Consider the following 72,089-nt stretch of genomic DNA (forward strand, 5'->3'; position numbering starts at 1 on the left):
GTGTTGGAAAAGATTGGTACTATGGCATACGAATTGGAGCTTCCTGCAACTTCTCGATTGCACCCAGTTTTCCATGTTTCATGTTTAAAGAAGGTTATAGGCGACAAGCTCCCAGTTCAAACAATATTGCCAGAACTTGACGAGGAAGGAAAAATTATATTGGAACCGGAAGCAGTGACAGAAACAAGAACTCGACAACTACGAAATCGATCAATTTTAGAGTATCTTATCAAGTGGAAGAACTTATCCGCTGAAGATTCCACATGGGAGGATGAGAATTTTATGCAGAAGTATCCAGAACTGCTCAAGCGTTGAGGACAACACTTTTTTGAAGGAGAGGGGCATGTTGGGTCCCTCTAATACTAGTGATTACCCCATTACTATTGTAGTTATACCCTTATTTATATTGTTATGCCCCTATTACCCCCATATTGTTATTTCTGTGCCCCATAGAATCCCTCTATTGTTATTTTTGTGGCTTTATATTATTATTGTTAGGTCGGCTAGATTATATTGTGACTCCTTAGACTCCTATATATAGAAAGGAGGTTTTATCATTTGTATCATCCAAGAATTGTTCATTTATGTAATGTAAAGGAGGTTGCCCCCTCGAAGAGGCTGAATTCTAAGGCGTGGATCTCTCTTTTCTATCTTTTTATGAGCTGGTTTCATAATATTTTGAAACTTCAATCTCTTCAAAAGGCTACAAATTCAAGTCCCGTTGTAAACATTGCAAATTCAGGTCCCTTCGTTGCTTTTCATGAAGTCTCCTCTTATAGCTTTGAATGTTGAAGTTGAAGTTGAAATATCTTCCATATTGAGTGTCTTCATGCTTGAATGTCTTCATGTTGAGATAAGAAGGATAACAATGCTTGAAATGAAAATGATAACAATGCTTGAGATGAAAAGGACAACAAGGCATTTTAGTAATGAAACTAATGCTCTTGTTTTCCTCTCCCCCTTGCTTATTCCAAGACTTGTCTTCAAGTCTTTAAACTGGAGAATTTATTTTGCAGAGAATAAAATACCAAAATAATAAAAAATGAAATGAATTAGAAACATTTTATTCTTTAGAATTGATACTAGCCAACAACTTGGTTTTCCAATATGAATTCAGGTTTGTACTGTGCCAAGAATCTGGATTTTCACAGCCAAACCACTTTATTATTTTTGACCTTTTTTTTTTGGGATGGAAGTGGGGTATACTGGAGTAGGGAAGTATGGAAATCTTATGAAAATAAGATATGTTGAAGTTATGATCTAGTAGTAGATGGATAGATAGATAGATAATAGGTCTGGACTTCAACATGCATGATCGTGAAGCTTAACATATAATATGGATAATGGATGATATCATGAAATGATTCTTTGGAAATGTATGTAACTTGTAATGGTATAGAAATTTAATTCTTCTTCTCATGATTGGCTTCATGTCTTTTTCCTTGATCTCAATCCATCTTGTAAGTTTGTTGGTGTTGTTGGTCAACAACTGAAAGCAAGCTTCACGAGTTTTGAGTTTCATTGGATGAACTCAACATCAGGTGAATTCCACTTTTCTTTGACTTGAATATTTTCATTTCATATTCTCATATATTAATTTTTAAAGATTGACTTTGAAAATCCTTCATCCATGGAGTTGACCCCTCAAATCTTCCTTGGACCTGCAAAAACATAGCACTTGTCTGCAATACAATATTAGATGATGGAGGAAGAGAGGTGTAAAGTCTCTCTTGTTCTAATAAATATGTAAAATTATTACAAAAAATACTTTAAAAAGAAGTCCAAAGATGATAGACAGAGAAAATGCATTTGTTTACCCTTTGAGGAATGGTGACCAACTTAGACCTCTTAGTGCTATTTTATTCACAAAATATTCATTTTATATCCAATTAGAGTGATTCCAAACGAAAGTTGAAGTAAATTCATATGGTTACTTCTTGTATAAACAATTTTTCAAAATGGTTTAAAATGATGTGCTAAAAATGATGAGGAGTACCATATTTGATAGAGCTGCTTGTGTATTTTTACTAGACCAACAATCAATGTTTGGAGTGTAACATTTTTGTTAAAGATCAGATCGATGTAATTCCACTTGTATATTAAAGTATATTGTTTTTTATATATCCAGTATAAACATGTTTTTAAAATTCTTATGTTTTATATCACAAAATTTCTGATGAATAGACATGGGAGGCAGAGTTTCACTATGCTGATTTGAAGGCATGCAGTCACTAAATGTGGCATAAATTTTTCATCTGGCCTTCAAATGGGGTGATTCAAATTATGTATTGAAGTATACTTGAATATGTATCTCCCATATAAATAGGTTTTTAAAATAAGATGATTTAATATGTGAAATATGCCAATGAACAGTCAAGACGTAAAATTGTCACCATGCATATTTTTCGGCATACAATTAGTATTTTGAGCATAACATTTTCATATGATATCAGATTGAGGCGATTCAAATTTATTTGGAAACTAGATTCCAAGGCCTATATCCCCTTTGAATATCGTGTAAAAATGTTCTCATTTGAACCCTAGAATCAAGGTTGTACTAACTTTGTCCTCAAAATTTCACTTGAGACCTAATATTTATTTTTATCATATTTTTTTATTTGCGATCCAAATTGAAAAATTCAAAATGGTTTTAAAAAGTAGATTTCAAGAGATTATTGTTTAAAAAAATGCTTTTAAAATGATCCTATATGGTTACCCAAAATAGGATTGTGCGTATTGCATTTCGCCATAAAATCCTTCCAAATGAGTATTGAACAATGATTTGAAGAATTATTCACGAGAGTTTGAACCAAAAGTCTAATTTTGAACTCATTATACATATTTATTTATTTATTATATTCTATCCTACTCTATTGTAGAAAAGTAAATCATGCTCTTAAGTATAAGAGAATTTCCAATACATCCATTTGCGTAACAAGATCAAAGTAGACTCATATCCAAGTTTGAAAAATATACTTTAATGAATGACTGGACAAGAAAAGTTAGTTGATCATAAAGATTCGATGCTAAGGAATGTTCAAAACTGGAGTGGTGTAGCCTAATGACTAATTGAAACCAAGTTTGAGTGTGATGTTTATGTCTTTGATTCTCCTCAATTGTCATAACACAAAGTTCTTATTGTGGAACTTGTTCAAAATCATGAATGCACAAGGGATCTTGTGATACATATGCTAGATTTCCTTCAATTTCTAGCTCTATTGTTTGAATTTCATTGCATGTGATCCATAACTCATTGATCTCCTTACAAATATAACTAGAAGAAGCTTCTAGATTCTCTTCTTGTGGATCCTCTTCATGGATGCTTTATTCCTCTTCTATCTTTTGAAATGAAGATTTGTCCCTAGTGACCATTCATAAGTTCACCATAGTTATAACTAGGGGTTAGCTCAACTAGTTGTTATTGTCATCAATGTCAGCTAAACGAGTTGTTATTGTCATTGGAATTTGGCCAGTTCACTACTGGGTAGAGAATTCCCTTGGCTCTCTAGTAGGGGCACACCATCTTACTCAAGGTTCATTAGCGATACCATCTACCAATGTGATAAGAGGTTTTCCTTGGAGCCAAATAATTTTATTAAATATACCGCGAAATAACAACAAAAAAATAATAGAGTTGTAATTGAATTTTTGTAAATTTTCGATACCTCTAAAATGATTCTAATGGATTATAATTGATCGTATTCTATAAAATTCTTCATTCGCGGCAACACCCAATACAAGACTTGTTATAAAGGTACCTTGTTGCTTGCTTCACGTTCATGATAACGAAGCTAATATAATGTTTTTTTGGAACATTAGGGTGTAAAATATTGTATTTATATGGGGATACATTAAGTTTGATTCAAGTTTACATATTTTTAAATTTGGGCATAGAAATACATACAAAAACACAAAACTTATATACCAATATCGACATTTACTCGATACACAAAGTGAAGTTTTGAAGTAGATGTCCATAAACCATACTTAGGATGTCATAATCATGAGACCAAACCCTTAATTCAATTCATTCATGACATAGCATAAAAAGTAGGAAAGAATAAAGCTACAATACTTCTGATTTTCCAATGCATTTTAGATCATGAAAACCTAGGAATCCCTATTCATTTGTTCCAAAAATACCCTAAACAAACCTAGGGTCTCTGAAATGCATTCGTGGAATCCAAAATGTTTCTAGACACAGGAAGATCAATTACCAAAACAAACCTAGGGTCTCAGAAATGCATTCGTGGAATTATATCCTTTAAAAATATATAAAAAATAAAATTATAAAGGCTTTTAAACATAATTTAAAAATATAAATCTAAAGCAAAAGAAACAATATTCTTTACTATTTCCTATGTATTCATTTATAGGGTTCTCAATTTTTCCTTATACTTAGTTGTCTTTTAGGAAGATGAGATGTTTAATAATATGAGAATGTTAAATGAAATTTAAAATGTAGATGTAATTATGTTGAATGTTCATTTGTTGTTTTTTATTATTATTTAAAATGAAAATTTTGATTAATCAATATGAAACATAGTAAATAAATATGGGATTTTGCAGATATCTTTTCATTTCTTAATATCAACAAGATCCTTCATTGATTCAAGAAGTGTTAAAATAATGCTAAGAGTAGGGAACATAGCCTTAGTACTTTTCCTCTTTAGAATCCTAGCAATATGTGGTTCCTTGAGTATAAGGAAGGCCGACTTTTTAGGATGCTTATTGGTTTTTATTATTTTTATTCTTTATAAGATGTTGCACCCTATGAAAACCTTATAAATCTACTTATACTTGTAGTCAATATATTTAAAAACATTTCCAATGTGTTTTTTTTGTTCACAATATGATTATTATTAAATATTTTTAAACAATTAATATAAGCATATTAACGATGATAAGTTTAAGTGATTGTGATTTTTATATTTGTATAGAATTGAAAAATGACATGTATAAATAATGTTATTGATATTACATGATGTGTAATTCAATTGACTCTAACATAAAAAAAAATATTATCAGTTATAAATAACATAATTCTATATCGGTGCCTTCATTGTTGAGAGATATTGTCGAGGGGAGCAGTGATGGAGTCTAGGGTTTCGATGGTATGTGGCTCTCTTCAGCCTGCCGTAGGGAATCAAATCTCTATCTCAAACACATTGTCAGTTCCATGGTGCAGGAAATGGCTTATGGCTTATCTATGGCACAAGGATTGTCTCCCTTTCCCTCTTATACCCACAGAGGATAGTTTTATCTATGACAGTGACTTAGATCTGACTATAAATGATGCCAACAAAAAGTTAAAAACTTGAAATACTCTTGAAGTATTATTACAAGGTGAGAGGTACATAGATCATTGTTGTTTCACAATCTCCATGGCAGTGAAACTCATTGTTTTGAAGGCGGAAGACACCTTTGTGGTGGACTGCTACATTTTCCTTAGCATAGAAGAAAATCAAGGCTCAAAATTCGACTCTGGCGGATAAAGGAAGTGGATTGGTTTTTGAAGAAAGGCTTTGGGGTTCTACAAGCAGGGGGGTTCGATGCCACAAATCTCCACAATGCGGTCACCTAATTGAGCATCTAGAGGAGGCCTTGCAATAGGCATTGTTTTTGATGCACCAAACATTGAATGCACTATCCTACCTTGGATCTCTAGATCTATTGAGGAGAGGGATATCCAGAGTTGAGTTTAGATCTAGATCTGTCTACCCTTTTTAGAACATAGGATCTATGTCCCCAAATGGGTTCTTATCAACACACCGTTGAGACCATCATATGAGATCTACAAAATAGTTCTTTGGGATCCAAATCCTGCATTATCTTCGTGATCTCCTGCCTTGTAAAGATGTTGAACTTCTGGATGGAGGATTCTCACTAGTTCTTATTCACAAAACACCGATCTCACTACTTCACCTTAGATTTATCAATACTCTAAAGAAAGAGATCTGTGATGAAGAGATTAGATCTATATCTTACTGCAAGCCCTTGAATGGGTTATACTCACAACAATTTCCAGATCCTTGCATGGGACCTACAAAACAATGCCTCTAGATTCAGGATTTGTACCAATTTCATGATCTCCTTCCCTTTAATGAAGTCGGGCTTCTAGTAGGAGCATTTTTCTATGTATGTTATGGTATTGCAATATATGTATGGTTGTGGGAAGCGAAATTTGGGTATGGTAACGATTGCATGAACTGAATGCAGGAGGAGAGAGAAAACCATATACGAGCAATAAACAAAAGTATCTTGAAGTTCCATCACGAGATCAACCCAAAGAAGCCCAAATCTAAATTTTTATCAGATTACTGATTGGGAAAATTGTTTATATGAGGATTTGGAACTGGGAGTGGGTACAAGCTCTAAAACAAAATATTCAAGGCTGCTTCTGAGACTTCTTCTTCTATGCTTGAATGGATCTCTCCACTTGGTCTCCTCTCAGCTTCTCTAGTTGTGGCTGCTCCACAACTTCCTAAAGCTCCTTTTGAGGCTTCTTCTGGGGCTGCATGTTAAGAGGTAATTTACTCTCCCTCTCAACCACCAAGTCTCTAACCTTTTCCTTTATTCTCAAGGCTTTGCATGCATCTTTAACCTCAAGATCATACATGTTCTTGACTTGTGAACTGATCTGTTTCACTTGTCTTGTGGTGATGTGTCTAAGGAAAACCTTTCCCTTACTAAAAACCACATCATAGCCACGGTCTTCCAATACCGCGACTGTAACAAGATTCTTCTTTAGTCCTAGAACATACGTCACATTCGTGATCCTCAGAGGGGAGCCAAACTCCCTCTAAAAGGTAAACGTACCGATCCTGGTAGCTCTATACCTCTCATCATCTCCAAACTCTATGTTATGCTTGAGGTCTTTCTCCCCAAAATCACTAAAGAGATCTCTATTCCCCGTCATATGGAATGAGGCATCGCTTTTAAGATACCACACGCCTCCCATGATAGTGATTTCCATACAATTAGAGTGAAATTAAGTTTGAATTGTGAAGCTAAAGCTTCACCTACTGCCGCTACTCTCAGCTCCTTCTTACTTGCCTTCTTCTCAGGGCAGTTCCTGGCATAGTGCCCACGCTCGTGACAGTGAAAGCACTTGACTTTTATCAAGTCCATCTTCTTTCCACCCTCCTTTCCTTGGGACTTCTTTCCCTTGGCCTTATTTTCCTTACTCACTAAGGAAAAATCCTCTTCCACTTCCTTGGAAGAGGTCCCATCTCTGGTGTTCCTACTAATCTCCTCCTGCATCAAATTTGACCACAATCGTTCCCAATCTGGTAGCTTCTCTTGACCATTGACAGAGTCCTAATAACTATGCCAACTCCTTGGGAGTCCTAGAAGATCAACCCTCACCATATCATCCTCGAAAATAGTGATTCCAACACTTCCAAAATCATCCCGACAATGAGTGAACTTGGTCAAGTAATTTGGAATTGAATCGCCTGCCTCCATCTTAATTTTTCAAAGTTTATCTTTCAGTGCAAACTTCTTATGGTCACTGCTATTCTGGAAAAGTTCCTTTAATGCTTTCCACATAGAATGTGGAGTTTCCTTCCAATGGAGACTCAAGACAATTTGGTCTCAAACTCCCTCAAGGATTATCCGCCTCGCCCTTGCCACACATTTCTTCCATTCTGCCGAATACTAAGCATCTGATGCTGGTGTCTTAGGAATGTCTTGATCAATGAATTCCTTCAAGCCATTGTCTTCCAACACGATCTCCATCCTGTCCTTCTAGGCTATATAATTCGAGCTTCCATCCAAGGAACACTCGAGCTGCAAACCATAGAACTCCATCTGTCGATCCTGAAGTATGTATTGAAAATTATAATTTCAACTGTAACCCAAAACTGAAAACTTTGAAATATCCTTTAGTATAATGTTCTCAACTCTGATACCATGTAGAAAAATCATGTAGATTCACAAGATCATGCAATGTACTAAAGAAAAAGACAAGAATCTACTTCTACTCTTTACTGCAGAAGCCCATAAAGATAGATGAAAACAGTAATCGACAAGAGGAAGATAAATCAATGGCACATAACACAATAAGTATCTAGGGAAAGCCACAACTCAAAACCCCACTATTTGTATTGCATTAAATTAGAAATCCAAGATGATAATAAAATTCTCGTTCTCATAAGACCAATCCCAACACTCAGTAAAATCAATCTCCAACTCACAAGCAAGCTCAAGCCAAATCCAAACCTCTTCTCTGCTCTCAAAGCCTCCTATTTCCTTGCAGCCTTGGTCAAAGAATTTGGATGAATACAATATGATCTGATCAACCTTGAGCGTAACCTACACAAGTATTTCCTATCCTCCGCCTGATGACCTCCTTTGGCCAATACTTTCCAAGATTTTAATTCTTTGCACAATTCCTGAGAGAATTAGCCTGTATTTAGAGGGAAATTCCTCATCCATAACTGCGCAATCCAAAATTAAGTCGAATTCTTGATTGCATGCACCATTAGTACAACTCAAAAAATTATACAACAAATAGTACACTATCCCTGCACTCTAGTCTCAACTGAGACTTTCTCAGAATCAACATGCATGAGCTTCCGATGAGGGAATATTCAGTTAACTGGAGTAGCACTAGTTAATGCATTAGTGCACCAACTAACTATTAACTCTCTATTAGTTCCTTAAAGAGTTTGGAACTAATTTAACTAAACATAACTTAGTAAACTAAGTTATCTAATTACAACTCACAATTAAACTCATAATAGACCCCTAAAATTTAGGGAGAACATATACATGACTAGAGAAAGACTTCCAACTCAGAATTCCTAAGTTAATTAAGTTAATTAAACTTAATTAACTATTTATAAATTGTTATGAGAATATAATTTGGTTTTATTTCTCAATTTAATTCAAGGACAAATTAAACTAGAATTTCTGGATTCTATTTTAAACATTTCTTGTTGCTATTTTCAGCATTCCATCTCAACAAGAAAGGAATTAAACTCAATCGCGATCTTGAACCTTTGGAATGTTATTCATGCAACAATTCTCCAAAAAAAATCCAACCTGAATCAATATGATGCATCTGTCATCAAAGTCTCTGACTTACATTGCCTCTATTGACTGAAAACTTTGCTCTTCTATTGACTCTACCTTTCTGCACTATTGCCAACCTCTCTCTGCCCCCTTTAGTATCTGACTGCTCTAGCCTATGTCACTCTGATATCTGACTTCATCAATCACCATTGATTCCTCCTGCTACTGTGCACTTTGGGCTCCCATAGCAAGGTACAATCCATGAGATAAAACCTCTCAATGGACCCTGCCCAATTTCAACCCTCTTGGGACTAGCACTTCACATCACCCCACATGACACCTGGAGGTATGGCTGCATGTGCTCCCTCTTCCCACTTGGCTTGAAATTTCCCCCTACTAGAGGTCTCTGCATGAGTGGACGTCCCCACTCGGTCTCCTATCGGCTTCTCCAATTGTGGATGCTCCAAAATTGTCTTAGAATTCTTCTGAGATTGCTTCTTCTCTACTTGAGTGCATCTCTCCACTTGGTCTCCTCTCAACTTCTCTATTTGTGGCTACTCCACAACTTCTTTAAGCTACTTCTGAGGCTTCTTCCGGGGCTGCATGTTGAGAGGTGATTTACTCTCCCTCTCAACCATGAAGTCTCTAACCTTTGCCTTTCTCTTCAAGGATTTGCATGCATCTTGAACTTCAAGAGAATATAGTTTCTTGACCCATGAACCGATCTGTTTCACCTGTTCCATGGTGATGTGTCTAAGGAAAATCTTTCCCTTACTAAAAACCACATCGTAGCCACTATCTTCCAATACCACAACTGAAACAAGATTCTTCTTTAGTCCTGTAACATACATCACATATTTGATCATGAGAGGGGAGCTTCCATCTGAAAGGTAACCCTATTGATCCTGGTAGCTCTATACCTCTCTTCATCTCCAAACTCTATGCTCTGCTTGAGGTCTTTCTCCTTAAAATCACTAAAGAGATCCCTATTCCCCGTCATATGGAATGAGGCATCGTTGTCAAGATACCACACGCCTCCCATGATAGTGTTGGCCATGCATGCAATGAGAGTGTAATCAAGTTCAAATTGTGAAGCTAAAGCTTCACCTTTTGTTACTACTGTCAGATCCTTCTTGCTTGCTTTCTTCTGTGGGAAGTTCTTGGCATTGTTCCCCTGCTCGTGACAGTGAAAACACTTGACTTTCGTCAAGTCCATATTCTTTCCACCCTCTTCACCTTGGGACTTATTTCCCTTTGATTTCTTTTCCTTACTTGCTAAGGAAAAATCCTCTTCCTCTTCCTTGGAAGAAGTCCCATCTATGGTTTTCCTCCTAATCTCCTCCTGCATCAAATCCGACCATTGTCGTTCCAAATCTGGTAGCTTCTCCCACCCATTGACAGAGTCCTGATAACTATGCCAATTCTTTGGGAGTATTTGAAGAGTAACACTCACCATATCTTCCTCGACAACATTGATTCCAACACTTCCAAGCTCATCTTGACAATGTGTAAACTTGGTCAAGTAATTTGGAATTGAGTCGCCTGCCTCCATATTGATTTTTCAAAGTTTATCTTTCAGTTCCAACTTCTTATGGTCACTGCTATTCTGGAAAAGGTCCTTCAATGCTTTCCACATATAATGTGGAGTTTCCTTCCCATGGAGACTCGAGACAATGTGGTCTCGAACTCCCTCAAGGATTATCTGCCTCGCCCTTGCCACACACTTCTTCCATTCGGCCAAATTCTGAGCATCTGATGTTGGTGGCTTAGGAATGTCCTGATTAATGAATTCCTTCAAGCCATTGTCTTCCAACACAGCCTCCATCCTATCCTTCCAGGCTATATAATTTGAGCTTCCATACAAGGCATACTCGAGATGCAAACCATAGAATGCCATCTTTCGATCCTGAAGTGTGTATTGCAAATTAGAATTTCACCTGTAACCGAAAAATCAAAACCTTGAAATCTCCTCTAGTGTATTGTTCTCAACTTCGATGCCATGTAGAAAAATCATGCAGATTCACAGGCTCATGCAATGTACTAAAGAAAATGACAAGAATGTACTTCTACTCTTTACAGCGGAAGTCCATAAAGATCGATGAAAATAGTAATCGACAAGAGGAAGGTAAATCAATGGCACATAACACAATAAGTATCCGGGGAAAGCCACAGCTCAAAACCCCACTATTTGTATTGCATTAAATCATAAATCCAAGATGATAATACAATGCTTGCTCTCACAAGAACAATCCTAACACTCAATAAAATCAATCTCCAGCTCACAAGCAAGCTAACGCCAAATCCAGGCCTCCTCTCTGCTCTCAAATCCCCCTATTTCCTTGCGCCCTCTATCAAAGAATTTGGATGAATACAATATGCTCTGCTCAACCTTGAGCTTAAACTGAACAAGTATTTCCTATCCTCCGCCTGATGACTTCCTTTGGCCAATACTTAGACAAATTTCCAAACCTCCAAGCTTATAATTCTTTACAAAATTCCTCAGAGAATTAGCTCGTATTTAAAGGGAAATTCCTCATCCATAACTGCGCAATCCAAAATTAGGTTCAGTTCCTGATTTCATGCACCATCTATACAACTCATAAAATTATACAACAAATAGTACATTGTCCCTGCACTCTAGTCTCAACTGGGTCTTTCTCAGAATCGACATGCATGAGTTTCTGATGAGGGAATCTTTAGTTAACTGGAGTAGCACTAGTTAATGCATTAGTGCACCAACTGACTGTTAACTCTCTATTAGTTCCTCAAATAGTTTGGAACTAATTTAACTGAACACAACTCAGTAAATTAAGTTATCTAATTACAACTCACAATTAAACTCATACCGGACCCCTAAAATTTAGGGAGAACATATACATGACTATAGAAAGACTTCCAACTCAAAATCCCTAAGCTAATTAAGTTAACTAAACTTAATTAACTATTTACAAGTTGATATGAGAATAGAATTCGATTTTAATTCTTAGTTTAATTCAAGGACAAATTAAACTGGAATTTCTGGATTCTATTTTTAACATTTCTTGTTGCTATTTTCAATAGGTTTTACTTCATTAATGGCATCCTTAGCACCTAGGTGTTATAGACATTTTTGTGCCTTACAGCATTGAGCATGAAATGTCCATAATCTAAGGGATCCAAAGTCCCTAAGCATGTTGTTCCTACCCCTAGAGGAACAAGGCTAACAAACCACAGCAATTCACAGAAGTTCTCCACCAGAAACTGCTAAAAAACAAGTCAATTCAAGATCATTTCAGTGGCTACACTAGCTGTTTGCGCTGAATGTCAAAGCCAACACTGGCTACCTGCGTTGAATGTCAAATGGAACACTAGCTACCTGCGTTGAACGAGAGTGGACATGTGGCAAGTTCATTTCTCAAGGTGTCAAAACCCAGGAAGCTTCCAAAATGACACTTGCCTCAGGGAATTCGACTGGTGATGAGTAAGAGGTTCCAAATCTCCAAGTGGAAGCAAGAACCTCCAAGTGGAATCAAGAACTGACAGAGGGAGAGGACACTAGTCAGATCTCAAGCTGACTCATCCTCTCTCCAAACATCTATATATGGATCTCTCCTCCATGAGATCTAGAGGCTGGAATTTTGTTATTGCAAAGAATTGCTGTTGGTTTGAGATTGGAATCATTGGGTGCTTAATGCTTTGTTGGAGGAGAGGAAGGGATTCCATCGCTGGGAGGTAGATGCCGGATCAGAACTCACTTGGTTGTATCTCCTCTCAGACTTTATTATCTTATCAATAAACTATTTGAGTTTCTCCTACATGTTATATACCAATGATGTTTTGTTATGCTTACATGTTTAGCTTAATCTGATCTTGGGCTTTTTATGAATGTATATCTGTATCTTTGTGTACTTTCTCTCTCTTATCATCTTGCAGGAATTCGGTGAAGCTGGGCCGTTGAAGGAACAAGAAGCTGGGAGCTACTGAAGAGAGGAGTGATTTGGATCGACAAACTAGCGAAAGATACAGGTTAGTTAGATCCTTCTTCCTCACTTACATCTCATAAAGAAGAATATTCAAATAAGTTTACCTGTTTGTTGCTAAGGCACTATCACCTCTTAGAGTGGGATAGGGGCATTCCGTATTGGATACTTTTCCCAACAACAAATTGGCGACTCTGTTGGGGACATCTGTTTAGTCATTTTATTTGTGTTTCTATCATTGTTTGCTTCATAGACTTGACAGCAACAATCGAACTGCATCTGCTATTCCCGGATGCAAAGTAGACAGTTGTTGCTTTGATCCAGTCACTGCACTTGTCTATGATCTGAACAATGGACTCACAAATGATTTGATGATCCTTTGTGATAGATCTTAGTACTCCCTCAAAGAATCCCTTTGATTATACCTTGCTTGTTGCTTTTATTTGGCCTGAAACAGTGAATTAAATAGCAATCTGTGACCCAGAACCTGTGGGAAACGAGAGTTTCTCCTTCAGCGCAGACCCAGTGAAGGGATTTTGCATTTCAACGCAGGTCCCGTGAAGGATACCTGCGCTGAATGTCAAAACCCCTGTGTTGAGGTTGCGCTGAACCAGTTTGCCCTTGTGCAGCTGGGGTTCTCTGCTCTGTTTTGCCCTGTTTTGATCTCTGATTTTTGCAGCCTGTAACCAGCATAGGTACCAGTCTGATAACTCCTTTTCTCTGCTTAAATTCTGCCTCCTTTTGTACAAAAAGACTGTGAGTGTTTTTATGTGTTTGTGGCATCATTTACAGTTTTCCTTTGCATGAGTGAAATAATCATCCTGTAGCCCTTGATTCAGATCTGTTGATTGTGATCTTAGGAGAGAGTTCATTGGCTGTTTACAGTTGATTATCCATTTACTTTTGCTTATTGGTTTGAGTTTGTCTCTTTTAAGTGTCGAAACAAGTATTCATTTCGAAAATCGTTAAGTGTTGTAATCTCTTCTACCCTCTCTGATTTCGAAAAAGTAAACTTGTTTGTATTTGTCATTTAAAAGCGAATTCAAAGTTGTACAAAAAGCTTTCTTTGTAGGCATCAATACTAAGAAAGCGGAAAACAAACACCTGCATTGTGCATTTGCATCTTGATAGTTTGCATGTTTGATTTAGGAAAAGTGCATTAGAGTGTGCTGATTGCTCTTTGAGAAAAGATGGTGTCTTTCTTTTCCCTTAGTAGCTAGGATTTTCAAAGTTGAAAAGATATAAAGCTTGCTTATCATCTTTAGACTGCATTTAGGAATTGTATCATACATCTCGTGGTGAACCTTGAAAGGCAAACTTCCAAAAAGATCAACCTAAAATAAATTGAATGAACTTAATAACGCTTTGCAACATAACGCACAACATAGAGGTCTAGGCTAGAGACGTGTTCCGGTGTCATAAAGCCTGGTGACTGTCGATCTCGTGGATGGTGGGTGATTCCTCCTGAGGGACGATAGCGCAAGTACGGATTGTGCTCCCACGTATCGTCGCGTATATATTGGGAGACCCCTATAGGCATAAAACCTTTATCCTTAGGAAGCCGTGTCGGCCGCCCTACTAATCGCAATGCACTGAACACAGCATTCAGGAAGGTCGACCGCCCGTACCCTAAAAAGTATTCTGCGGTTTTGCGAAAAGTTTGGCATACCCTCTGCCTAGAACTCCAGAGCACTTCCTTTTGGCCTTTTTCAGACTCTATAACGGAAAAAGTCCATCCGAGCATTTGTCACTTCGGGCTCGTTAAAACATCAAAGGAGACTAGAGTCATCTTTAGCTTTTTCTCGACTCTTTAAAACTAAAAAAGCAAGTTGTGTCTAAGCGTCGTTAAAAATTTATTTTAAACGGAACAATCACCCTTTATTCCTGCGTTGATCTTTAGGTTGAAAAAATGGAGCACACCAACCAAGGAATTCCCCTTGGTGGAAATCCTCGTCCCTTCTCCTCTTGGGGAGATGTTGGTGCGCCCCACATGGCCACATTGTCGCTTCCAGGACTGACGATTGGCCTGCCGGTCTGGCTCTTTTCAACCAATGTCGTTCAGAACACCACTATTCCTGAACAGTCGAGTCAACAGTTAGACCAGACCAGAGTTGCCAACAAGCCTTCTACTTCATCTAACTCTTCCTCTCCTCCCTCCTCTTCGCTTGACGGAACTGGTAAAACAAAAAACCAAGTTCCTAAGGAGAAGAAGGAAAAGAAGAAGAAAGAGAAGAAGAAGAAGGAGCCAAAAGCGACTGGGGGCAAACAAGTGTCGTCTGACAAAAATCCACACACAGCACTGACTAGGCCTAAATCGCCATGTGTCATATGCAAGGGAGACCACTTCCACAGAGATTGTCCCTGCATCCCTCGGATACTAAGGGATTGGTCTCCCCGTTTGCACAATTCGGTAGCGCCAACCTCTGATAGCCATGTTGACTGCTCACCGTCAACTAGTGAAAGTGCAGCCACATGACAGAGAGGGAAAGCTAGATTTCCCTGCAAACTGTGTGAAGGCGACCATGCTATCCACCGTTGTCCCTTCTTAGACGAGGCTAAAAGAGTTTTGGAAGATCGCCCGATTTTACGAGCGCAACTTCCTCCTGGATATCAAAAACTCCTGCCAAGTCCTTCACTAGTTGAAAACCCAGCTGGCCCGCCCAGGTGGTCAGCCGAAGCACCTATCATTGAAGATGAACCGTCTGGATCCATGCCTGACAAAAGTCAAAAGGTTGAGATGGCAGTTGACCCGATTTTGCCTTCAGAGGCTCTATCTTCGAATGATACCATCACAGAGGAGAATAAAGACGACACCGTCCAAATTCTCTTCATCAACACAGACTCCGACGAACAAGGGGGCAATTTGCCCATTCCTTTATCGCAGGAAGGAACTTCGTCAGAGTCATATCCGGCCGTCTATTCGGTCCCACCACCAAGCAACCTAGTTGTCTCGTTCGACTGGAACCAACTAGGCAGACCCCGGTTTCCAGCAAGCATACCATTCAGAATTATCATTCAAATATACAAAATGGTAATGGCTGGCACTATCATTGATGAGGGGGCATCTGTGAGTATCCTTTTCTCTATTTCTTGGAAAGCACTTGGTTCGCCAGCGCTTTTGCCTGAAATGAGAAATCTATCAGGCTTTGATAAAGGAACCAGTCGACCTTTAGGGATCCTCCCTAATGTGCCCATAACATTGAAAGGGAAGACTGTTCAAATGAACGTGATGGTCGTTCAAGGACCCTTGGATTATAACCTACTCCTTGGACGAGACTATATATATTGCATGGGAGCTATTGTCTCCTCACTCTTTAGAGTAATGTGTTTTCCGCATGAAGGAAGAGTGGTCAAGCTCGTGGACCAACTTTCGTTTCCCGGATCACACATCGCAAATAGTCATGTACCATCCCTAAATGGTCTCTTCACGCAAGAAGTGTCTCAACCCACGGTCCGTCCTCCTGATGAGCACGAGTAATCCAGGAGGATATGACTGGAACCCAGGGGGCATGCGTCCTGGTCTGCTTCGGCAGGAAAACTTTGGGCATAGGGTAGGTTTCCGCGGGAGAATATGACTAGTCCGTACCCCGTCCGTGATTGGAAGAGGGGTTGTTCTAGAATAAGATTCTTTTGTCAAAGTTATGTGAGTCGGCGGGCGTCGTCGCTCACCTTTGTCTATTTCGGTAGACATTGCCGAGGAAGTGTTTTGTTTGAAAAGATTAACGAGACAATCTTTGGGTAACCTGAAAGAGGTAAGCCTCTCTCGTTAAAACAAATGTTTTGACGGAAAAGAAGTAGAGGTAACCTTGAAACTCTGTCTTATGCCTGGGGGCATGCAAACCTTTTGGAGTGCCAGTAAGGGGCGGCTATTTATTTTTTAAATTTTTAGGACCTCTAACCCTTTAAACTCGTAGGATTAGTCGTTTCCGAACTTGCATAACGAAAGGATTCGGAGCAAATCTTACGTAAGATCTAAGCTCCCTAAAAAATAGCATCTTCAATGAGACACTCTTATCATATGACTGGTATATCGAGCAGTTTTAGCACACAGTTCATGCTCGTTAAAAAATAAACGCAAGATCCGAGCAGTTTTAACGCGGACTTCATGCTCGTTAAAAAATAAACATAAGCAATGAGCAAGTGTTTCCACCAGCGTTTAAGCTCATTTTAAATTAAAAAATGAGCCTACCCGGTAAATAACCACTGTGAATGTAATATCATCAACCATTAAAGCCTTGGTCGTGTTTGCACCGTCACCTCCACTTTTCATTTGGCCGATCATTCACCTCCATATGATTGTTTACCCATTTTGAGGAACAGTTGCGAAGAGTGATTTCACCTAGCCATCCTTGTGACACTGCCGTGATTGGAAAATTCCAACCTGTACCTGGAATCAGCTGCTAACCCTGTTTATCACTCGTTCCTCAAAAGACGAGTCTTCTTTAAGCTCTTTTAATCTGAATCGTAAAATATGAAAAGATTGCCGAGTCCTTGGCCTTCCAGCTCGTTAAAGGGACAGGAAGTGCTATCCCTCCTCTAGATTTTAATCTTTTTGGACCTGAGGGATTATTGCACAAAAAGATCGAGCGCTTGTTTTATTCGGCTCGTTAAAACTATTGAAAACTCATCCGTTCTGTATTTTTTTATACTTTTTCGGACTTAAGGGATTAGATGACGAAAAAGGAATTTCAGAGTTAACTTTATGTATATTTTCAGACTCTCTAAAAATGAAAAGAACCGAGTTATCCTTGTCGTTAGACTCGTTAAAATCATTAAATAGCGACAAACTTGTCTTTAGACGAGAACGAGTTTCACTATCGCTAGGCTCGTTAAAACATAGCGATGGGCTTGCCCGAAGGGTAGGTTATAGAACAAGCATATGTTATCCTCCTCAAGCTTGACAAAAATAAAGAGGTACTGGTCAGCAATGACTGGGGAAAAATTGGGAGAAACTAAAGAAAACTTTGATGGTAGCAAGTCGCTCTTGAACATGACACTTTTCCTCCATACCACAATCGGGTTGGGTTGTTTTCATTCACCAGTCACATCCATGGTCTCGCCATACCATCCATATTTGGGGTAATGCTACCGATCCATCGCATCAGTGTCGCCATATGTTCAAGAGAAGTCGTTCAGAAAAGTCAACCATGTCCCATCCACTGCCATACATTATCTTTCATCCTTTCATGACCGCCACCCTGAATCATATGTCACAGATCGTTTTCACCTCCATTAAAAACATTAGCTCCGTTCCGTGTCACTGATGTGGGATTCATTAAGGCCCTCCTTTGACGGATCGCTTCTTGTCGACATTAGCTCATTATCCAAGAAGTTGATCTAGGAACAACCCCTTCAGTACTTTGAAGCTTGCATGCCTCAATGGCAAGTTTCTCACTTCCGGCGACAGGTATACATCAATGTCCTTCGACTGAAATATTTTTGCGTGGTGTTCGACGCCAAGTCCTTTATTCACACCACGTGAATTATACTGCAGTACCTTGAGGGTCATTATCATTATCGGTGATTCCTCTCGCGCTTGTTAACGGTTTACATCATTGACCGGTAATCAAGCGATGTCTTTCCATGTTCGACTTCAGAACATTTCTCACATGGATCGACTTGTACTTAGAGTGAAGATCGAACGAGTTTGAAGACCCCGGATCTAGTTTCATCCATCCAGGCTGCGATATATATTCAGGAAAGATAAAGACATTGACATGTACATCATTGCAGCAGATAATCATCCTACTCAAAGGATGATAATTTCTTCAAAATTATCAGTCTACCATCAGACGATTGTTTGTTCTATGTACAGAAAAATGAATTTATAAAGCTGAGCATGGGAATGCCCGCCTCAGCTAGATCATGAAAGCAGTATGAAAAATAATGTATTGTATTGTATCTTATTACAGGTCTCCTCCCAGCATTGGATGAACTTCGGATCCCCCTGATAAAGCATTTCACCCGATAAATAGCCTCATACTTTAGGGGGCAACTGTTATAGACATTTTTGTGCCTTACAGCATTGAGCATGAAATGTCCATAATCTAAGGGATCCAAATTCCCTAAGCATGTTTTTCCTACCCCTAGAGGAACAAGGCTAACAAACCACAGCAATTCACAGAAGTTCTCCACCAGAAACTGCTAAAAAACAAGTCAATTCAGGATCATTTCAGTGGCTACACTAGCTATTTGCGCTGAATGTCAAAGCCAACACTGGCTACCTGCGTTGAATGTCAAATGGAACACTAGCTACCTGCGCTGAACGAGAGTGGACATGTGGCAAGTTCATTTCTCAAGGTGTCAAAACCCAGGAAGCTTCCAAAATGACACTTGCCTCAGGGAATTCGACTGGTGATGAGTAAGAGGTTCCAAATCTCCAAGTGGAAGCAAGAACCTCCAAGTGGAATCAAGAACTGACAGAGGGAGAGGACACTAGTCAGATCTCAAGCTGACTCATCCTCTCTCCAAACATCTATATATGGATCTCTCCTCCATGAGATCTAGAGGCTGGAATTTTGTTATTGCAAAGAATTGTTGTTGGTTTGAGATTGGAATCATTGGGTGCTTAATGCTTTGAAGGGGGTGAAGATAGGAATTCCATTTGCTGGGAAGGAGATGCTGGATTGGAGCCCTCTGGGTTGTATCTCTTCCTGAACCTTGTTATTCATCAATAAAGCTATCTTGGTTTCTCCTATATACTGATGTGTCTTTGATGTATGATTGCATTAGTGTATTTGGTTTATTTCTAATCCTAAACTAGTTATGAATGTGAATATCTGTCTTTGTGTAGTGTTCTTCTCTTGTCGCAAGTAGCTGTTCTCTTGTGATCTTGCAACAACCCGTTAAAGCTGGACAAGCAAGAAGGCAAGTAGCTGTTCTCTTGTGATCTTGCATGAACCTGTTGAAGCTGGGCGAGCGAGAAGCCAAGTAGCTATGAACTCCCAAAGAGAAGAGAAACCGGATCGAGGGACAAACGGAAGACACCGGTAAGTCTATTTATCTCTCTTCTTTCACATTTCATAAAGCAAGGATAATTTTAGGGGCAAATGTTCGCCCTTTGGCGAAATTAAGGGGTTTTAAATTTTTAGTGGGCGAATATTTTGTATCATAGTACATTCTTACAAATCACCTCAAATAGCCCACCTTATTTTAAGGGAGAGGGTAAAAAAGGTAAATTTAGCCCTTGAAAGTAGGACTTACAACTTTCCATTCGCCCATTTTCAAGAATAGGTTTTATTTAAGTGAATCCATTCGCCCATTTTCAAGAATAGGTTTTATTTAAGTGAATCCTATGGGCCAAATACCATATTTATAAAAGAGGTATGGTAAATTAATAAAAATATAAATAAATGAGAGGTATGGTAAATAAATAAAACATTTTTTATATTTACTCCATAAGTCACCTTATATACATGTAAGGGTGTAAACAAATAAAAATATAAGTAAAGTGGAGGTATGGTAAATAAATAAAACGTTTTTTATACTTACTCAAAAGGTATGGTAAATAAATAAAAATATAAATAAACTAGACGTATCGTAAATAAATAAAACCTATTTTTATATTTAGTCCATAACCCTCAAGAAAGAGGTTTTATTTAAGTGAATCCTATGGGCCAAATACCATATTTGTAAAAGAGGTATGGTAAATTAATAAAAATATAAATAAACGAGAGGTATGGTAAACAAATAAAACATTTTTTTTATATTTACTCCATAAGTCACCTTATATTTACGAACACTCAAAAAATGGGTTATGTTTAGGTGAAACCTATGGGCAAAATACTATGGGACAAATACCATGGACTAGATTGTTATTAATACCATGCAAAAAACCATTATTAACCCTAATATTAGAATTAATAAAAATAAAAATGGCACATGGTATTGACCCATGGTATTCACCAAAATGGCACATGGTATTGACCCATGGTATTCACCTGGAATGTAGCCTATTTAAATGGGGGAATTAAACCAACATGTAGCCTATGCTAAGATTCACTAGGACTTTACAAAGTTTTATTATTTAGTGAAAGACTCGCCATGATCTTACAAGATTTTATAATTGAGTAAAATATTCGCCATGCCTGGTGAGAGATTCGCCAAAAAATTATATATACACATTATATTATTGATAAAATCGCCTTCCATTTTTCCTATATACCATGGAGATTCGCCCATTTATTATATTTATAAATTTAGGGGGGGTTCTTAAAATTTTCCCTGTCATAAAGGAAGAAACCAGAATAGCTGTCCTTGCTTGTTGCTAAGGCACTGTCACACCTTAGGTGGATAGGATTGTCCTGCATAGGCATTTTTCCCCACAACACTAGGGTTTGCATGAGTTTCATGTATCACAATAATATTTTCCATCTCCAATAATTCCATATTGACATCAATGACAACCTTGACCAATAGTCTCCCCGTTTTTCATTGATGGCAATATTCTTGCCCTCTCAACATTATCTCCCCCTTTGACATCAATGGAAAATGGGGTGCCCAAGTACTCCCCCTAACAAGTTGGTACTCTTCATCGTATTTTCTTCATGAATGAGAGTTCCTTGTAGATATATTTCTCCCCCTGTCATGCTGCACTTCTTTAATGTGCTTTCTCCCCTTAACCCTTTGCATGCCTTCATGTAAATGGGTTAGGTATATGATCAACCAATTCCCCCTATCTACATAAAATCCTCTAGCTTCTTTAGACAAGAAAGATTGTTGCCTTCTGATACAGTGGAAGACATCCACAACAATGGTCCATCGAATGAGTAACAGATTATGTTCTTCAATGGATTTTCTCTTGAGAGATGATCTATCAAAAGATGATTGTCCATGTGTGACTCATCAAGGATTTCATAGGGACCTTTTAGGAATAGCCTCTGCAAAAAAGATCACAAGCTTCCCCTAATTGTATTCATGGTATTGTTTTGGCAGAGTCTCATCATCAAACACTTAGAATATTACATCTGCCAAAGATGTCTTCATCAAATAAACACCATGTGTTGTTGGCTTGAGTGTTCAAGAGACTTTCAGATCCAATTTTCTTTCTTTTCCATACTTGTGTAGCTTTATTTTCTTGCTTGGTAGTCATGTTTTTAGCTTGCTTAGGGACCCAAGTCAAGTTACAGTCACGAGCCATATGTCCAATGTTATGAAATTTATAGCATTCCATCTTGTTCATAAATGAAGAATGTGGTGATGTCATCATCCTTTTCTTCTAGTTGGCATGTCATGGTGTTTCTTTCCTTTTCTGCTTCATCAACTTGTCCTTCTATGAGTGCCAAAGCTTCCATCACCTTCTAGTAGAGAACTTTTGAGGTATAAGATGGGCCTCCTAAGAAAATGTACAACCAAAATAAAATTTATAAGAACCAATAGGATTCAAGATGATGATGTCAACCATGGGGGATGATTCAACATTTTTGGGGTAAAAAAGTAAAAAGATTAAAAAATAATAAAATAATAAAACTACTTTTTCAACTTGTATTTTCAACTTATCTCCTTTATATTTTACTCAAATTTATAGTGGGAGTACTCGTTGGATGCAAAATTTAATTCCTCATCCAAGGAGTACCCATGTTGCATACTTTCGATAAACACTACTGCATGAAAAATGAGAAATACATGAAAAACGTGAGTGCAATCATTTTTTCATGTATTTCTCATTTTTAGTGTAGAAGGGTGCATAAAAAATATGCAACATGGGTACTCCTTAGATGAGGAATCAAATTATGTATCCAATGAGTGTTCCCGCTCAAAATTTGAGTAAACCCACAGGGAGATAAGTTGAAATTATGAGTTGAAAAAATAGTTTTTTCTTTTTCATTCTAAAATTTGATGATATAATCTAATCTTATTTTATTATTTCCACTATTATTTTATAATTTCCTTAGGAGGCCCACTTTATACCTCAAAATTCCTCTAATTTCAGCTCCTTGTGCTTATTTCTTTGCTTCTTCTAGTTGAGATATAAGGGAGGAGACCCCTTCCTTATATTGACTAATCTCTGCTTAAAGTTTTTTCAATTTCTTGTGTCTTTGTTTATGGCAGCTTGACAAAGTGTCTTCCTTTTTATTTGCTTTATCCAATTTATTTGTAATGGATATGAATTCTTCATTATGCTTTTTCTTGTTTTGATGAAATTCCTCCTTAAGCTTGGTGGGCTCCTCATCTCTTTCTTATACTTGAAGCTTGAATAGATCAAATTCCTTTCTTGTCCTATCAAGGATATGGTTGCCATCTTGTAATTGCTTCTTAAGCTCATCATTTTCCTTTTTCAAATTGTTTATTTCTTCTAGGGAAGCTACAAGTTTTGCCATGAGATCTTTTTCGAAGTCTTCTTTATTTTCTTCATCTTCTAGGTTTTCCTTTGTCTTGATGTCATCATTCTTGTTTTTAGCTTCATTTATGGGTTCTAGATTTCCTTCATGCTTCCCATCATCTTCATGAATAGAAGTCATGGTTAATGCTCATTTTTAGTGAAGATATTGAAGTTTGTCCCACATACCTTTTTCCAATGAACGTATCTCCACTTTGGCATTTATAGGATCAGGTAGCCCACTTAAGGTTTATTTTATTGCTCTTGCATTATACTCAGATTCTCCTTCCATCGTGCTTTTAGTAATTATTGATTCCTAGACTTCAAAATCTTGAGACATTAAGAAATTCTTCATTCTTTCCTTCCATAAGTTTCCATTGAACAATGGAGCTTTCCCAATTTGATTATCTTCTACTTTCATCTTTGAAGAAGAGACTGTTACACTAAAAAATGTCACCATGGCTATTTACAGTTAGTATGGCTCTATCAACAGTCATGCTATCCTCTTAGGCAAGTCTTATGCCTCTACTCCATGTCAAACTCCAAAAAGAGAGAAAGTCTTTACAAATGTATTTATCTCTGGGTACGCAGGTTCTCTCAACCTTACCTGCGGGTACGCACCCAATGTTCACAAAAGCTGCGTCTTTGGACGCTCTGTATGTAAAGGGGCAGGTGCGTCCCCCTGTAAAGGTCAAAATGCGCAAGTTTCATCTTTAAAAAGTTACTTGTGGTCATTTCTAGAGCATTCTAGAAGGTTTTTCGACGTGTATTGAGCGCCTCCAGATGGTTCATGCACCCCTACCAAAGAGGAACTTATCCCATCAATAAGGGAGCTATCCCATCCAAAGAGGGGATTATCCCATTGATGGTGGACCTGATTAACTTCCTCTTGAGCACTATAAATACAGGCATTGGGCCAGAAGGAGGGGAGGTAGGAAGCTATACATTTCTAAGGGTAAATGCTGCTGGAATTAGGACTCCCATTTAGAAGCTTGTGAGGAGAGATTGCCATCTTTGCTTGTTCTATTTGGAAGTGGGTGAGCTTTGTCAAAGTAAAGGAGAACTCTTGATGGACCCTGGGAGGGACTTGCACAACACCAAGGCTCAGGTTGTATTTGTTCCTTTTGTTACCTATTAATGCAAATGAGTCCATTCTTCTCAATAACTTGGTATTTATGAGTTGTTTCATGTACTCCTTGGTCTATGTGTTAAATATGTTTTATTCTATGAGATTATCAAGTGCTATTTAATCGTTTGATTGTTAGTGGATGCAGGTTTCAAAGTGAAGGAGGAGCTCATCCGGATCAGCGGAGCTGGACTGCTACAACAGCGTGGGACTACAGGTAGGATCTAAACACTTGATTTCTTATATAGTAAATGCATGTTTAGAGAAGGATTGCTCTTGTTTGTCTTGTTTGTCACTAGAGAGTCTTAGGCTCCTAGGGAGGTTGGTTGTGTCCGCACAATCGACTCTTTCCGTCTGACAAATTGGCGACTCCGCTGGGGACTCCATTGATGTGAAAGTCTTTTCCTTTGTATGAACTTTGCTCTGAGAAAATTGGTTTATTTTTCTGGTTTTTGGCTCTGTGACTTTGTTTTTGGGTGGGTTAGCTTAGGGTTAGATTCATTTTAGTTTTCCTTGAATTTTCCAGTAGGATGCACCCTCTGAGTATTGCACAGTGCGTCCCTGGACGCACTGTCGCTGTGTGCACAGAGCGGGCTCGCACCTGTCTTAACGGGTTGCCTGCGTCCCCTGCTAAAATTTGAGAAAATTCCATTTTTTGCATTTTTTACCTTAGATTTTGCTTTCTCTTAGTTTTTACTGCCCAGATCCATTAGTCTCTTGTCAAAGATCTTCACCTGAACTTGTTTCGATAGCATTGAGTGTTTTAGTGGATTTCATAGAAGTTTAAGCCCTAGGGTTTGATTTTTGAGTAGGTCTTGTAGTGACTTTGGCGGTAGAAGTTGTCAAGCCTTAGATCTCTCTGGTTTTGTCAGCATTCTTAGAAGTCAGACCTGTCATAAAGTCTACCTGTGAGAGCAACTTACCTTTGATTGGTCTCTTGGGCAAATTTCGAAGTGCTTGTTGATTAAGTCTTGAATTCCATTTTACAAAAAGAACAAAAAGATTTGAGTTTTGTTTTGACTAGTCTTTTGATTCTGCATTAGCTGGTCCTTGATTTGATTTTGGTCAAGTAAAACAACCTAGAATCATCTTTGTAGGCTTTTGCCTCGTTAGGTTTGCTTAGAGTAATTTCCTTTTTGATTTGCTTGTGAGTGAAGTTTTCATAGATTTTCTAGCTTTTGAGTTAGTTAAAATAGATTTATATGCTTTATTAAAAAAGAGAAAATACAAAAACATCTCCTTTGAAAAGTTTTGTTTCAAGTAGCTTTGAAGAGTTTGAAAGAAAAAGAGTTTTTCGTGCATGTAAGGAGTGGTCATGTTTGTATGCTTGAAAAGAAAAAGAGAATTGTTTCTTTGATTGTCTTTACTAAGAAAGTTGTTTTCTATAAAATTTGCATCTCTCAACTCTCTTAGTTAGGAATTTCATTGAAAAAAGGAAACTAGCGTAAATCATCTTAGGTGCATCTTTGTAGTTGTTTGAGTCGAGTCTACACACCATTGGTTTCACTTCCGCTACCTTTTGTCTTTAAGAAAAACCATAAAATTAACGCTTAAAGTAAAATCGACGTAGTAACTTTTATTTACTAGGGCTCTGAAACACCAATTTAGATCAGGCTAGTGTCTTGGAGTAGGTGAGTAATTAACTCTCCAAGACAAGAAAACCAAACAAGTAACTTATCTTGTGATAGAATAAATCCAATTGTCTCATTTGTACTCTGGGAAAGCTCCTCTTAAAGGAGAAGCACGAGCTCGTGTCCGAACCAGTGAGGGGATCAATCCCCCCTCGTTGGGAACGACGCCAGACACGCACGTATTACAAACGGTAAACCTCGGATTAACCATTGTCGAGGAGCCAGGGGTCACTTGTCGGTAAACCTTGGATTATTGTCAAGGAGCCGGCAAGGGGATTGAGCTTGATACTCTGCCCTTGCGTGCTGTCGGAGTGTAGACTGTTCCCCCAGGTGCATTTGTTGCGGTTGGTAACCTTAGTGACCATTATCTTTAGGATTGTACTGAGGTGACAGTGGAGGGAAGATCCCACTGTACCTGGAGCAGACATCGGCTAGACTCACTTGGATTTTCCGGGGGGTTCACTTCACTCGAGACGGTTAAAGTGGAGGAACTTGTGCCGGTCTATTCATTAAGCAGGTTGCCGGGGTAACTGTTCAACCCGCCACTTCTATACTGAATCTGGCGATGTTGGGTTTCATCACCAACTAGCGCTTTCGGTCTGGAAGGCTACTGTTTGTGCTTGGTTTGACGCCCTAGATTCTTTAGGCGTGTGATTCAAATTTGTTTGGTTCTTTAGAGACTTTAGGTGGTTTGATTTGAAATTTTACTTTGTTTTCGTGTGTAGTAGTTAAAAGTTTTTAGCTGTGGCGGAATTACCGAGACAGTCCCGTAGACTTCGGGGCTAGTCTCCTGAAGTTGTTTCTGTGGCCGAATTGTTGAGAAGATCCCGTAGACTTAGGGGATCACCTCCTCGAGACGACCCCGGTAATCTAGAAGGTTTAAAGGTCCTTGTAACTCCTCCTAGTGGCAGTAGAGTAGGTTCACCTGGAGAAGGAGGATCTTCCTTGGTAGTCCATTCAGATTACCAAGGCTTAGAGACAGGTTATAATCCCGAAGCTATTACAGTTTCTGAACTTGTTGGTAGTTTTTCGTCTGCTAGTGATACAGGCGAAGAACCTGAAATATCTGAACCTGTTACTCCGACTTCTAGTGTTCCAGATTCACCAAGAATAGAACGAGTTATCACCGAAAATCTTCCTACTGGTTTGATTGCTATAGAAGAACTTGCTCCAGAGGAAGAAATAGGCGTCTCTAACCTTGAAGATCAACTTACTATTGATCTAAGGGAGCGTGAATCTATCTTTTACAGTCCTCCTAGAAGTACTACTTGGTACCTTTCGTTAACCAATTTGTTAGACAACTCAGGGGTAGGTTTTTCTACACCTCGTACTCCATTTCCACCTGGAGGTATTTATACTCCTGTAAATATGTCTGGTCAGTCGTCCGTGTTTACTCAAGCTCCTGAATCTTTCTTACACGGCGGTCCTTCTGTTCCCACCGGGTATCAATCACTTTCTAGTACCTTTGCGGGGGCATCTCCTCAACCCGTTGATCATGGGTTATTAGCTTGAAACAGTGGTAATATACCATTGGGTGTAGGAGACATTTACATGATGTCAGGTTCAGTTCCTGTTTCCCAACCTCAAGGTGGCCAATTACCGCCTAGGGGGTAGCCTCAGTTAACGCCTGGGGGGCAACCTCAAGGTACACAAATCGTGTCTGGGGGGCAACCTCAAGGTCAGTATACACCTATGGTGCAATACATGCCTCAAGGTCAACCCCAGCCTCAATATGTACCCCAAGGTCAACCTCAGTATCAATATCAACCTCAAGGATGGCAACCTCAAGGATGGCAACCCCAAGGGTATCAACCCCAAGGGTATCAACCTCAAGGCTATCAACCTCAAGGTCAAGGTCAACCCCAATATCCGTATTTACCTCAAGGTTATCAACCTCAAGGTCAATACTCAGGTCAAGGTTATCAACCGCCTCAAGGTCAGTCATATGTTCCAAGTATGGGAACTGCACCTTACAATTATCAATCCTATCCTCAATCCGGTTATGGATCTCCGTATCCTCAACCTGTTACGGGTCAATACCCCGGAATGTTAGTGTGGGATCCATCACAGGGTCAACAGGTGTTGCAGCCAAGTATGCAGTTGGTACCTCAAGCTGGACAACCCGTAGTTTCTGGTCCACCCCAGCAACCGCAACCTGTCCAGTCAAATGTTCAAAAATCTGTAACTTCGGTAGTTACTCAGCCACCAATCGCACCTAGTACTCCATCTCAAATGGCTGCTGCAACTACCGCCACATCTACCATACTTACTTCTGGAGTATCGACGGCTCCGGTTTCTACTATCTCTGTAACCACTCCTCAGACATCTTTACCGTTGTCTAGATCTACGATTCAAACCACGGTCCAGATGCCTACAGGTCAGCCTGGTATAAGTACGGTTGTCACTACTCAACCTCAATTTGTTCACCAACCGTACCAGGGACAGTACCAACCTGGGCAAGCTGTCCAACAGCGAGTTTACCAGTATCAACCGTATCCTGGGTACACTTATCAACAACCTCAGCAACCCCAGTACGGTCCGGTTAATCCTGGTTTTCCAGGAGGATATAATATCCCAAATGCGACTCCTGTTCCTAGTTATCCTGGATATCCTCCTGGGACTGGTCTTGTGACCCAGAGTTTTAGAGATCCTAACCGGCAGTTACTGTTTATCGCAACTTTGGATTTACCAGACTTGACGCGCCTAACGAATGATCCAATTCAATATCTTCAGTTCTGGCCGCCAATGCCAAATAAGTTGCCCAGTGATATACCCAAGTTCGAAGGTAAGTCTGGAGAGGATCCGTCCAATCATGTGATGACTTACCACCTCTGGTGTGCTTCAAATTCTATCTCGTATGATTCGATCCGCTTACGTCTTTTCCAGCGTACACTCATTGGTCTCGCGGCCAAGTGGTACATTGAGTTACCACGGGCCTCTTTTTACAATTTTAGCCAGTTAGCTACCTCGTTCTTAACTCACTTTCAGTTGCCGGTCAGATACAATAACGGCACAGAGTTATTAACTTCACTAAAACAATCGACGTCCACGTATATTTCTGATCACATTCATGAGTGGAGACGTCGAAGAAGGTTAGTGAAAGTTTTTATCCCAGACCAAATCTTAGCTGAATGGTTTGTTAAATCATTATTACCGAAGATTACTGAAGATGTAGCTAAGGCCGGAGTAGTTACTGAGGATCAAGTCATTGCTCAGGCACAATACCTTGACTTGGTTTACACTCAGTCGGGTACGTTACACGAGAAAATTACGGATCTTCCAAAATCGAATCAAATCGCTACTGCTCCTTCGGGATCTCATGCCGCTGATGGTATGATTGGTATCGTGAATACAAAGAGCAAGAAGAAGTCTTCCAAGGCTTCAACTACTCCTATTATCACTTTGCCTGATTCCCCGACAGGAGAGTCTTCTCCTGAACTTACCGCCGATATTCACGCTGTAGAGTCATCTATGGTCAAATCAAAAAACGGTGGAAAGAAGAAAGGAAAGAAGAAGGCTAAAGCAGACAAGGCTCCGAAGGAGAAGACGGAAAAGTCGGAAACCAATGACGAAAAGCGCAAACCTCGATATCCTTGTCTTATTTGTGAAGAGGATCATTTTACAAGAGATTGCCCTCATCGGGCCGAGGTTGTGAAAATAGTCAAAGGTTCTCCCACTCCTGCTGTGCTAAAAAATCCATTTCTGGAGCAGGAGAATAAGATGATAGGTTCTTCCTCGAATGCCAGTGAAAAACCCATTTTGATGATGTCTCATGTGAGGATTGCGACTCGATCGCAAGATTATGGTAGTAAGAATCCTGTTGATGGTAAGGAAGCAGAATCTTCTCATTCTATCCCATCAACCTCAGCTCCTGGTTTCGATCCACTACAGATCGAGAAACCTAACCCGGACCTAGTAATTAAACCGCCCGCTAAGGGTGTACTTCGAAGGTCTGCTTTCAATCCACATGCGAGAGCGGCCCAGAATTACAACATTGTTGAGGATTTAGCTGTTTCACCCTCGGCAATGTCGGCGTTAGAAGTGCTGCAATCATGCTCGGCACAACGAAAATTACTTTTGTTGGCTATCGGAGCTGTTGATGTTCAGGACCCGAACCTGATAATCTTCGATCTAGAAAATAGTACACCGTGTCTCCCCCATCAAATGGCTTTCCAAATTCCAGTGATAGTCAAAAACAGGCCTATTCATCGGATTGTGATTGATGAGGGAGCTTCTACGTGTATTATGTCGATTCAATGTTGGAGATCTCTTGGTTCTCCTTCGTTGAACCAATCCCTGACCATCCTTAAGGCCTTTGATGGCCGTGGGTTCCGTCCGTTTGGTATTCTACAGGAATTGCCTATAGGGGTAGAAGGTAAAACTGTTAGTCTGGATGTGGAAGTGGTTGATGCCCCTCTAGACTACAACCTTCTTTTGGGTCGAAGTTGGTCATATGCTATGACAGCGGTCGTTTCATCGGTCTTCAGAGTAATTAAGTTTCCATATAACGGTAAGATCATGACTATTGATCAGCTGATATACTTTTCATTCGACCCAGCCTCTTCAGAGAGTATCCAACATGTCAGTAAGACGACAATCCCTTATAGGGACGTTGGCGTAGGTTTAGTTAAAGATTCCGGTTTACTGGGAACTTTTCCTTTCCCTCCAATCAACGCAGACCCTTCATTTGCATCAATTCATATGATTACATCAGAAAACATTATTTACGATGATCCTTGGATTGTCCCATCTGAATCTGAGATAGACTCATTCGGTGATGCTATGCCTTTGAGTCCATATGAAATTGCTTATGAAGCTATCATGTCTTTTACCGACTCGCGTTCAACCGAGCTCGACCAAATGAATGTGGTCAGTGAAGAATCACTTTTCACCTCAACCTTAGAACGGATAGCGTTTCCTGAAGTCGTGTCATCTGACGAGCAACTTCGTGAAATCCTAAGTGTAGACGATCTACCATGGGAAGATCTTCATCACAGATCTTCGTTTTTACCTAAGGATGATGCTTTTGAAAATGATTTTTCATCTATCTTTACCGCTGAATATGTCAAAGACGCTCAGGATCCAACGAAACATTCTGATTCCGAGTTGAATTTAGGGAATATTTCTCGTACTATTCCCATTGATATTTCAGTGAAGCCCGGAATTGAGGAAAACATTCATATAGGTGCCGCATGTACAGAAGATGAAATCCACACTTACAAGGCCCTATTCCAAGAATTCCGCGACGTGTTTGCCTGGTCTTATGAGGAAATGCCGGGAATCGATCCTGCCATTGTTGTTCATGAGATAAAGACCTACCCGGACGCTAAACCCGTCCGGAAACGGTTGCGTCAGATTCACCCTCGGAAAGTGGCTGCGATTAAAGCAGAAGTCGAAAAGCTGTTGAAAGCAGGTTTCATTTATCCGATCCCGTTAACGGATTGGGTATCGAATATTGTTCCGGTCAACAAGAAACAAGGAACAATAAGGATCTGTATCGACTATAGGGATATAAATCGAGTTTGTCCAAAAGACAACTATCCTACGCCTTATATCGATCAAATTATTGATGATTGTGCCGGAAGTGAAATTTTTTCCTTTACGGATGGTTTTTCGGGCTATAATCAAATCAATATCCTACCTACCGATCAACCAAAAACGACATTCATTTGTCCATGGGGGACATTTTCTTATTGCAAATTACCTTTTGGGCTTAAGAATGCCGGGGCCACTTTTCAACGGGCGATGTCTTATGCATTTCATGACATCAAGCACATTGTGCAACCGTACCTCGATGATTTGCCTGCTCATTCTTTACACCGAGCTGATCACCTTGTCCACTTACGAGCAATCTTTATGAGGTGTAGGCATTATCGAATTCGGTTGAATCCCCACAAATGTGTTTTCTGTATAGATACGGGTCGATTGCTGGGATTTGTTGTTTCAAAAGCCAGCATTCGCGTCGATCCCTCGAAGGTTGAAGCTATCATCAAATTGCCTCCTCCTTCGAGTTTGCGCCAACTCCAAAGTTTGCAAGGGAAAGCGAACTTTTTACGCCGATTCATTCCAAACTACGCCGAGGTCACTAAAGGTTTTACACGGTTGTTGAAACAGAATGCTCAATTCTTTTGGGACAAGATTGCCCAACAATCTTTTGATGCACTTAAACACGCGTTGACCCATGCACCGTTGTTGCATCCTCCCAACTACAACCAGGACTACTTCTTATACCTCGCAGCTTCGCATTCCACTATTGGAATGGTGTTAGTTCAAGAAGATGAATTCGAAGCGGAACATGTGATATATTATCTTAGTAGGACCTTAAATCCCACCGAGTTAAAATATTCGCATGTGGAGAAATTGGCCCTGGCAGCCGTTCAAGCTGTCTAGCGTTTTCGTCACTACATTCTTCTCTGTAAAACTACAGTTATTTCGGATTGCAACCCTATGATTTATATTTTGACAAAACAACTGCTAGGGGGCAAGTACTCTAAATGGATTGTTATCCTGCAAGAGTTCGACTTGGAGTTCGAGAAGTCCAAGTCTAAGAAATCCTTAGTTTTTGTGGAATTGATGTGTGATTTCCCGCGTGCTGACACAGAGACTGTGGCAGAGGAGTCCATTGCGGACGAATCTCTGTTTCTTATCAGTACTTTAGATCCGTGGTACAGGGATATAATCATCTATCTCCAAACCCAAACCTTTTGGCCTGAAGCTTCAAAGTCGGAACGTCGAAAAATTCGGTTTCAATCCCAGCAATACAAGATTATTGGAGATACACTTTATCGCCGGGGGGCAGACTTAGTTTTTCGACGTTGTTTAACTCACGAAGAGGCTGAGAGGGTTTTGAATGATTGTCACTTCGGAGCATGTGGCGGTCATATGTCTGGGTATGCCACAGCTCAGAAGGTGTTGCGCGCTGGCTACTTCTGGCCGTCTATGCTTAAATATTGTATCATTGCAGTCCGGAAGTGCCACAACTGTCAAGTGTTTGATTGCAAGATGCGCGCTCCACCTGCTCCTCTCCACCATATAATTGCAGTTGGTCCATTCGCCAAATGGGGTATCGATTTTATTACTTGTAACCCTCACTCGGCCGGGGGGCATGCGTATATCATCCTCGCGGTTGATTATTTTACTAAATGGGCCGAGGCGATGCCTACATTCGACGCAAGCGGCAAAACAGCTGCAGTTTTCATATTCAATCATATTATAACTAGGTTTGGTGTCCCACAAGCAATCATTACTGACCATGGGAGCCATTTTCGAAACATCATGATGACTGAGCTTACAAGCCAGCTTGGTTTACGCCACGATAGCTCTACTCCTTATTATCCGCAAGCCAATGGTTTGGTTGAGTCTATCAACAAAGTTCTAGTTATCATGATCCGACGAACCATTGGTATTCATCGGTCGAATTGGCACAACATGTTATTTTCAGCGCTATGGGCATACCGAACCTCAGTGAAAACTTCAATAGGGTTCACTCCTTTCCAGCTAGTTTATGGCTTGGAAGCTGTGTTACCCATTGAATGCGAAATCCCATCACTTCAAATGGCTGTCGAATTACTTCCAGCTACTTCCGAAGAGGAAAAACGTTTATTATACTTAGCTAAATTAGATGAGACTCGACGTGACGCTGCATTGGCAATCGAGACTCACGCGAAGCGAATGAAAGCTCAGTATGATAGAAATGTGACCCCTCGAAGTTTTTCGGAGGGAGACCTAGTGCTATTATATGATCAAGCTAACGATAAGCTAGGTGCTGGAAAATTCGTTCCTATGTGGCATGGACCCTACATTGTAAAGCGAAAGCTAGCAAAAGGGGCTTATGAGCTGGTAGATTTTGATGGGGACTCTTTGGGTAAACCCAGAAATGGACTTTACCTAAAGAGGTATTATGCTTAAATGGTGGGTATGGAGAATTTTTAGTTAGGTTAGATTTTCTTTCTAGCTAGCGTGTTTGTTAGTTTAGTTAGTGTGCTTAGCTTAAAGAGTGTGTTTTTCATCGTTATTCTGGCTTATCTTGGTTTTACTCTTGATATTGCAGATGTCGACGCCTCTCCAAACATACATTGGATTTGCTGATGGTGCTTGTCGTAGTACACAGAATATTTCTTCCGCAGCTTGGGTTATCTATTCGCCCTCTGACGAGTTAGTTTCATGCATGGGGTAAGCCTCGGTCAAACGACGAACAACATTGCAGAATACAGTGCAGTGGTTGAATTATTATCCGAATCTATTTCATTTGGAATTCGACGTTTGATAGTGAGGTTAGGTTCTGAACTTGTTGTATTACAACTTAATAGAGTATATGCCATTAGAAATCCTGTGTTACTTAGATTGTTTTTGAGAGTGCGTCTCTTGGAACGTGAATTTGATTACATTGAATATTAGCATATTCCAAGGTCTTTAAATACATTAGTAGATGCAATTGCTTCTCGAATGTTGGACAGACATTTACGATAATCATGCAAGTAAATTTAAAAACATTTCATCACATATGTCAAACAAGATAAGCCGGTAATAGTGATATATATATAGATAGGAATGTGTCAAAAAATATACATCGTCTTCGATCATAGGTTGAAAAACACCTTATGATCGGCAAAAATGATAAGTACAAAAAGCCAAAAATGTCATATGTGTCTACAAAAGTGACTAGCCAATCACTGGTGGTGCTCCCTATACGACACCACTGCACGGGCTACTTTACACAAAAACCTCCTAAACGGTCCAGGGACTGCAACTACATAGCGCTGAAGTCTGATAGGAATATCATCTATGGTAGTCTCAGGTATATCCACCATCAGACGCTCTAGATCCTGCTCCAACTCAGCTAGTGACTCTGCAGCCGCGTCCTGTGGGGCCGGTACCGGTGCAACTGGATGTCTCCTCTCAAAAGGCCGGAGGTTGGCTGGGCGCTGTGGACCAACATCTGCATTTTGAAAATTTTTACTGTCAGTTTTGAGACGATATATATAAAAAAAAAATATATATATATATATAATTTGAAAACTTGTGAAAAATAAAGTACCTCTGTCGTCCCATTGTTCTCCCTGTGGAAGAAACATGTCCGGATCACCTCGAAAATCTACTCCGGCATACGGAAAGTCTTGGATCGAAAAAACTTGGTCCTCTAACCAGTGAAAATAACTATCAGGGAATCGAACAACCGCCGCACCCTCGTCAGGATGCCGGGCCATCACCGTAACCCATCGTATCAGCTTTGGCTCTCGAGGACCCAAGATTTCAACAGTGAGTTGCTGAGGGATCAACATCGGAACTCTCTCTAAGGAAAAGCTCACAACTAGAGGCCCATATCCAAAGGTCTTCAGTTGTCCGTTCTTTGCCCTAGTCAGTTGGCCTTTCATATTGGCCGACACAGCATCACACCAGTTGAAAATGGTGCCTTGGAAACGGTTAATCGCCATCCGCATTTGGGACCTGGTGGCAATATGTAAAGCGGCTGCACCGCAAATTCTGGTAACCGTGAAAGCTATAACCTTGAGTTCACGCAGAGAGATGTGTTTGATTTCTACGCCTTTCGCATGGTGTGCATTGGGTGTGCACCAATCTGCCCGGAGACTAGCAAGGGATTGGCCACCCGGCCTAGTCCCGGCCAGATTGAGTTGCTCGCCTCTATTTGGCAAGCCAGTGAGAAAGTATATGTCATAGGGCTCTATCTCGAGCTGGTGCCCTCCGATGTAAAAGCATTGCTCATGAATGTTCCATCTCTCAACCAGCCACTCCAAGAATCTCACCTAAGCCCTCATGCCAGGTATGGCCCAGTATTTATATAGTCCGCATGCTTTTATGGCATCAATGGAAGGTTGATGATTAATTGCGGCTAAATCAACGTCCTCGTGTTCTCTTTCTCTCCAATCCAACATGGTGAGTGCCCTACACACCAAGAAACAATGATTAGAATTGATTTGGGAAAATTTAAATGGTTGTTTTGTGAGTTTGGGGTTTCAATTTCCGCCTTTCGCGGGGGACGCACCCCGCGTTTAGAACACAGAGCGTCGGGACGCAGCTGGCCTAAAGGTGGGCTGCGTCCCCCGACCTTTTTCCTGTATAGGAAAAAGTCGGGGGACGCAGGTCACCCTAAGGGCACCTGCGTACCCCGCAGAGCGATTTTTGAAACCCAAAACCCTCCAAAAATCAAAACTAAAACCTAAAACAAAATTTTAATCGGATGAAATTGAAGAGGAGGATGTTGTGAAATACCTGGAAGAGATGGCGTTCGATTCTGACGGTCGGATTCTACGCAGCGACCACGGGAAGTTTCTTGCCAAAAGCCCTTTTTTCAACCTCAACAGTAAAATGGTAAAAATGACATGGTAAAAAGTCTTTTTATAGGTTTTTTGGATGAATGAATGCTAGGTTTGTTCATTTTTCACCATGGAAGGATATTTTTCAATGTATTTTTGCCTATCTTAAACAGGTATGAGTAATGTGTCGTTTTTGTGCAGGACAAAGGGATTTAGAGGGAAAATTGTCATTTTTCACGAACCAAAATATCAGAGTCATCTTTTAAGCCCTTTTATGACTCCTAAAATATGAAAAGATTGCCGAGCGTTTCTTTTACACTCGTTAAAACGGGATTAAAAGACGGTCCCCTTATAGCCCTTTTCTGACCGTAAAAACAGGAAAAGGTTGCCGGGTTTTTGTCGTTTCAAACTCGATACTGGAAATAAAACGACGTGTCTTTGATCACTTTTTACTTTTCAGGTCAGTGACACTAATTATGAAAGTACTCCTTGGTCGCAAGATCAAGCGGTTCCCCCAGGTATTATTTTATACTTTTTCGGGCTTGAGGGACACAAATCTACGAAAAAGTTCAACTTGGAGTCTTCTTAAGTTTTTCAGACTCTCTAAAATTGAAAAACGCCGAGTTTCTCCTATACTGGGCTTGTTAAACATTTCACAGTAAAGGACCTGTTCAATTACAAACAGGAACAAACCACTCCTTCCTAGGGTTCGAATCAAAAGTAGGTTGGACTCATCCGAAGGATGAGCTTATAATCAAGCATATGTTATCCTCCTCAAGCTTGTTAAAAATAAAGAGGTACTTGCCAGAAATGGTGGGGGAAAAGAGAGAAGAATGAGCCTATTTGTTATCTTTTGTCTCAGAAGAAACTTTATTACCACTCTTGGACATGACACTTTTCATTCACCTGGGTTGGGAAATCCTTTACCTCACAGTTGATCAAACCACTTTGAAAGTCTTCAGCCGGGTTCCGGGGATTAACTTTGAGTCGTTTATCACCAAGCCATCTGTCGTGTCATTATGTGTTCAAGAGGTCTACAAGAAAAACTTTCATCTGCAAAATACTTGTCATCCATTTGACCATCCCTGAGTCAGTCCTTACAACAACATTTCTTCAACTTGAACAATGATTTCGTGTTGTGGGCTTGCCTGCAACGGGTCGCTTTCTATCGACATCAGCACATTATCTAGAGAGATGACTTAGAAATCGTCAGTACCTTGAAGTCTGCATGCATCAATGGCAGGTTTCTCGCCTTTGACGTCAGTTTACATCATTGACTTTCGATCGAAGGATTCCGTGAAATGTTCAACATCAACTCATTCATTCACATCTCATGGATTGTACTGGGTACTTTGAGAACCATTGACATTACTGGTGGTCTCTCTCACACTTGTTAACAGTTTACATCATCGACTGGTAATCAAGTGGTTTCTACCATGTTCGACATCAACTCATTTATTCGCATGGCTAGAGTCGTACCAATTCGGGAAGTAGAGATGAAGACCCTGGATCTAGTTTCCACCATCCAGGCTACGAGGAGTTTTGTATTCATTATCTAAGTAGACTAATCATAAACAGATGGCTGCGCCCATACTGTGTCTACAAAAGTCTATGATTATGATGTACTGCAAGATCATTCCTGTATCAGAGTAGTTAGTCTGTTAGTTAAAGTTTTGATCTGAGTATGGGAATGCCTACCTCAGTGATGATATAATCTTATACATGTATTTTGTGTTGAAAATTGCAGGTTCTGACCAGGCTCTCCACGAGATAATCCTTGAAATGATAAAGCGCTTCACCCTTCCTAGATAATACAAAACCCTAATCTATTACAGGCTTCGCACTTTAGGGGGCAATCTGTTACACTAAAAAATGTCACCATGGCTATTTACAGTTAGTATGGCTCTATCAACAGTCATGCTATCCTCTTAGGCAAGTCTTATGCCTCTACTCTCCATGTCAAACTCCAAAAAGAGAGAAAGTCTTTACAAATGTATTTATCTCTGGGTACGCAGGTTCTCTCAACCTTACCTGCGGGTACGCACCCAATTTTCACAAAAGCTGCGTCTTTGGACGCTCTGTATGTAAAGGGGCAGGTGTGTCCCCCTGTAAAGGTCAAAATGCGCAAGTTTCATCTTTAAAAAGTTACTTGTGGTCATTTCTAGAGCATTCTAGAAGGTTGTTCGACGTGTATTGAGCGCCTCCAGATGGTTCATGCACCCCTACCAAAGAGGAACTTATCCCATCAATAAGGGAGCTATCCCATCCAAAGAGGGGATTATCCCATTGATGGTGGACCTGATTAACTTCCTCTTGAGCACTATAAATACAGGCATTGGGCCAGAATGAGGGGAGGTTGGAAGCTATACATTTCTAAGGGTAAATGCTGCTGGAATTAGGACTCCCATTTAGAAGCTTGTGAGGAGAGATTGCCATCTTTGCTTGTTCTATTTGGAAGTGGGTGAGCTTTGTCAAAGTAAAGGAGAACTCAGATTCTCAGATTCTCCTTCCATCGTGCTTTTAGTAATTATTGATTCCTAGACTTCAAAATCTTGAGACATTAAGAAATTCTTCATTCTTTCCTTCCATAAGTTTCCATTGAACAATGGAGGTTTCCCAATTTGATTATCTTCTACTTTCATCATTGAAGAAGAGACATCTTTAGAAGGATTGGATACTTTCTTCCTTGGCTTTGCCATTCGTGTTCTAAGGATCTACCTTCAAGCTATTAGGATTTGAGTGAAGGTACTAGCTCTGATGCCAATTGTTGGAAATACTGAGAGTGGGGGTAAATCAATATTACTATTCAATTGTTATTTCTACCAGTTAAATCACTTACAAATATAACACAAAATGAGCAATGATAGAATAAATAGTTTTATTAATCTCTTCTTTACAATAAATCCAATACAATATATTGTAGGGCCCCAACCCTAGATGAAGACACCAATCTTCAATCTCCCAGGCTCTAACCTATATTTTTCCAAGCACCTACTTGGACTTCCCAAGGCTCCAACCTTTTTACTTTGAGGCGCCAACCTCTAGGGCTCCAACCCTATCTCTGGTATAGGCTCCAATCTGATCTCTTGAGTGTTGAAAATAGCAACAAGAAATGCTAAAAATAGAAGTGCTAAAAATACCACTGCTATAAATAGCAGTTTGGGTAACAGTGCTGCATTGGGCAACATGAGATGAAAAATGGAAGTGTTAAAAATAGAATTGCTATTTTTAGCAGTTTGGGATGGATTCCAATTTTAGTCACTCCCTGGACTAAAAATAGGAAGTAAAATTCGAATTTGAGCTTAACAACTATTTGAAAATAAATTAATTAATTCTCCATGAAGTCTATGTGAGGAAATGCAATAGTTTCTCTATTAATTGAGGAATTTATCCATCAGTTAAAGAGATAAGGATGAGTTGTAATATTGAGTTGTAATTAGTTGGTTCAGTTAACTGAGTCAAGTCCAGTTAGATTAATTTAACAGTTATTAAATTAATGAGAGTTCAATTAGTTAATGCTTGCATGCATGTAACTACTGTATTTCAGATAACTGAAGATTCACTCATGCATGTTAGTTCAGTCAGAGACCCAGTTGAGATCAGATGGAGGGAAAATGTACTATCAGTTGCTAGGATATTCCTTGGTGAATATTCCTTGCATGGAGAAGGAATGTTATTCCTCGAGGATTGCGCAGTTGGACCTGGGGTTACAGTGAGTGTGATGAGGCCAATTCACACATGTGATATCATTGGACCCCAATCAAAACTGCACAAGGAAATAGGAGGCTTGGAGGGCTTGAGGAAGACATATTCTATGTCTATTCAGTCTGTGAGTTGTATTGTTTGACTGCAGAGAGAGCGTGATAGCTTGAGAGATGATTCTTTTTGTAACTTGAACAAGATTTCCACTTGTATGATAATACAGAGTTGGGATTTTAGGCTGGTGCTTTTCCTAGTGATATATCTTCTGTGTTATGGTTGATTACTTCTCATTCTCAGTTATATCTGTTCATGCTTGATATTTCTCATGTTCAATTAAGCTTCCGCTAAATTGTTTGTAGAAGTAGATCAAGTGTTTTGCTTTAGTACATTGCATTACCAGGTGATCTACAGTGGGAATTTCTACATGGTATCGGAGCAAAGGTGATCAAGAAAGAACAATATACAAGCAGGAGAAGTTTGAAGTTTGGTTTTTGAATATTGAATCAAGTTCTTATCACATCTATTTCACCGATGGCGTTTAGTGGTTTGAGACTTGGATATGCCCTTGATGGCAGTTTGAATTATATAGCCTAGAAGGATCACATGGAGGCAGTATTAGAAGATAATGGCCTAAAGGACTTCACTGATCAAGAAGTCTAGAAGCCGACTGATGCTACTCAACTGGCAGAATGGAAAAAGTGTGTGGCTAGAGCAAGGAGAATCATCCTGGAGGGAGTTCGAGATCACATTGTCTCGAGCCTACTTGGGAAGGAGACTTCATTTTCGATGTGGAAAACATTGAAAGATCTTTATTAGAATAACAGTGATAAGAGGAAGCTGGTGCTGAAAGATAAACATCGAAAGATCAAGTGCAAAAAGGGCAACACAATCTCTATGTTCTTGAACAAGCTCACCACCTACAGGGATGAGCATGGAAGTGTAGGGATCGTGACAGCTGATGACGACATGGTGAGTCTTGCACTCCTTGGTCTTCCTAAGAGCTCGCATAGCTACCAGGACTCGGTTAATGGAAGAGAGAAACTTCTAGATTGGGAACGACTTTGGTCGAATCTGATGTAGGTGGAGATAAGATGAAGCACCAGGGATGGATCTTCATCAAAACAAGATGATGAAGAAAATCTAGCTTTAGCGAGTAGAGCTAAGAAAGGGAAAGGGAAGGCGTCCCAATCCAAATCTTCTCATGGTGGGAAGAATGTTGAAAAGTTGAAGGTGTGATGCTTTCACTGTTATGAAGTGGGCCATTATGCTATGAATTTTCCACAAAAGAAATCCAAGAAGGGTTCCTCAAAGGGATCTGATGGTGATGCACTAGCTTCACAGTTTGAACTGGATTTCTCACTTATCGCATGCATGGTTTCATCCATGGTGGGATGTGTTTGGTACCTAGACAGTGGAGCTTCTTTGCACATGTCGGGTGACAAGAATCTTTTCAGTACATTGGAGGAAAAGGATCTCCAGATGCGGATTGAGATGGGCGATGATGGAAAGTACTGTGTCTTAGATGAAGGTACAATTGTGTTTCAGAGGGAGCATGGTGCTCCTCTCACCCTATCTAATGTTAAGTATGTACTAGGTTTGAAAAAGAATCTTATGTCTGTTGCTATGCTATAAGATAAAGGCTATGATGTAGTCTTTAGTAAAGAAATTTTTTTCCTAAGGCATATCGGCACTGGACAGGCCAAGCGAATAGGGATTCGAGTAAAGAATCTCTACAAGCTGTAGGTAGATGACTGTGCTACACTGAGTTCCAAAGCATAGGTGGTGCAAAACCAAGAGGTCGGCAAGTTGTGGCATAGAAGACTGGGCCACTTGCATCACAAGGGCTTTAAGATCATGCAACAAATTTCTATTGGCTTACCCAAGGAAAAATTGGAGCAAACAGACACATGCAAAGGATGCACCCTGGGTAAGTATGCAAAAGCTTCCTTTCAGGGTCAGGATAGTAGAGTCGGAGCAATCCTAGAGCGAGTTCACTCAAATGTATTTGGACCATTCTCTACAACCTCCATCGCTAAGCAAAGGTACTATGTTATTTTTATTGATGATTTTTCTCATAGATGTTGGATCTACTTTATGCAAAAGAAGGATTAGACCTTCTTGAGGTTTTGTGAGTTTAAAGCCTTGGCAGAGAAAGAATCTGGAAAGAAAGTAAAAGCCTTGCGTAGCGATAATGGTGGAGAGTATGTTTCCCAGCAATTTAAAGACTTCTATGCTGCAGAAGGAATTAAATGGGAACCGATGACACCTTTATAACCCACAACAAAATGGGGTGGCCGAAAGGAAGAGCAGATCTATTGTGGGAGCAACTCAAGCGATGTTGTGACCAAAGTTTACCACTTCATTTGTGGGCTGAGGCATGCAATACAGCAGTGTACCTTCAGAACAGAAGTCCTCATCGTAGTTTGGGGATGAAGACACATATGGAGGCCTTTTCGGGGAAGTGCTAAAAATAGAATTGCTATTTTTAGCAGTTCGGGATGGATTCCAATTTTAGTCAGTCCTTGGACTAAAAATAGGAAGTAAAATTCGAATTTGAGCTTAACAGCTATTTGAAAATAAATTAATTAATTCTCCATGAGTTAATTAGTTGTGAAAAATCAAACATGAAGTCGATGTGAGGACATGCAATAGTTTCTCTATTAATTGAGAAATTTATCCATCAGTTAAAGAGATAAGGATGAGTTGTAATTAGTTAGTTCAGTTAACTGAGTCAAGTCCAGTTAGATTAATTTAACAGTTTGTTAAATTAATGAGAGTTCAGTTAGTTAATGCTTGCATGCATATAACTACTGTATTTGAGATAACTGAAGATTCACTCATGGGTAACTCATGCATGTTAGTACAATCAAAGACCCAGTTGAGATCAGATGGAGGGATAGTGTACTATCAATTGCTAGGATATTCCTTGGTGAATATTCCTTGCATGGAGAAGGAATATTATTCCTTGAGGATTGCGCAGTTGGACTTGAGGTTACAGTGAGTGTGATGAGGCCAATTCGAACATGTGATAACATTAGACCCCAATCAAAACTGCGCAAGGAAATAGGAGGCTTGGATGGCTTGAGGATGACATATTCTATGTCTATTCAGTCTGTGAGCTGTGTTTTCTGATTGCAGAGAGAGTGGGATAGCTTGAGAGCTGATTCTTTTTGTAACTTGAAAAAGATTTCCACTTGTATGATAATAAAGAGTTGGGGTTTTAGGCTGGTGCTCTCCCCAGTGATATATCTTCTGTGTTATGGTTGATTACTTCTCATTCTTAGTTATATCTGTTCATGCTTGATGTTTCTCATGTTCGATTATGATTCTGCTAAATTGTTTGTAGAAGTAGATCAAGTGTTTTGCTTTAGTACATTGCATTACTAGGTGATCTATACTGGGAATTTCTACATGGTATCGGAGCAAAGGTGATCAAGGAAGAACAGTATACAAGCAGGAGAAGTTTGAAGTTTGGTTTTTGAATATTGAATCGAGTTCTTATCACATATATTTCACCGATGGCGTTTAGTGGTTTGAGACTTGGATATGCCCTTGATGGGAGTTCGAATTATATACCCTGGAAGGATCACATGGACGCAATATTCTTCAATGATCAAGAAGTACAGGAGCCGATTGATGCTACTCAACTGGCAGAATGGAAAAAGTGTGTGGCTAGAGCAAGGAGAATCATCCTGGAGGGAGTTCGAGATCACATTGTCTCGAGCCTCCATGGGAAGGAGACTCCATTTTCGATGTGGAAAACATTGAAAGATCTTTATTAGAATAACAACAATCAAAGGAAGCTGGCACTGAAAGATAAACTTTGAAAGATCAAGTGTGAAAAGGGTGACACAATATCTACGTTCCTGAACAAGCTCACCATCTGTAGGGATGAGCTTGGAAGCATAGGGATCATGACAGCTGATGACGACATGGTGAGTCTTGCACTCCTTGGTCTTCTTAAGATCTGGCATAGCTACTAGGACTTGGTTATTGGAAGAAAGAAACTGCCAGATTGGGAATGACTTTGGTCGAATCTGATGCAGGAGGAGATAAGGTGAAGCACTAGGGATGGATCTTCATCAAAACAAGATGATGGAAAAAATCTAGCTTTAGCGAGTAAAGTTAAGAAAGGGAAAGGGAAGGCGTCCCAATCCAAATCTTCTCATGGTGGGAAGAAGGTTGAGAAGTTGAAGTGTGATGCTTTCACTATCATGAAGTTGGCCATTATGCTATGAATTGTCCACAAAAGAAATCCAAGAAGGGTTCCTCAAAGGGATCTGATGGTGATGCACTAGCTTCACAGTTTGAACTAGATTTCTTACTTATCGCATGCATGGTTTCATCCATGGTGGGATGTCTTTGGTACCTGGACAGTGGAGCTTCTTTCCACATGTCGGGTGACAAGAATCTTTTCAGTACATTGGAGGAGAAGGATCTCCAGATGCGGATCGAGATGGGCGATGATGGAAAGTACTGTCTCAGATGAAGGTACAATTGTGTTTCAGAGGGAGAATGGTGCTCCTCTCACCCTATCTACTGTTAAGTATGTACTAGGTTTGAAAAATAATATTATGTCTGTTGCTATGCTAGAAGATAAAGGCTATGATGTAGTCTTTAGTAAAGGAAAAGTTTTCTTGAGGCATATTGGTACTGGACAGACCAAGCGAATAGGGATTCGAGTAAAGAATCTCTACAAGATGGTGGTAGATGACTGTGCTGCACTGAGTTCCAAAGCATAGGTGGTGCAAAGCCAAGATTTTGGCGAGTTGTGGCATAGAAGACTGGGCCACTTGCATCACGGGGCCTTGAAGATCATGCAACAAATTTCTACCGGCTTACCCAAGGGAAAACTGGAGCAAACATACACATTCAAAGGATGCACCCTGCGTAAGTATGCAAAAGCTTCCTTTCAGGGTCAGGATAGTAGAGCTGGAGCAATCTTGGAGCGAGTTCACTCAGATGTATGTGGACCATTCTCTACAGCCTCCATCGCTAAGCAAAGGTATTATGTTATTTTTATTGATGATTTTTCTCATAGATGTTGGATCTACTTTATGCAAAAGAAGGATCAAACATTCTTGAGTTTTTTTGAGTTTGAAGCCTTGGCAGAGAAAGAATCTAGAAAGAAAGTAAAAGCCTTGTGTAGCGACAATGGTGGAGAGTATGTTTCCCAACAATTTAAATACTTTTGTGCTGCAGAAGGAATTAAACGGGAACTGATGACACCTCATAACCCAAAACAAAATAGTGTGGCCGAAAGGAAGAACAGATCTATTTCGGGAGCAGCTTGAGCGATGTTCATGACCAACGTCTACCACTTCATCTCTGGGCTGAGGCATGCAATACAACAATGTACCTTCAGAACATAGGTCCTCATCGTATTTTGGGGATGAAGACACCTATGGAGGCCTTTTTGGGGAAGTGCCAAGATGTGAGTCACTTCCGTATGTTTTGATCTCTAGTTATCTGTCATGTGACCAAAGATGCTCAAAAGAAACTAGACCCAATAGCTGTGTTGGGGATACCTGTGGGGTACAAAAATACACCTCACAACTATCATGTGTTTTTTCCTACCAGTCAGAGGATCGTAGTGCGCAGGGATTTGAATTTCGATGAGTAGAGAGCCATGCGAGTGTCACTTGAGAGGGAGCTCAAGTTGTATGGTGATGAGGAACTTTTAGTTCTAAAGGAGGAGGAGCCTCCTGATGATGTGGATCAGCCACATGCAGAGGATCAAGTAGTGGAGACCACCACTCCTAGAAAGTCTTCCAGAGACGGGTGGAAACGCTCACGGGAAGCTGACAGATTGATGCAGGATGCGAGAGAGAACGTGGGGCAGCCATCCTCTCATTGCAGACAGAGGAGATCTCCCAAGAGATACACTGCATACATGGCCCTCTTTGGGGAGTGTGTAGCGACCGAACCTTCTTCTTTTCAGGAGGTAGTGCAGCAACCAGTCTGGGTTGATGCAATGGTAGAAGAGTACGATTCTATCATACGGAACAGTGTGTGCGATGTTGTCCCTAGACCCGCGGACAAATCAGTGGTTAGTTCCCGATGGATTTACAAGGTAAATCAAGTAGCTGATGGTAGTGTTGAGAAACATAAAGCAAGGTTTGTTGCTCGAGGTTTCTCACAGGTAGAGGGATCACATGCAGCCATACCTCCAGGTAGGAGGTGGGGCGATGTGGAGTGATCTTCCCAAGAAGGCTGGAATGGGGGCAGGATCCTTGAGGTACCCAACCTTTTTAATTCGGCTTTGCTACAGGAGCCTCAATGAGGAGTAGCCGGATTAGTTGAGTGTGTAGAGATAGATGCGGATGGAGCGACAGAGAGAGCTATAGTGTAGGAGTCCCAGGACTGTGTAGAGCTAGCAGGCTACAACAATGCGAGAGGCATAGGAGTGTTGCACCAGTGTAGGATGGCACAGAGAGGTGTGCAACGGTGCAAGATGCATGGGGTGTTGCAGCAGCTCAGAGGTTAGAGAGCTAGCACTTGTCAACAACAGGTAGAGGTTCAACATCAAAGTATGGTTCTAACCTAGTAGAGAGGTCAGTGGGGTGTTTTTTTTTTGTTCCGAGAGTTGCTGGAGTAACCACACTTGGTAGAAGTGTTGCATGCAGAACATTCCAGAGGTACATGATTAGGTTCGAGTTGAATGCCTTTCTTGTTGAGAGGGAGTGTTGAAAATAGCAACATGAAATGTTAAAATTAGAAGTGCTAAAAATAACACTGCTATAAATATTAGTTTGGGTACCAGTGCTAGATTGGGAAACAGGGGATGAAAAATGGAAGTGTTAAAAATAGAATTGCTATTTTTAGCAGTTTGGGATGGATTCCAATTTTAGTCAGTCCCTAGACTAAAAATAGGAAGTAAAATTCGAATTTGAGCTTAACAGCTGTTTGAAAATAAATTAATTAATTCTCCATGAGTTAATTAGTTGTGAAAAATCAAACATGAAGTCTATGTGAGGACATGCAACAATTTCTCTATTAATTGAGGAATTTATCCATTAGTTAAAGAGATAAGGATGAGTTGTAATTAGTTGGTTTAGTTAACTGAGTCAAGTCTAGTTAGATTAATTTAACAGTTTGTTAAATTAATGAGAGTTCAGTTAGTTAATGCTTGCATGCATGTAACTACTGTATTTCAGATAACTGAAGATTCACTTATGGATAACTCATGCATGTTAGTTCAGTCAGAGGCCCAGTTGAGATCAAATGGAGGGACAGTGTATTATCAGTTGCTAGGATATTCCTTGGTGAATATTCCTTTCATGCAGAAGGAATATTATTCCTTGAGGATTGCGTAGTTGGACCTGAGATTACAGTGAGTGTGATGAGGCCAATTCACACATGTGATATCATTGGACCCCAATCAAAACTGCAAAAGGAAATAGGAGGCTTGGAGGGCTTGAGGAAGACATATTCTATGTCTATTCAGTCTGTGAGCTGTATTGTTTGATTGCAGAGAGAGCGGGATAGCTTGAGAGCTGATTTTTTTTGTAACTTGAACAAGATTTCCACTTGTATGATAATACATAGTTGGTGTTTTAGGCTGGTGCTTTCCCCAGTGATATATATTCTAAGTTATGGTTGATTACCTCTCATTCTCAGTTATATCTATTCATGTTTGATGTTGCTTATGTTCGATTAAGCTTCCGCTAAATTGTTTGTAGAAGTAGATCAAGTGTTTTGCTTTAGTACATTGCATTACCAGGTGATCTACAGTGGGAATTTCTACATTGAGGACTCCTATCCTCTAGGGCTCCAACCCTATCTTCCAAGGCACCAACCTTGTCTCTATGAGGCTCAACCTTTAAGGCTCACACCCTCAACTTCAATTCGTCAAGATAAGTTTGATGATTCTTTATGGCTCCCAACATTTCCTTCTCCGGTCATATAATACATCCATGTCCAACCACTAGTTCTGACAACAGAACATTATAGCCACAACCTCCTGCTCCTCCAAAGAGATATACTATCTCTCTGTAGTGGAGAAGCCAAGGCTCGTTACAATACTATCCAAGCTCTCTCTAAGATAGTCCTATCGGAAGCTTGGCTGACCAAAAGCCCATACAATGAGTTATGAGGGAAAGGGTAGGGTGGCTGTTGACATTCCCCTTTGTGACAGTTCATCCACCCTCATGAATCTTCATCTATTCTATGACTGTTATATCCAACTATCGACACTTGAATTTCCACTTGACAAGACGTTACATACATTCTGCACATGTACCCATGTGAGACAAAATGGCTTGAGCAATCCATTCAAGATATCACTAACACTCAGAGTTGTCGTGAGACCAACTCTTTGACATCCTTGTGATGTTTGATGGTTGTGAACTAATGCCAAGTTTGTTCGTTCGTGATGGTGTCATTGTGCTCGATGGTGACATCTTGCTGAAACGAATTCTTGCCTCCGTTGCATTTGGGTACACTGATATGGCTCCTCCGTCCAACTCATCTGATAGCATGCACATGGTTGTCCTGGGTGTGACTGGATCGACAACATTTTGATGCATAGTGTCTGCATTGATCTCCAAGCATGTGCTAGTGGCTGTGCACATCAAATTTTCAAAATACATGTTTAGCTCCAGTTGGACTTGCTTCTTCTCTTCGCCTTGGTGAGTGTGCAAAATGGGTGGGATCACATGCATGTTGCTGAATTCCCTTGCATATGATCAACGACACTGTTATGGCCTAAATCTACCTCAGGTTGAGAAAGGAAAGATCTAGGGTAACATCAAACCATGCTTAACCTGGTAGCTAGCCCTACCAGGTCGGGAGAGGGCTCTCTCCTTGTCAATCTCAGAAAAGATGGCCAATGAAGCTTGAGATGACTGATGTGATGATTGATTTTAGGCTAGGTATGTGTATAGAGGTGTTTGATTGAATTTAAGATGGGTTTTCTGGCTCAATTATGAAAGGCAGAATTGGGTCTGGGGAATGGACACAGTCTTGCAGAGGTCTCTATGGGGCGAGGTAGGAAAATGGTTTAGCACTTAAAATTGAATGAGATGGAGAGATTTTATATTGGTGAGGAGTTGGAGAGGGCATGAGAGACTCAGGGATCCTCTTAAAACAACTGAAAACATAGATAACTAAACAAACCCTAGGTAGAGCATTGCAATTTCAATGTATTCTACCTTTATCCTTGTTTGATTTAGTTAAGATGAAACAAAGAGAGATAATGGCATACATAAAACACAAGTGAAACTTACAATTACAGAAGGAAACACAATACCAAATCAAGATGCCACAAGAATCCCATAAAGTGCTGCAAACCCTGGTCAATTCCTTTGCCAAACTACTGAAAATGAATGTACAATAATTCTCAAAGCATTCACAAGAGTCCAACCTTTCTCAATGACTGAAAAACTACTAGATATAGGAATCAAACCACTCATGCTAGGCTTTAGGGGTCGAGTTTATTTGTTTAGGAGTTGTTTCAACAAGATCTAAACTAAGAACTGAAAAGTAGGTAGTGGAACAACATGCCTCTAAAACCTAGGAAACTAATTCGTTCAATTGCAAACTACTTTTTCATGATGAATCTACCTCTATGAGTGAAAATTTAGCAGAATTACATCAAAATACATCAAGTCACATTAAATTACATCATGATTTTGACTATTGGAAAGATAAAAGTCAAACTGTGAAGAAACTAGGCGAAAAACAGAGTTTTTTGGACAAAATGAGCATATTTCATCCTATGCACCGCGTTGGTTTCCCTATGCATAATGCCTTTTTGCAGCTGATTTTGGAGGCCTTCCCGTGCACCAAATTTTCTCCAAGTGGGCTTGCTGGAAATGTATACCTATCTACTTTCCAAAAGAATAGAATTTTTGAATTTGGCCTCCATTTGTCCATCCAAAATTCAGTTCTCCCAACACTGTTTCCTGTGTGTCCAAAAAGGGGTAGAAAGGTCATTTTTGAGGTGTTTTTGACCTTTTTGGAAGATCAAAACCTGTCAAAATTTATTTTCCATGTGAGGGAATTCACATTTTTCCATGAAAGATCCAAAAACGCTGATTTTTCCTCGAAACAAGGTCTCTAGCAAAAGCACGCACCAAGTGGCGCGACGCATTGGGCAGAAAAACCCTATTTTTTAGGCGAAAAATTTCAAAATTGCAAAACGTTTCCCAAATTTCTTGAAATTTGGGCTGAGTGTTCCTCATCAGGTGTTGTGTTGGGCTAAAGAAGCCTCAGCCAAGATCTGGAATCTATTTTTCTCTTTTCTCTTCCTCATGGCTTTCTTCAATTTGGCCTTCAAATTCTTGATTCTTGCTTTGCACACCGTATTTCTTGACAAGTAGTGGTATGCCATGTTCCTCAACATGTTTTTCTCATTGTTGGCCTTCTCTAGCATCCTTTCTAGGTGCATGTTTGTCATTTCAAGCCAAGATTCACGATCAGCTTGAATTTCTTGCTTAAGTGAGGTCAATTTGATTTTCCTCCTCTTGGCAGCTTGTTGGTTTGCCCTTATGTTTTGGAGCTCTATGATGGTTTGCTTATCTTCTAGCTATTTTTTCCTCTGCTTCGAATAATTAATGGTCCACTTGGCTCTTTCCAGGTTGAGAGACAAATGTTGAATGCCATCTTGCTGCTCCTGAATGATTTCTTTAAGCTTTGAGATTTGTGAGCCCAAATCAGTGTCCTCATCCTGAATGAGGGTGAAATCTGTCTCATGACCTCCTGAAGGTCCCTCATCATGTAAGTGTTATTTACCCTTGGCATGTACCGACTCTGCTAATGGAGGAAACGAGACCCCTTCCACCTCGGGTGGAGATAGTACCCGTTTTGCTGCTGCAAAACAACCTTCTAGTGTTCTTTTGATATGTGATAAACACTGGCACACTAGCGGTTTGTGTCTTATGAATCTCCTGCTGATGTGAAGGCCCTCTCGCCTTATGAAAAACTATTGGGGGTACTTGAGGACCTGTAAGACCTCATGTGCAATGAAATCATCCCATGAGATGTTCAGCAAACCAAGCTGATGCAAGACCACAATTTTGATTAGTGCAAAATGATATATGCTGTTATACTGTTGCTAAGGAGGCTTCTTTTGCACTAAGGTGGTCATCTTCTCAATGTTCCAGCAAATGAAATAAGGGAGGTTCATCATCCTCACCCTAGTAAAGTGCATCAACAATTTGATATGATAGGAATACAAACGAGAAAATCTACCCTCACAGCTGAAATATTTAATTATGAGTTTCATCAAGGGAGCATATGTGTCTTGAAGATACTTGAAAGGAAAAAATCTATTGATATGTCTCTAAAAACCAGCCTTGATGTAAGGTTCATAATGATCTCTGTCTATTAGGTACCTCTTATTCCACTTCTCACCTACATTTGGAATTCCAGTTGCTTGAGCAATAGTCTCAGGTGTCAAGGTGAATGTCACACCTGCCAAAGTGACTTGGCCATTATGAAGATGGAGCACAAATAATCTGGCCAGCTCATGAGGTTACTTGACTTTCTCCACCATCTCACAGAACTGATAACAAGATTGGTGTTGAAAGCATGTGACAACAAGAGGACAGGCCAACAGCTCAGCAAGTGAAGTAGGCTCCTCCTGGTTATGTTTTCCACCCTTGTGAGGCCCACTTGTTGCATGCATTTGTCTAGAAGAATCATTGACTGTCTCCTCATCTTTGTCATAGGAAGAATCTGACTCCATGTTTGCCAATGTTTGAGTTTTCTTAGATGAGTATGAAGAGATTTTATGGTTTCTTTAGGTTTTTGCTGCCAAGGATATGAATGTATGGGGGACTATGGAGGGAGTGTGCATGAGGGATTTAGGAATGTTGCTGACAGGTTTTTGAGGAATAGAAGGGTTTAGAGGATGGTTTTTAGAGTTTGGGAATAGCAATTAGGGTTTGGGATAATGGGATTATGGATTTAGGGTTAGTTGTTTAGGGATATGAGAAATATGGAATGGGTAGATGAGAATGTAAAGAGAGGGATAAAATGAAGTGAGGGAATGAAGGAGTGAGGGAGTGAGAAATGCTTAGGAGTGGAATTAGCAGCAAAAAATACAATTTATAAACCCTATACAATTATTTTTGACAAAAAATGCAAGGAGGTAGGGTTTCAATTTTTTCCCATTAAATCACCATAAGCACCAAGATAAACTCATTCGTTGGCCATGAAGGAGTGACAACTTACTTGGATAGTGATGAATTTAGCAAATTTGTGAGTTTGGGAGAGGTTGGGAGTGATTTCGGGCCTTGTAGCCCTGTGCGCCGTGCCACCTCATAGGTGCGTTGTGCCCTTTCGATGTGTCGCGCACGTTATGGAATTACAATGTCAACTGTTGTCCAATGTGTCGCGCCGGATGAATGCACCGCGCCCACGCCCTAGTGTGCCGTGCCTGGGTTTTCTCTTGTTTTGCCACAAAACTCATTCTCTTGGCTCTTGGAAGACCAATACACTTGCTCTCTTTCTCTTTAGGACACAAATGAACTTTTTAAACATGAAAAATAGTTTATATACATATAGTCTTGATTTTTGATTTACAAAAACCCACTCTTCTAATGTTTGTTTTTGACTTGCTTTTAAAACTCTGTTTTTGGGCAGTTTGCTTTATTTTTGCCTTTGATGGACTGAATGCTTTGAATTTTTGTTTTGTTTTGCAGGTGGTGAAGTTGCAGAGGCTTGGCAAGGTGACTAGGGCTGCCTCTAAAGTTATTACATATGGAACAAATGACATTACATCAAATTTGTACATGAAAACATAAAAAACTCTGTTTTTCCTCAAAACAGGGTTTTGAGAAAAAAATTAATCACTGAGCATGTGATTATGGAAATTATTGTTGCTGAAACTTTATTTGACCTCCTCATGTGCCTTCTGACCGTTATTGAGCGTTTTGAAGACCTTATTGACAAAACGCTAGACCTAATGAGACCTAAAACCCTAACAATGACTTTTGTAAATTTAAAGACAAAAATTGACTGTAGATGATCTAGATGTATGAAAATGGGCCAGCAGGTAATGGACATGAGGGAAAATGTATAATATACCGCTACCATCAGATGATCCATGACACTAATGGAATGTAGTTGATCAAGTGAGACACCTAACATGCAATGAAACAAGAGAATTTGATCACTGATGGAGGGATGAAGACACTGAAATTAACATTGGCTCCAATGGGGATGGTAGCTCCTTGGAGGTGCCAAGAACTACAGACCTCTGGAAAGCAGAAAGTGCCTTCTTCCATTGGGCTATGGAGTCAATAAATTAAACAAACCAAAACCAATATCTATGAAACCTTGACTCATGAATCATAGTTGAACTGACTAATTCAAAACTGAAACAAGACTCTCAAAAGCTAAAACTGGACAGTCAGCTAAAACTATCTTTAAAGTGACTGAAACAAAAAATGACTCAAGACTGACTTAGCTGAAACAAGTACTTTCAAAGCTTTTAAAGGGCAGCAGTCCTTCGATATTTAAGGGCTTCAAATCATGATGAAAACTACCTACTTACAGATGAAATATGTACAATCATGTGAAGTGGGCCTTCCAATGTAACCAATCCAACAGATGGCTACTCAATGAAATTCTGCTCTCTCTTTCCTTGAGCAGGCAAAATGATGTACATGTAGGAAACTCACAATAACAATTGAAACCAAGGCTTATGCTAACAAACTAGGCAACATTCATCTTCTCTGGTTCTTGCAAAATAATGCCGAAGAGATCTTGAAAATCTTGAAGCACTAGCTTGTCTTGAGATCCAACAGCAAAAATACAAGTACTCCCTTCATTCTGATATGAAAGAACAACTAGTTGTTGAGTGATAGGAAGGCACAAAGAGGTATAAGATTTTGCCATTTGAGTGTTAGTTGTACATTCCTTGACCATGAGAAATTATGGCATATTGTCTCTCTCAAGCTCATATTCCTCAACTTCATGGTCTAGGTAATTCTTAAAAAGAAAACACTGGCATATTGTCTCTCTCAAGCTCATATTCCTCAACTTCATGGTATAGGTAATTCATAAAAGGAAAACAATCTTCAAGATTATCAAACATGACATTTTTATCATTTTCATGAGGGAGAACATTATCATTTTGCTAATCAATAAAGCTAATTTCAAGACTATCATTGTTTTCAAAAGTGGAAGAAGTTTCACCAACACTTTCTTGACCATGTACACACTGTAGACATGCATTAGTTTGGGTTGTAACCTGACCTTTCAAGAGTTGATCTATCTCATCTTCAGACAAAGGAGATACTACTTTTTGTTTTCTTTTGCTCAAGCGATTATTTTCTTCTTGAAATAATATTTCAAAACATGAAAAACCTGAATGCAATCCTCATTTCCCTGATCTTCTGAAATTTGAAAACATTGTTGATCATCTTCATATGACATGGCAATCAAATTATCATTTACCACTAAGTTATCGAAAGAATATTTTTCACTTATTTGAACAAATATCTCATTTTGTATTTCATAAAATGATAGGATTACCTCCTCGTGAAGGCTTGGTTCTAATGAAATGAGAGCACTTGGGTCAATATCTCGATCTTCTTCATTCCAGATGATCTCAACAGCAGAGCTCTCCTTCATGGGATTCAGACCAAGGTACTCTTGATCATCACGACCTGAATCTAGATCTGAAATAGCCAACTTGACTTTATCACATTCTGAAATTGAATCTTGACTTTCTTGCATACTGTTTTCTTCTATGAACAGATCTGAAAAAAAACCTTCTCTTACATAATTTTCCACTGTAGTAAGATCTTGATCCAGCTGCAAATTTTCTTGCGCATATTGATAAATATCCTCTTTATGCTGTTGAAATGGATTTTCATGCAGGGCTTCCATGATCTCATCATCCATGAAGTTATCATCTTCATAAATTCTCTCAAGATTTTTGTTAAAACTATAAACATGTTTGCAATAGTTTTGAACTAAATTTAATGATGGAAAAGATTCTTTATACCTTTCAAAGAACATTGCATGCAAATCCTTCAGACAGTAAATACAAGCAGGCGGCAAAATTTCATACCAAGATCGGGTTTCACCTTCTAGAGTGGCCATGAATATCTTCATTAAGCAATCTTCAGGAAAATCAACCTTCAACTTGCGAATATGCATGTGAAATCTAACTAGATGTAGAGCAACATCATTCCTATCATCATCTTTAAACATAGGCAAATTCCTTTGCCAATTTACCTTCAGAATTTTATTTGGAAAACCTGGAATGTGATCTTGGCTCATGGGAGCATACCTTTGATCCAGTGAAACCATTTTGATAACAATGAATTCACCAAGAAACTCTTCAGGCACCTGGTTCTTGAAGAGTAGAGTCACCATAAAAAGTCTGAACCCTGGGATTTTTGACATTGGAGTCACCAGGTGAATGATTTCAGCTTTCTGATGTCTGATCATTGTCCACCATCAAAAATCAGATCTGAACTTGATTACATTTTACTGAGGAAACCAGATATTCAGTTCATAAACTAGATCGGAGATTGACTGAAGCAGCATTCATCTACTTTTGCTAATGCAAAGCAAAAGCGTTTCAAAGGCTACCTGGCTAACTTCAAGTTCCATCTGTAGTCTACAAAGAAAAACAATGATAATAAACTTTCATCCCCAGTACGGTCGCCACTATGTTATGGCCTAAATCTACCTTAGGTTGAGAAAGGAAAGATCTAGGGTAACATCAAACCACGCGTAACTTGGTAGCTAGACCTACCGGGTCGGGAGAGGGCTATCTCCTTGTCAATCTCAGAAAACATGGCCAATGAAGCTTGAGATGACTGATGTGATGACTGATTTTAGGCTAGGTATGTGTACAGAGGTGTTTTATTGAATTTGAGATGGGTTTGCTGGCTCAATTGTGAAAGGCAGATTTGGGTCTGGGGAATAGACACAGTCTTGCAGAGGTCTCTATGGGGCGAGGTAGGCAAATGGTTTAGCACTTCAAATTGAATGAGATGGAGAGATTTTAGACTGGTGAGGAGTTGGATAGGGCATGAAAGACTCAAGGATCCTCTTCAAATAGCTGAAAACATAGATAACTAAACAAACCCTAGGTAGAGCACTGCAATTTCAATGTATTCTACCTTTATCCTTGTTTGATTTAGTTAAGATGAAACAAAGAGAGATAATGGCATACATAAAACACAAGTAAAACTTGCAATTACAGAAGGAAACACAATACCAAATCAAGATGCCACAAGAATCTCATAAAGTGTTGCAAACCCTGGTCAATTCCTTTGCCAAACTACTGAAAATGAATGTACAATAATGCTCAAAGCATTCACAAGAGTCCAACCTTTCTCAATGACTGAAAAACTACTAGATATAGGCATCAAACCAATGATTCTAGGCTTTAGGGGTCAATTTAATGAGCTTATGAGTTGTTTCAACAAGATCTAAACTAAGAACTGAAAAGTAGGCAGTGGAACAACATGCCTCTAAAACCTAGGAAATTGATTCGTTCAGTTGCAAACTACTTTTTCATGATGAATCTACCTCTATGAGTGAAAATTTAGCATAATTACATCAAAATCCATCAAGTCACATTAAATTACATCATGATTTTGACTATTAGAAAGAGAAAGTCAATCTGTGAAGAAACTAGGCGAAAAACAGAGTTTTTTTTGGCAAAATTGAGCAAATTTCACCCTATGCACCGCGTTGATTTCCATAAGCATAGCGTGTTTTCGTAGCTAATTTTGGAGGGCTTACTGTGCACCAAATTTACTCCAAGTGGGCCTGTTGGAAAGGTCTACTTGTCTACTTTCTAAAACAAGTAGAATTTTTGAATTTAGCCTCAATTTTCCCATCCAAAATTGAGGTCTCCCAACACTGCTTCCCGTGTGTCCAAAAAGGGGTAGAAAGGTCATTTTTGAGGTGTTTTCGACCTTTTTGGAGGTTCAAAACCTCTCAAAATTTCTTGGCCATGTGAGGGAATTCATATTTTTCCATGAAAAATCCAAAAATTCTGATTTTTCCTCAAAAGTAGGTCTCTAGCAAAAGCGCGCGCCAAGTGGCACGGCGCATTGGGTAGAAATACCTGTTTTTTAGGCCAAAAATTTCAAAATTGCAAAAAGTTTCCCAAATTTCTTGAAATTTGGGCTGAGTGTTCCTCATCGAGTGCTGTGTTGGGCTAAGGAATCCTTAGCCAAGATCTAGAGTCTATTTTGCTCTTTTCTCTTCCTCATGGCTTTCTTCAATTTGGCCTTCAAATTCCTGATTCTTGCTTTGCACACCATATTTCTTGACAAGTAGTGGTATGCCATGTTCCTCAACATGTTTTTCTCATTTTTGGCCTTCTCTAGCATCCTTTCTAGGTGCATTCTTATCCTCTCAAGCCAAGATTCACAATCAGCTTGAATTTCTTGCTCAAGTGTGGTCAATTTGATTTTCCTTCTCTTGGCAGCTTGCCGGTTTGCCCTTATGTTTTGGAGATCCATGATGGTTTGCTGATCTTCTAGCTGTTTGTTCCTCTACTCCAAATAATTAATGATCCACTTGTCTCTTTCCAAGTTTAGAGACAAATGCTGAATGTCATCTTTCTACTCCTGAATGATCTCTTTAAGCTTTGAGCTTTGTGAGCCCAAATCAGTGTCCTCATCTTGAATGAGGATGAAATCTGTCTCATGACCTCCTGAAGGTCCCTCATCATGCAAGGGCTACTTACCCTTTTCCTATACCTACTCTGCGGATCGAGGAAATGAGACCCCTTCCACCTCGGGTGGAGATAGTACTTGTTTTGCTGTTGCAAACAACCTTCTAGTGCCCTTTTGATATGTGACAAACACTGGCACACTAGCAGTTTGTGTCTCATGAATGTCATGCTGATGTGAAGGCCCTCTTGCCTCATGAAAAACTACTGGGGGTACTTGAGGACCTATAAAGACCTCATGTGCAATGAAATCCCCCCATGAGATGTTTAGCAAACCAAGCTGATGTAGGACCACAATTTTGATTAGTGCAAAATTATATATGCTGTTATACTGTTGCTGAGGAGGCTTCTTTTGCACTAAGGTGGTCATATTCTCAATGTTCCAGCAAATAAAATAAGGGAGGTTCATCATCCTCACCCTAGTAAAGTGCATCAACAATCTAATATGATAGACATACAGACGAGAAAGTCTGCCCTCACAGCTGAAATATTTAATTATGAGTTTCATCAAGGGAGCATATGTGTCCTAAAGATACTTGAAAGGAAAAGCTCTACTGATATGTCTCTGAAAACCATCCTTCATGTAAGGATCATAATGATCTCTGTCTATTAGCTGCCTCTTATTCCACTGCTCACCTACATTTGGAATGCCAGTTGCTTGAGGAATAGTCTCAGGTGTCAAGGTGGATGTCACACCTGCCAAAGTGACTTGGCCATTATGAAGATGGAGCACAAATAATCTGGCTAGCTCATGATGGTACTTCAATCTCTCCACCATCTCATAGAAATGATAACAAGATTGGTGTTGAAAGCATGTGATAGAAAGAGGATAGGCCAACATCTCGACAAGGGAAGTAGGCTCCTCCCGGTTAGGTTTTCCACCGTTGCGGGGCCTCCTTGGTGCATGAATTTCTCTAGAAGAGTCACTGACTGTCTCCTCATCTCTGTCATAGGAAGAATATGACTCCATGTTTTCCAATGTTTGAGTTTTCTTAGATGAGTATGAAGAGATTTTATGGTGTCTTTAGGTTTTTGCTGCCAAGGATATGAATTTATGAGGCACTGTGGAGGGAGTGTGCATGGGGGATTTAGGAATGTTGCTGACAGGTTTTTGAGGAATAGAAGGGTTTAGGGGATGGTTTTTAGAGTTTGGGATAATGGGATTAGGGATTTAGGGTTAGTTGTTTAGGGATATGAGAAATATGGAATGGGTAGATGAGAATGTAAAGAGAGGGAGAAAATGAAGTGAGGGAATGAGGGAATGAAGGAGTGAGGGAGTGAGAAATGCTTAGGAGTGGAATTAGCAGCAAGAAATACAATTTATAAACCCTGTGCAATTGTTTTTGACAAAAAATGCAAGGAGGCAGGGTTTCAATTTTTTCGCACTAAATCACCATAAGCACCAAGATAAACTCATTCATTGGTCATGAAGGAGTGGCAACTTACTTGGATAGTGAGGAATTTAGAATTTTTTTGAGTTTGGGAGAGGTTGGGAGTGATTTTGGGCCTTGTTGCCCTGTGCACCGTGCTTTCTCACAGGTGCATCGCGCCCTTTCGATGCATCGCGCCCTTTCGATGCATCGCGCCCGTTATGGAATTACACTGTCAACTATTGCCTAATGCATCGCACTCGTTATTGAATTACACTGTCAATTGTTGCCCAATGCATCGCACCGGATGAATGCACCACGCCCACACCCCAGTGCGCTGTGCCTGGGTTTTTTCTTGCTTTGGCACAAAACTCACTCTCTTGGCTCTTGGAAGACCAATACACTTGCTCTCTTTCTCTTGAGGACACAAATGAACTTTTTAAACATGAAAAATAGTTTATATACATATAGTCTTGATTTTTCATTTACAAAAACCCACTCTTCTAATGTTTGTTTTTGACTTGCTTTTAAAACTCTGTTTTTGGTCTGTTTGCTTTATTTTTGCATTTGATGGACTGAATGCTTTGAATTTTTGTTTTGTTTTGCAGGTGGTGAAGTTGCAGAGGCTTGGCAAGGTGACTAGGGCTGCCTCTAAAGTTATTACATATGGAACAAATGACATTACATCAAATTTGTACATGAAAACATAAAAAACTCTGTTTTTCCTCAAAACAGGGTTTTGAGAAAAAAATTAATCACTGAGCATGTGATTATGGAAATTATTGTTGCTGAAACTTTATTTGACCTCCTCATGTGACTTCTTACCGTTATTGAGCGTTTTGAAGACCTTATTGACGAAACCCTAGACCTAATGAGACCTAAAACCCTAACAATGACTTTTGTAAATTTAAAGACAAAAATTGATCGTAGATGATCTAGATGTATGAAAATGGGCCAGCAGGTAATGGACATGAGGGAAAATGTATAATATACCTCTACCATCAGATGATCCATGACACTAATGGAGTGTAGCTGATCGAGTGAGACACCTAACATGCAATGCAACAAGAGAATTTGATCACTGATGGAGGGATGAAGATACCGACACTAACAGACACTGCTCACCTTGTCTGCTCTGTGATAGTTGCTGGGATGGATCTATAAATTCTACAGGCACATTTTCATCCATCTATGCATGTTGCACCCCCTGTTATACCTGTTCGTGCAACAACTTATTCTCTCTTCTATGCAACTCTTGTTCTTCCTTGAGTTGTTGCTTTATCACATGCAACTCCTTCTCTGTTCTGTTCTCTGCCTTCACGCGATCTTCATGTTGCGGCATCACCTCATAGACTCAATCTCCAAAGTTGGTTTCAACATGAGTGGATTTCCTTTAAAATTGTAACTTTCCTCTGCCTCTATGCTGTCAACAACCTTCCTCTTGCATTCGTCGCGTGCAGGTGTGCTGCCTTCTATTGCTGCTGATGGTGCTACTTGCTGTGATGCCATTTCCATTGATCTTGATATCCTTTTCCATGAAAAACTCGATGTCTTCATGGATAGGCAAGTTCATAGACACTTGATCGACTGCATCCCTAATTGCGCTCTTAACAATGTCTTTGAATTTTCTCTCCTGGAAGCCATTGTACTTGTGCTTTTGAGAGACAAATGAACACCTATGATGCTTGGAGACATAGCAACAATCATGGAAATAAATCCTCGAAAGCCAAAACAAACTTGAGGACTGACTTGGAACATACTTGTGTGATTGAATGTGAAGGTTGCACAATTTCCACCGGAAGGTCGGGGTGAGTGACTGCCAAAACTGCGCAAGGCATAGCCTGGGCTGTTAGGAGGCTGACTAACTACTGGAACTGTGCAATACACAGTCCAGCCTAGCCTGCTGAGGATTGAAACTGTGCAATGCACAATTTCAGTCAACAGTGGCATGCAACCAACAAATTGTATTATGCAGTTTCTTGGGCCAGCAGGACACTGCCTCCAAGAATTGCGCAATGCAAGCCTGGAGGTTAGTGCTGGGCTAGAATTGTGAAATTTATGGAGGGAAGGTAGAGCCTTCACTTCTAGAAATGTGTAGTGCTAGTTGGGCAAGGCACGGTCCAGGCTAAGGCAGCGTAGTCCAGCTGACGGGCAACTGAAAACATGAGAAGTTTGAATGCATGGTGAGATGAGTGAAAACAAGAGTGAATGATCATACATACAAACAACAAGCGTAGGATTCATAAAATGGGAAAGAATGCATGTGTGGGAAGCGAGTCACTGCAATGGAGACCGTCCGTGCAAAAATAGTGTCATGCATGCGACAACAATGAGATGCAAATGAAAATTGAAACGGTGCCTCCACAAGCTAACATACATCAAAATGACAGCAAGTGCTCATTGAAATCAAGCAGACACCACTCACACAAAGTGAAAGAAAAAAAGCGAGAGAAACGCAACGCAAGACATGAAAGGTGGGCTTACCGCAAAACATCTTAGCTAAATGTGTCGATGACTCCTAGATGTAAGGTGGGATGTCAGAGCTGCAAGTTCATTGTGAGGAATGAGCTCTGCAGTGTCTAGTTGATGAGTTTGATAAAAGTTAGGTTGTGACGTGCATGTCACAAGTCTAGGAAAAGCGACACTTTGCAGGAGGTTTCTGAAATGATCCTTGCATGTAAAATCCAATGCTAAAAATAGATCCTTGAATCACAGGATTCTTTTTCATGTTCCTTTGGGAGAAGAAATCCATGCATGCAAATCAGTTTTTCTCGGTCCCGGAGGGAACCGATCAAGCTGAAGGCACATGCATCGGTCTGTGAGCCTAGGATGAAAATTTGCGTAGTGTCTCAACTGAGCAGAGATGGTTTTCCCAGAGGGATTGAACAATTTCTTAGAGGAACAGGTGACTGTCTCCTAGGATTGTGCAATTTCTGGGCTGAGTAGCTATCCTGGGTCAGACTGTGCAATTTTCTCAAGGAAGCTTGTGTAACTGTATTTTCCCAATTTCTGAGCGCAGGAGGCTGCCTGGCTCGATTTACACAATTTCTTCTAGCTGCTGAGTTGGCTGTCCCAAAGGGATTGCACAATTTCTAGGAGCAGCAGGTGATTGTTGCCCAAAATTCCATAATTTTTGGGCTAAGCATTTGTCCTAGGATGAATTGTGCAATTTTTGGGAGGAAGATTGTTAGGAAGAATTGCACAATTTTGGAGCCCAGCTGGGTATCCAGCTGGGTTTGTGCAATTTTTAGAGGGAAGGATGGTTCCCCTCTAGAATTGTGCAATTCTCAGAGGGAGCTGCTCAACCAGCAACTGAAACTAAGTCTGGAAAGCGGCCTGTGAAGTGGGTGGAACAAACTTGCATGCACAGGCTGACAAGACTCTATGAAACAATTGAAGCTAATGTGCTTGATAGTGCAAGATATGCTGCTGAATATGGTCGGTAGGGAGGCTCCAAAACAAAGCTAAGGAAAAATTTTGGAGGGTGGATGTAGCCGCTACAACACTTGGTAACACACTGGTAGAACTCCAGCTCTCTGAATGGACCTTGTTCATGAAAAACAAGTCTAACACCTCCGGAAGTATTGTTTAGTTCTTTGGTCGTCTTGGTTTCCACACTTGCTTGATTGTAAAATGTAGTTTCTGCCAATCTCTTGGTCGGTCGACACACATTCCAAGCCAAGTCAACACAATCGTTTCGATTTGGTTTGAGGAGTATATTGGTGCACAAGCAGTCTAATTGTCAGAGTCTTAGTTTCATCTTTGGTGTTGCTCCACTGCCAATAGGCTTGGATAGTACCTCGTCAGAGTCATGCAGGAACACAAGCATTGTTCTGCTGCCAGCTAGCTTGGTCAGTACCCCGACGGAGTTACTTGCATCACCTCTCTACGTAGGAAGTCTTTCTCTACTTTCACCTTATTCATTTTTCATTTTTTCATTTTTTCACTTTTCAATTTTTTTTTTCATTTTCATAACTGTGCATAGCACTTATTCATTTCAGAGGCAGAAGAGGGATCCCAACTTATTGAGAGAATAAGAGGTTGTTCCTTCAGAGAAGTATTTTATTATATACCTCTGATGTGCTTGTTAAGGTTTTTCCCCGTCACCTTACTCTACTTGACTGCGCTACCAAGGGTTAACCCAAAAACAACTGACTAGAGTAGGTGACACTAGTTAGCGCACAAGCATTGTGTTTTCACCAAGGTTCACTTTGAACAGTATGTATTTTCCATCAACGTATCGTGGACTAAAAGTAATAAGTTCTTCATACAGAGGTAGGATGACAGATAACCAAGTAGTGATAACTTCACAAGGTCTCTTGTACTTTACCCAACTTGTTTGGAGAGTCATGCATGGTTTCATGTGAAACTAACCTGTGAACCAAAGCAAGAAAACAAACAAAAACAAAGTGAAAGCAGAAGTAAATGTGAAAGCAAAGTGAGTAAGCAAACAAACAAGTAGACAAACAAACATGCAAAGAAAGAAAGCAAACAAGCATGCAAGCAAACAAACCAAAATCAAACACTACTCCTACTCTTAAGCTAATGGTGCATGAGCATGATCATGTGAAGTGACACTTCCAATGCAACCACTTGTGCTTTGGTTGACCCATGTTGGTGAAAGCTTGGTTTGCGAGAAACCTGGTTGTGCGAAAAAGAAAACAAGAAAGATATAACAATGAAGACAAACACACTTCAAGCTTAAATGTGTCAACAAGACATAAGTGAGTGCAGGAACATTACATGCAGTCCATGGACTTATCCCGGTGTTGTGCGACACTGCGTGCTGCTATGAAGCATTTGCATACTCTTGAATGTGACATGCAAGCAAATGAAAGAAATAAAGACAACTTGTGTCATGCACGTGTTCTTGCAATGTAAGATTCCTCCAATGCATGAGGGATGGGATCGTGCAGTTCAAGTAGAGGAAGTATGATATGTGTGTGATATTGAGCTTCAATGCATACAAATGAGTGATGAGGAACCTCGGGTGATTAAACAATTTCCTGATCGGAAGTGAAACGAACCTCAGGATAGTGAGGGCCTGGCATAACCATCAGCTCGGGTTGAAGTGCCTCAATAGTCTGTGGGGTTTCGAATTCGTCGTCAGATAGATCATCATAAATAGGTGGCTTTGAAAAATCAACTGGGATAGAATCATCATCGTGATCAAATATGGGAGTAAATGGATCATGACAACCATGATTAGAAAATTAATGATTTCATCGGCATCCTCATGATCTGATGAATCAAACAAAGGGGTAGATGAGAAGTAGAGAAATTCATCCTCTGTGTTTCTAGAAAAGGAATATGAAAATTCAAGTGGATTTTCAATGAATAATTTATCCTCTTCGTTGTCGGATGATGGAATGACATCTAGTGTGTCCTGGGAGTGATCAACAATGGGTGCATCCGTAGATGAATATACACATGCGAAATCATGAATGGGAGGCTCACCAAAGATGTCATGAAATAATGGAGGGGGTTCAGACAGAAGGGAGTCATCCTTCACCGAGTGTTGATACTCAAGATCCCAGTCATACTCTTCATGAATGAAAGCGCATGTTGGTTTTGCAACACCAACTCCGTCAATAGCTTGATCCTCATTCACAACAAGTGTAGAGTCCAGAATGGAAGAACACAAGACAGTTTCATCCAGAGGATCATCCGAGTATAAAGACAGAGGTTGTGGTACAAAATTCATATGATAACTTTACGGACTCACAACCAAATATGCGTGAAAATTAAGTGAAGTGATGCTAGGAAGATGTGGTAGTTGAACTGATGTGTGTGCTTGATCTCTCGCATCACTCTGTAGTGGTGGAGCTATTTGATGATGGGATGAAAGACAATCACTTGTGACAGTGACTGTATCCATCTATGATTGTGCAGCTCCATAACTGAAGTATGCTGAGTGAGGCTTGAGATCATATTTCTTCTTGGGATTGATATTTTTAATAAGGCAATACTCAAATTTGTCAATGAGATATTGAAACTTCATCTAGCTTTTCAAAACTTGAAACTACAAAACACAGAAGCGCTACCAAAAATCATTAGGCGATTCATGTGGAGCCTTCTGTTGTTGTAATAGTTTGTGGTCAATATATTCTGGATTGAAATGATGGAAAGTATCTTCAATGAGATCACGGAAGTTCTCAAGTGAGTACATGCTGTCAGCCAACAGGCTCCACAACCACCATAGTGGGGATTCACGAAGTGTGTATGCAAGCAGTAGACTGGACATTTTGTCAGAACATCCATCTTCCTCATCAACCATGGGAAGGAAGTCATGTAAGAACATAGGCCAATCCACTTCGCCTTCACCATCATACATGTATTTAGACAAGAGATCAAAAAATTCCCTCGTGATGTGAACAGGTTTGACATACGAAAATCATCATGGAGGGTTGAGTGTGTAAGACTCCATGATAGATATGCAAAGGTTCAAAATAGGATGAGAGGACACAACTTGTCATCTAGCCCTCCTTCTAGTGCAAGAAATGTTGACGATGCTGGACCCGCCAACATGTAAGGGGATATCCCCGGTAAGAAGTCCCAATTAGACCTCAGACTGTTTGGTGTAGGAGTCCCAACAGTGGGTCATACGGTATCACCTTAACCGTGATTTTTCACAGAGGCAAGTAACATTTCCCTGTTGGTAGCAGGGTTGTGACATATGTGGCAAGTCAAGGAAGGTGCATGAGTGGTTCTAACAGATGGAGGGTGGGGTGAGTGTGTTGCTTGGAAACCTGTGATAGCACGGAGTTAAGAAGGGAACACACGAGAAAATATGAATCATAACATGGAAGGAAATTTAGCTAGAAATCCAAAGTGATGATTAAACCAACTACACATTTCAGTAACATTCATACATACATATATAGAAAATAGCTACACATGCATGCATAAGAAAATAGATACATATATCATTTATAGTAAAAAGATAGCTGAAATACAATATGACATATTCATGAAACGTGTGGGCTCTGTTATATTAAGAAGTGTAAGTTCCAGTCATATAATACATCCATGTCCAACCACTAGTTCTGAAAGAGGAATGTTACAGCCACAACAACATGCTCCTCGAAAGAGATATACTAGCTCTGCGTAGTGGAGAAGCCAAGGCTTGTTACAATAATTTCCAATATCTCTCTAAGATAGTCCTATCGGAAGCTTGGTTGACCAAAATCCCATACAATGAGTTATGAGGGACTATTTATAGCAAAGGGTGGGGTGGCCATTGACATTCCCCTTTGTGATCGTTCATCTACACTCATGACTCTTCATCTACTCTATGACTGTTACATCCAACTATCAACACTTGAACTTACACTTGACAAGATGTTACATTACAATGCACATGTACCCATGTGAGACAAAACGGCTTGAGCAAGCCATGCTAGACATCACTATGAATCAGACAACTATTGGAAGACCAACTTTTCAAAATCTTAATTTTGATTGACAATAGTGAACTGATGCCAATATCAGTAGCAGCATAAGTACAATGACTTCCATTTTTCATTCCCTATTGTTTAATCTAGCACTGGTACCCAAACTGCTATTTATAGCAATGCTATTTTTAGCACTTCTATTTTTAGCATTTCTTGTTGCCATTTTCAAAACTCCCTCTCAACAATAAAGACATTCAACTTGAACCCAATCCTGGACCTTTGGAATGTTCTGCATGCAACACTTCTTCCAAGTATTGTTATTCCAGCAACTCTAGAAACAAAAATCTCCCAACTAACCTTCCTGTTGGGCTAGAAACATCCTCTGATGTTGAAGCTCCATCTGTCATTGAAAGGTGCTCCCTATCTGACCTCTGAGCTGCTGCAACACTCCATGCATCTTGCACCATTGCACACCTCTCTGTGCCATCCTGCACTGGTGCAACACTCCTGTGCCTCTCTCATTGTTGCAACCTACTAGCTCTGCACTATCTTGGGATTCCAGCACTGTAGCTCTCTCTACCACTCAATCCGCATCTACCTCTACCCACTTAGTTAGTCTTGCTACTATTCATTGGGGCTCCTGTAGTAAGTTCTAATCAAAGATGTTGGGTACCTCAATGATCCTGCCCCTATTCCAGCCTTCTTGGGACTGTCACTCCACATCGCCCCACCTCCTACTTGGAGGTATGGATGCATGTGATCCCTCTACCCACTTGGCTTGAAATTTCCCCCTACTGGAGGTCTCTGCATGAGTGGATGCCTCCACTCAATCTCCTCTCAGCTTCCCCAGTTCTGTCTACTTCACAACCTCCTGAAACTGCGTCACTAATTGTGGCTCCTCCACAATTGTCTGAGACTTCTTCTGGCACTGCATGTTGAGAGGTAATTTACTCTCCCTCTCAACCACCAAGTATCTAACCTTTTCCTTGTTCCTCAATGATTTGTATGCATCTTGTACCTCAAGTTCATATAGGTTCTTGGCTAGCACACCAATTTGTTTCATTTGTCCTGCCGTCATGAAATTTTCGGGAAAAAGAGCTGATTTTAAATAAGCAATATCTCCCTCATCCGAACTCCGATTCAGCCAATTTTTTTTTATGAATTTGGGTATTTTTCCGTAATGAATCTAGATATGCTATTTGTTTCTGAAATTTTTTCACAAAAGTGTTCATATAGTCTTTGAAAACTAGCGGCCCAAAACTCAAAACTTCAAAATCTCCTCTAATTCCTCCCGCTACTATTTACTTTGGGCTCCCGTAGCAAGGTACGATCCATGAGATAAAACTTCTCAATGGACCCTACCCAATTTCAGCCTTCTTTGTATCCTATTCTCTGCTTTGATCACCTTTTCTCTGATACCATGTAGAAATTCTCATTGTAGATCAACATATTATGCAATATACTAAAGCAAAATACAAGGTCTACTTCTACAACAAACTTGCAGAAGCTTAATCGAATATGAGAAAGATCAAATAGAGCACATATAACTGAGAATTAGAAATCAATCACACATGAACACACAAGAATAATACAGGGAAAGCCTTAGCCTAAACCCCCAATCTCTGTATTATCATACAAGTGGAAATATGTTCAAATTAGAAAAAGAATCATCTCACAAGCTATCCTGCTCTCTTTGCAATCCAACTGTTGCTCATAGACACTCAAAGGCTTCTCACAAACCTTCTCCTCTATCCTCCAAGCCTCCTATTTCTTTGCACAATTTTCCTTGGGGTCCAGTGTTGCCACCTATGTGAATTGGCCTCTTCACACATTCACTAACCTCTGATCTAACTGCTCAATCTTGAAGGAGATAATTCCTTCTGCATGGATGACTTTGCTATATAGGAAAAATCCTCCAATTGATAGTACACTATCCCTTCCTCTAATCTCAACTCGGTCTTGCTCGGAACTAACATGCATGAGTTATTTATGAGAGAATATTTAGTTATCTAGAGAACACTAGTTGCATGCATGCATGCATTAACTGACTGAACTCACAATTAGTTCCTCAAACTGTTGGAACTAATCTAACTGGACTTAACTCAGTTAACTGAGCTAACTAATTATAACTCAATATTACAACTCATCCTTATCTCTTTAACTAAGGGATAAATTCCTCAATTAATGGGATAATTGTTGCATGTCCCCACATAGACTTGATGTTTGATTTTCTACAAGTAATTAACTCAAGATGAATTAATTAATTATTTTACAAACAACTGCTAAGATCAAATTCGAATTTTACTTCTCAATTTTAGTTCAGGGACTAACTAAAATTGGAATCCATCCTGAAATGATATTTATAGCAATGCTATTTTTAGCACTTCCATTTTTCATTCCTTGTTGCCATGTCCAACACTGGTACCCAAACTGCTATTTATAGTAATGCTATTTTTAGAATTTCTTGTTGCCATTTTCAACACACCATGCATGCACATCAAGTACATAGACCACAAGCATAGAGAGAACATATATACAATTGACATGAATGTGTGACCAACACACCGCCCATCTAGTCCAAGGGGTGAACCATGCTATGATACCACTCTGTAACACCCTCCTCCCACATTTACCCAAGTTAACTGGTCTGCCAGGGTAAACATGTGACGACAAGCTACTATGATGTGATTCACCTCCCCATGTACAGTTAAGGAAGTGGAACCAATAAAACCAACCCAATCTGACCTTTCAGACATGCTACAAAAGCTTTAGGAGGCAACCAACCCTTCCAGGTGATCAACCCCTGAGGAAACTTGATGTTTCACTAATATGGACCCCCAGCTTCTCCCATGACAATCCATGCATGCCACTGAGGCCTTCCAATTGCTCCCACAGTAAGGTAATGCCAGAGACTGTGGAAATTTTGAGCTAGTTCTGAGCCAACGACCCCATATTTTGTGCCACTTTTTTGGGAAACAGACTTAGACCATTGCCTAGAACTTCATGAAACTTTCAAAAATGATAAATAAGATTGAAAGAAAGGTACTAATGAAAACCCTTGATCAATGACTTGATTGGAACTCTACGATCCATGACAGGAATTTCATCAAACATGTCATAAATATGTAATCTACATGTCATAACATCATATTTGAGCATAGGGATCTCATACTTACCTGAGTTTCATAAAGAAGCATTGCTGTCATATCGTAATAGCGGCATTATCATATATTAGGTCATATATACATTTTACATTCATTTGCAAATCAAAACATGATGAGAGCCATACATCAAGTCTGTCATAAAACATACTTAAAACTAAAATATAACCGACACAAATAACAAGGATATAACAACCATTTAATACACATATAAGCCAGTACATTTACACATGAAATACCAAGGAGAAAAACTATTATTAATGAATGTAAAAGCCAACCAGGTTTGGGACTTCCACGAACCATCTGACCATATATTGGCTGAACCAAATCTTTCTTTCAGCCAATCACCCTCGTGCCATATTCCAAGAATGAATGTTGGACTCAAAACCAAACCAAACCAAGTTTCCACATGCTTTACCACAATTATCATTGGATCACTAGAGCATAAGCAAGCATGGATGCCACCATATTTCTCCACCTATAGCGTGAGGAATTTTCCTGTATCCTAGTCTCTAGGCTTTATGTATATCCTGCCATACAACGGTCACGGATTCCTAGGCCTAATCAAGACTCTACCCTCTAGGATTTACCATATATCCCACCATATATCCCACCATTCACCGACCAAGGATTCCTAGGCCTAATCGAGGGCACACACCTCTAGGATTTACCATATATCTCTCCATACAATGGTTGAGGATTCCTAGGCCCACTAAGGCACAAAAAATATGAATTTATCGTAATCCTAGCCTGGTTCAGAGATTCCTAGGCCATGTGTTCTTTCTTTCAGAGACCACCTCACTTAGTTTCGAATCTATCCAATAATCCAGCTCAACCAAATATAACAGAACCCATCACACCATGATTATCTCGAAATGGCAAGGCAAGGATGAAGAACATTGTCACACCTGGAAAAACCATGCCAATGACAACACGAGAAACAAATACACACATGCATGTACCGTGTATGCCAAAGCTAGCAAGGAAATCACATATGCAAACCGATACCTACAAATAATCCCATTGTAGCTACTTGATCCTTCTCTTTCTTTCTTGATATTTTCTTCCTCTTTTCCTTCTTTTCTTTCCTTGATCCAAAGTTGAAGTGCTTCAAGAAAACTCTAAGTGTCCAAGAGTGTTTCAGAGAGAGAATTGAGAGAGAGCTCAAAAATTGAACTGACAAAAGGTACTAACTGATCCTCAGAAGCATTTTTATTAATGAGGCCTCTATTTTCTTTAATTTTCCATTATTTTCCTTCAATTTCCTCCTCACATGCAACCTATGACCTTTCACCTTCCTTTTCTCCTAATTTCCTTTATTTTCATAAATAAAATGCCAATTAATGCCTCTTGCCTTTCCCAAAGCCTTTTCCATTGCCTTTGCCAATTTCCTTTAGCCATAATAAACCAAATGGAAACCCACACTAGGATGTTTTGCACAAAATTTAGCTTGGAATAAGTGTCCCATGACCATGGTTATGATTTTTCCTTTATTAACTTTATTACATGGAATTTTGACAAGGGCTATTACATAATATTATGATGAAGGATGGATACTCAATGATAGAGCACACTATTTCCTTCAATACTATGGTAAGTTAATTATTATGTTTATATTAATATTTGATATGAAGATAAGTAAATCTGTTTGTTTTTTTCTTTATCAGACTAGTGGGATAGTTTAGTTGTTGCCATAAGTAGCAATGAAGCCACCTTAATTTTTGATGACATAATATCATCCTTGTTATCAGAGGAGATGAGTAGAAAAGATATGGAAGGTCAAAAAATTTATTTATTTATTTATTTTACTTTTTATTTTTATTTTTTTCTTTAAATTTTTAATTTTAATTTTATTTATTTATTTATATTTGTTTATTTTTTAATTTTAATTTTATTTTTTTCTGTAATAGGACACTCCCATAATAGAAATAAAAATAGTTCCTCTAGTGGGAGATATAAATCTAGAGGAAGATCTAAATCTCTAGGAAAATTAGTTAAGGTATGTTTGAGATGTGGAAAAGAAGTGCATTACAAGTAATATTTTAGATCTAAAATTCCTAAGAAAGGAAGTAAATCTGAAGATGCTCCTTTTGTAGAAGAAAAAACATCCTGACATGGAGGAGGAGTTGTGTACTTGGCTTCTTCAAGTATACATGTTTATCATGAAGCATGGTTGGTAGACACAAGTGTATCCTCTCATATGACTCCTTAGAGGGAGTGGTTTTCAGAGTATGAAAGATAATGATGGAACTAATGTTTTCCTAAGAGATGGGCTCAACAACCAAGTAATAATATGAGGAAAAGTAACTTTGAAGATCATGGGTAGAAGCATTAGAACACCCATAGTGTTCTCCATGTTGGTTTCTAAATTTTCATACTTTGTACCCACCTTTTTAGCCCTTTCCTGCACCCATTTCATACCATTGTTGGTCGATTTATATTCTAAACATCACAGGTATGCCTCTTGTCATGTCTTTGTG

This window comes from Pinus tabuliformis, chromosome 9 (genome assembly GCF_031772625.1).
Source record: "Pinus tabuliformis cultivar Carrire ecotype Pingquan chromosome 9, CPIR1, whole genome shotgun sequence".
Classification (NCBI taxonomy): Eukaryota; Viridiplantae; Streptophyta; class Pinopsida; order Pinales; family Pinaceae; genus Pinus; species Pinus tabuliformis.